The sequence below is a fragment of the Eurosta solidaginis genome, chromosome 2, assembly GCF_040869045.1.
Source record: "Eurosta solidaginis isolate ZX-2024a chromosome 2, ASM4086904v1, whole genome shotgun sequence".
Taxonomy (NCBI): domain Eukaryota; kingdom Metazoa; phylum Arthropoda; class Insecta; order Diptera; family Tephritidae; genus Eurosta; species Eurosta solidaginis.
Window position 1 is genome coordinate 280,787,752 of NC_090320.1, and position 72,089 is coordinate 280,859,840.

General features: G+C 37.9%; 1 protein-coding gene, 1 long non-coding RNA gene and 2 pseudogenes across 2 annotated transcripts; 1 reads left to right on the plus strand and 3 right to left on the minus strand.

The window, feature by feature from the left end:
- Positions 1 to 18,486: 18,486 nt before the first annotated feature.
- Positions 18,487 to 19,136, minus strand: LOC137242824 (uncharacterized). Its single transcript, XR_010950376.1, has 3 exons — positions 18,776 to 19,136; positions 18,665 to 18,724; positions 18,487 to 18,598 (listed from the first exon to the last, which is right to left on the minus strand). It is a non-coding gene; the product is annotated as an uncharacterized lncRNA (long non-coding RNA).
- A 1,561-nt stretch (positions 19,137 to 20,697) lies between these two features.
- LOC137242825 (uncharacterized) lies at positions 20,698 to 24,030 on the minus strand (annotated as a pseudogene).
- Positions 24,031 to 33,745: 9,715 nt separating this feature from the next.
- LOC137241049 (uncharacterized) lies at positions 33,746 to 34,923 on the plus strand. The gene is made up of 2 exons (XM_067768204.1): positions 33,746 to 34,788; positions 34,845 to 34,923. The coding sequence occupies exons 1-2, from the start codon at positions 34,258 to 34,260 to the stop codon at positions 34,887 to 34,889; spliced, it is 576 nt and encodes a 191-aa protein (XP_067624305.1). The 5' UTR covers positions 33,746 to 34,257; the 3' UTR covers positions 34,890 to 34,923.
- A 30,065-nt stretch (positions 34,924 to 64,988) lies between these two features.
- Positions 64,989 to 65,965, minus strand: LOC137241874 (uncharacterized; annotated as a pseudogene).
- Positions 65,966 to 72,089: the final 6,124 nt, after the last annotated feature.

Here is a 72,089-nt window from a genome sequence, read left to right on the forward strand (position 1 = left end):
TGTGAGCTCTGCTCAACTGAGTATAAAAAGAAAGGCTAAAATGTGTGTTAGCTGGTCGCCGGTGTTTGAAAAGATGCGTGGGTCGATTTTGTTCAAACTTTCACATAAGTTGCGTATACCTCCCGCGGTGGTTATTACATAGGTTTGGATGCGATCGACGCACAAATGCTAGGGTCTTCAGATCAAAACATGGACCTGGGTAATCCTGGGATGAGTTTGTACAATATGGGTATCAAATGGAAGCTGTTTTTGAGTACTTTCATACGGTGTATTTTTCGTACACCTTGGTGACTAGGGTCTCGAGATATAGGCCAAAAAAAAGGACCCGGGTGCCCCTAAAATGAGTTTATAGAATATGGATAACAAATGAAAGCTGTTGATGAGTGATTTAGTAGAGGGTAATTTTCATACCCCTGGGTGACTAGGATCTCGAGATATACGCCAAAACGTGAATCAAGGTAACACTAGGATGTGTTCTTACCTTACGGGTATCGAATGGAAGCTGTTGATGTGTGCTTTAGTACAAAGTAAGTTTTATACCGCTGGGTGACTAGGGTCTCGAGATATAGGCCAAAACGTGGACCCGGATACCCATAGAATGCGTGTGTAATATGAATATCAAATTAAAGCTGTTGCTGAGAGCTTCAATGTAATTTTCATTGTGATATTCGATTTAGTCGCATCAACCTGGCAAAACTGATAAATATGCATGCGAAGCCGAAATAAAGACATGAATTAATAATACCAACATACTTATTTACATACTTCCTATTCGATTTGCTTGAAATTTGGTATATAAATTTGCCTATATTAGTATTTACGATCCTTTTTTCTGGGAAGTAGACCAGAGACGGACTGGGATTGGGATTAGGACTAGGATTGGCACTGAGACTCGGAGTGGGAAGGGGACTCAGAATGGGACTGGAACAAAATGCATACCACCCTCTGGGACTGGCAATAAGGAATGAAGAAGAATGAGAAGAAGAGAGAGGAGAAAAGAGAGAAGAAGACTGAGAAAGTGATAAAATGAGACGAAGATAGAGATAGATGAAGCGAAAAGACGGATAAAGGAGTGAATAAAAGGATTAGGAAAAAGTGAAGAGGGGGGAGAGCAGAGTTATTAAAATGTATGCAGGTAGACCAAATTTAGGGCAGAACAACGTCTGCCGGGTCTGCTAGTCAATTATAAGAAGAATAAACAGCGCACTGTATGGAGCAACTTAATGAAGACAACACTCCTGCCCTAATGCTGCCGGTTAATTTAAATATTAGAGTTAGCTGGTCGTAGAATAAGCAACTACTTTGCCGAAATAACTTTCGCTATCTCGGACTTTTAAAAGAGCAGCGAGAGGTCCTTTTCAAGATGACGTATGATTGTAGATGCAGTGGGGGAAGAAGGTTCCACACCGAGGCGCTGACGATGAAAATACCAGTGTGCTCCTATAGTTTGCACATGCGTCTGATGGGAGGTAGGGCTGATAATTTTACCTGAGTAATGAGGTACCCGGGTACTCAGGTGTCGGGATCCAACTGCCCGGGTATTACTCGAATACCAAAAAACTCAGACACCCGAGCATTACGCAAAATCTGTGATCAATGTAGTTTCGACAAATTGTTTGGGCCTTTCTGAATAAAGATAACGGTATTTATTTGTAAATTAGTCCGAGCATGAGTTATTACGGAGTACCAGAAAGTTGGGATAATATCCGGCTATCCAATTACCCGGTAACCAGGGCATTACCAAAATTACTCAGGCAGCCGGCTCCAATACGATCATTGCAGTTTGCCATGTTAGGCGGAGCATGTCTTGCCCATGATGCAATTACAAGATGACTGACGTTGGCAGCTTTTCTTTCTAATCCGCCATCTTGAACTCCCACTCTAAAATTCAATTTGCCTCTTTGCAAAACCACTTTTTCATTCCGAGGAAAAATCGTAGTAAAAATCACACAAATAAATTTTCCTGGAAAAATATGCAACGGCATCACTTTTTTCTCTAATTCTGTTTTGTGTTGACTTTTCTATGATTCGAAGTTGTGACAATTTTCATAAAATAATTTTGTTTATCTAACAAAATTATAGAAATATGAACATTTTTGATAAAAAATGAAGGTATTTTGTTTGAAATAATAATTATAATACACATTAAAATGATTCTCCTAATTTGGGTCATTTGCCTTTTCTTTCCAGGTGTTTTTTCCTGTTTTTGCCGTTCTAAGGCGTCTTCCGAAAGTACTTCTTCTTCAGCCTATTTCAACATGGTCGGAAGACGAAACTATCGCCTTGCCAATATCTCAGAGGTTGCAAAATTTAATTGCCAATTCATTGGGTGGGATATAGTTTTAGAAGCTTTATTGTTATTGGGCCAGGTACACCTTTTTTAACCCTCGCGTTAAAGACGGCAAGTGTGTGGTTTTATATACAAGTAGAAGTGGTTTTATGTACCTAGTGGCAGAGGTAGTGCTTGTATGTGCATTGCAAGCGCTTGTACGATGCAATATTCTTCGTCGGTAGTGCGCAGATTAATTTCATAAAGAACTACCCCCGGACCCCACACCAAATTGAAGCTTATCTATCCCGGTCTGCGAGCGATAGTGTTAGATTACACATTGTAATGCGGTCCATCAGAAAACCTTCAAATAGTTTATGACTGAATGACCTTGCCTGGTTTTAGCCTTAAACACATCTTTATACTAATGGCCAGTTTACCCGTAGGTTATTCGATGGTGAATGACGTTTAGAAAGTTTCATATTTGTGTGCATTTTTTATTAAGGTTCAACATTCTTAAATTTTTGGCCCCGCAGACAAGGGGTTGAATCGAGCTAGATATAGACTTCCATATATCAATATAATCACGATCGAAAAAAAAGTTGATTGAGCCATGTCCATCCGTCCGTTAACACGATAACTTGAGTAAATTTTGAGGTATCTTGATGAAATTTGGTATGTAGGTTCCTGAGCACTCATCTCAGATCGCTGTTTAAAATGAACGATATCGGACTATAACCACGCCCACTTTTTCGATATCGAAAATTTCGAAAAACCGAAAAAGTGCAATAATTCATTACAAAAGACAGATAAAGCGACGAAACTTGGTCGATGAGTTTATCTTATGACGCAGAATAGAAAACTAGTAAAATTTTGGACAATGGGCGTGGCACCGCCCACTTTTAAAAGAAGGTAATTTAAAACTTTTGCAAGCTGTAATTTGGCAGTCGTTGAAGATATCATGATGAAATTTGGCAGGAACGTTACTGCTATTACTACATGTACGCCTAATAAAAATTAGCAAAAAAAAATTTTTTTTTAAAGTAAAATTTTAACAAAAAATTTAATATCTTTACAGTATATAAGTAAATTATGTAAACATTCAACTCCAGTAATAATATGGTGCAACAAAATACAAAAATAAAAGAAAATTTCAAAATGGGCGTGGCTCCGCCCTTTTTCATTTAATTTGTCTAGGATACTTTTAACGTCATAAGTCGAACAAAAATTAACCAATCCTTTTGAAATTTGGTAGGGGCATAGATTTTATGACGTTAACTGTTTTCTGTGAAAATGGGCGAAATCGGTTGATGCCACGCCCAGTTTGTATACACAGTCGTCGGTCTGTCCTTCCGCATGGGCGTTAATTTGATACAAAAGTGCCCACGCCCTTTTAAAATACTCATTAACACCTTTCACTTGATACCCATATCGTACAAACAAATTCTAGAGTCAACCCTGGTCCACCTTTATGGCAATATCTCGAAAAGGCGTTCACCAATAGAACTAAGGCCCACGCCCTTTTAAAATACTCATTAACACCTTTCATTTGATACCCATATCTTACAAACAAATTCTAGAGTCACCCCTGGTCCACCTTTATGGCGATATCTCGAAAAGGCGTCCACCTATAGAACTAAGGCCCACGTCCTTTTAAAATACTCATTAACGCCTTTCATTTGATACCCATATCTTACAAACAAATTCTAGAGTCACGCTGGTCCACCTTTATGGCGTTATCTCGAAAAGGCGTCCACCTATAGAACTAAGGCCCACTCCCTTTTAAAATACTCATTACCACTTTTCATTTGATACCCATATCGTACAAACAAATTCTAGAGTCACCCCTGGTCCACCTTCATGGCAATATCTCGAAAAGGTGTCCACCTGTAGAACTATGGCCTACTCCCTCTTAAAATACTCTTTAATACCTTCCATTTGATACACATGTCATACAAACACATTCCAGGGTTACCCTAGGTTCATTTTCATACACGTTGATTTTCCCTTATTTTGTCTCCATATCTCTCAGCTGAGTATGTAATGTTCGGTTACACCCGAACTTAGCCTTCCTTACTTGTTTTTTTTTTCATATTGAAGAACTTTTCTAAACAAGTAAGGAAGGTTAAGTTCGGGTGTAACCGAACATTACATACTCAGCTGAGAGATATGGAGACAAAATAAGGGAAAATCAACGTGTAGGAAAATGAACCGAGGGAAACCCTGGAATGTGTTTGTATGACATTTGTATCAAATGAAAGGCATTAAAGAGTATTTTATGAGGGAGTGGGCCATAGTTCTATAGGTGGACGCCATTTAGGGATATAGCCATAAAGGTGGACCAGGGGTGACTCTAGAATGTGTTTGTACGATATGGGTATCAAATTAAAAGTATTAATGAGGGTTTTAAAAGGGAGTGGTGGTTGTTGTATAGGTGGTCGCCTTTTCGAGATATCGCCATAAAGGTGGACCAGGGGTGACTCTAGAATGCGTTTGTACGATATGAGTATCAAATGAAAGGTGTTAATGAGTATTTTAAAAGGGAGTAATACTTAGTTCCATAGGTGGACGCCGTTTCGAGATATCGCCATAAAGGTGGAGCAGGGGTGACCCTAGAATTTGTTTGTACAATATGGGTATCAAAAGAAAGGTGTTAATGAGTATTTTAAAAGGGAGTAATACTTAGTTCCATAGGTGGACGCCGTTTCGAGATATCGCCATAAAGGTGGGCCAGGGGTGACTCTAGAATTCGTTTGTGCAATATGGGTATCAAACGAAAGGAGTTAATGAGTATTTTAAAAGGGAGTGGGCCTTAGTTCTATAGGTGGGCGCCTTTTCGAGGTATCGCAATAAAGGTGGACCAGGGGTGACTCTAGTATTTGTTTGTAAGATATGGGTATCAAATGAAAGGTGTTAATGAGTATTTTTAAAAGGGAGTAGGCCCTCGTTCTATAGGTGTTCGCGTTTTCGAGATATTGCCATAAAGGAGGACCAGGGGTGACTTTAGAATATGTTTGTACGATATGGGTATCAAATGAAAGGTGTTAATGAGTATTTTAAAAGGGCGTGGGGCTTAGTTCTATAGGCGGACGCCTTTTCGAGATATCGCCATAAAGGTGGACCAGGGGTGACTCTAGAATGAGTTTGTACGATATGGGTATCAAATTAAAGGTATTAATGAGAGTTTTAAAAGGGAGTGGTGGTAGTTGTATATGTGAAGGCGTTTTCCAGATATCGACCAAAATGTGGACCAGGGTGACCCAGAACATCATCTGTTGGATACCGCTAATTTGTTTATATATGTAATACCTACCAAGATTTTAAGGATTTTTTATTTCGCCCTGCAGAACTTTTTCATTTTCTTCTACTTAATATGGTAGGTGTCACAACCATTTTATAAAGTTTTTTCTAAAGTTATATTTCGCGTCAATAAAACAATCCAATTACTTTACCATGTTTCATCCCTTTTTTCGTATTTGGTATAGAATTATGGCATTTTTTCATTTTTCGTAATTTTCGATATCGAAAAAGTGGGCGTGGTCATAGTCGGATTTCGTTCATTTTTCATACCAAGATAAAGTGAGTTCAAGTAAGCACGTGAACTAAGTTCATTAAAGATATGTCGATTTATGCTCAAGTTATCGTGTTAACGGCCATGCGGAAGGACAGACGGACGACTGTGTATAAAAACTGGGCGTGGCATTAACCGATTTCGCCCATTTTCACAGAAAACAGTTAACGTCATAAAATCTATGCCCCTACCAAATTTCAAAAGTATTGGTTAATTTTTGTTCGACTTATGGCGTTAAAAGTATCCTTGACAAATTGAATGAAAAAGGGCGGAGCCACGCCCATTTTGAAATTTTCTTTTATTTTTGTATTTTGTTGCACCATATCATTACTGGAGTTGAATGTTGACATAATTTACTTATATACTGTAAAGATATTAAATTTTTTGTTAAAATTTTACTTTAAAAAATTTTTTTTTTTTAAAGTGGGCGTGGTCCTTCTCCGATTTTGCTAATTTTTATTAAGCGTACATATAGCAATAGGAGTAACGTTCCTGCCAAATTTCATCATGATATCTTCAACGACTGCCAAATTACAGCTTGCAAAAGTTTTAAATTACCTTCTTTTAAAAGTGGGCGGTGCCACGCCCATTGTCAAAAATTTTACTAATTTTCTATTCTGCGTCACAAGTTCAACTCATCTACCAAGTTTCTTCGCTTTATCTGTCTTTTGTAATGAATTATCGCACTTTTTCGATTTTTCGAAATTTTCGATATCGAAAAAGTGGGCGTGGTTATAGTCCGATATCGTTCATTTTAAATAGCGATCTGAGATGAGTGCTTAGGAACCTACGTACCAAATTTCATCAAGATACCTCAAAATTTACTCAAGTTATCGTGTTAACGGACGGACGGACGGACGGACATGGCTCAATCAAATTTTTTTTCGATCCTGATTATTTTGATATATGGGAGTCTATATCTATCTCGATTCCTTTATATATGTACAACCAACCGTTATCCAATCAAACTTAATATACTCTGTGAGCTCTGCTCAACTGAGTATAAAAATTATATTTATTCTGGTCAAGACATATTGTATGTAGCAAAACAATTTTGCTAATACATAATTTTCGGTAAAACTGTCGTAAAGGAGCAGATATATATAAATTTGGAGAAAGCAATAAGATTGCAATAATGCATATATATCAACAAACAATAGTATTCATTGGGAAATATTAAACCATCAATCAGCTTCAGCAAAGTAAGAAGAGATTTAAAGACAATAACAACAATCAATTTCAAACCATTAAACCTTCATAGATGTCAAATTGTTAAGTATTTAATGAAATGTAATTTAATTTATTATAATTTTATTTGCTATAATTTAATTTTATTTAATATCATCTAGTTTAATTTAAGAATTATATAATACCATATTCGATTTTTCTTTTGCTTTTCTTATTCAAACATGGTTGACCGATGTACTGTCTGAACTTACTAGAAGCTGCAGTAGAAACAGCTAAAGTTGAATAAGAAAATCAGATAAATGATTAGCTTTTCAAAGGATACGTCCTTCGAGAGTGGAAATACATTCTCTAGTATCTATAGTTCCAGGAGTTCAGAATACTCATAGTGATTTAAGTTTAGTTAAATCATTGCCTGAATTTAAGGGAAGTATTGTTGATTACCCTGTATGGAGGGAAGCGGCAAAGTTTGCAATTAATTATTATAATGAAGGTTCAGAAGCTTATTATATTGCAATGGGTATATTTCGCAATAAAATAACGGCTTCTGCAAATGAAAATTTGAGTACTTTTAATACTCCACTTAATTTCAAGGCAATAATATTGAGATAAGATCAGCTTTATGCTGACAAAAGAACATTACATATTTTAGAAAATGAATTAAATACACTGAGACAAGGGAATCAAACTATTACTCAGTATTATGATGCCGTTGATAAACAATTAACGTTAATTATAAATAAAAATATTATGACATATAACAGCAAGGAAATTTGAACAAATGCTTTTAATCAAAGAGCTAGAAAAAAAGCTCTTAGGGTTTTTGTATCGGGTTTAAGGCGTCCACTTTGTGACACATTGTTGATTTACCCACAGAAATTGCTACAGCTCAAGAATTGCAACATAACAGGCAAAGGTATGACTTTGCAAATACGTATGCTGTTGCAAGCTCAATTAAAAGTTATTCGTCTTCTTCTTTTTTGCGTCGTAATACTAACCAACCTCTATATCGAGTAAATAATCAATTTAATCAAGAACAAATTCCAATGGAAATAGATTATCAAAGTGCAAACTTTAGAAGGCAAACTGATTGCAAGGATAATATTATCAGAGCTGGGTAAATTCAATTCCATTACATTACCCATTACATTCCTCAGTTATTGGATAAAGTAATAAATTCCTTTCCTCCACAGCAAAGGAATTGATTACATTTCATTCCTCAAAAAAAATACCAAAAGGAATTTAATTTTTTGAGGCTCAATTACAAAAAATTTTTTGTTTGTAATTAAGAAAAAAATACTTTGTTTAAATGTAATTTCTGCCCCAGTACTTTCGAAAGGAATTGCAAGTGTAATTGAAAACTTTCCAATTACATTACAAGGAATGGAAAAAGTACTTTCGAATTTCCCATTCCATTCCTCAAAGGAATTGCGAAAGTAATTGAAAAACTACAAGTTAGTTTGTGTATAGGAACTTACTCCGGTTGATGTGGGTGAACTTCGGGTCACACTTTTCAATATTTCATCAGATTTTTCTTGTGAGTGGTAACTGAAAGCATATGGAAACACCAATGAATATAAAATCATTATTCTCTTAAAGTTCATAACTAAGTAAGGGCATCTCCTTTCCTTCCTCCGCTATCAATGGGTGGTGGCTATAGGAAAGCAGCATACTTTTTAATTTTCTTTGACACATTCTGCTTGCATAACGTAAACACCATTAATTATTTAAAATGCGTTTTCTTTTGTTGTTACATATTTCACAAATGCAATATAGAAAACAGAATTCCGGCACAGATGTAAAATGTATTCCAATAAAAAACCATTTGTGTTAATGAAATTGAAAATTTTTCGCATGAATTACCTGGCTTTATATGGGAAAAAGGTTTGGAAGTATGCTTCTAATATCCCTCACTAAGGTAGGCACCGAGTCGTTTGTGTGAGGGCTTAGCCGAACACCATAGCGCCCGACTATGAGGCGCAGCGGTTTAGGACTGGCATCTACGCCGTTTCGCCTCATAGGAAGGCGGCGGAATGTCGGTGACCAAGAACTGCCAACCCCCTAATTCACGGCGTTATTCGGACCGTGTCTATTGGACGATTTGCAGCCAGGGGATAAATTCCAACGAAGCCTTCCCGATACCGGACCACTTGGGAAGTATTGATGGTATTACCACAGTAAGGGGCGCTGCTGTGGAGGACGGTTCTTTCCCCGTACATATATAATCTAGAACCGCTGAGCCTGCCCTGTCGGGCAGGTGGTCATATGACGAAGATGAACGACTCATTATCTAATTCTAATAACTCCGTGTTGGAAAAGCATACAACTGAAAACGGAGTAGAAGAGTGGAGAAGGGTACTGGGCAGAGAAAGTAAGAGAGCCCTGTCGCATTACCGATCAGCACTAAGAATTGTCCAATCCCTGGGAGCAGTGGTCGACCCAACAGAAGCAGAGATCTAGCGCTTGGAATGGGCTCGTGAGGTGGTAGAAGTAGATCGAAGGCAGTTCAAAAGGTTTGCTGCAAGAAACTCTTGGCACTGCAACCGGTACGAGTAGGAAGAAGGCCTTGGTGTGAAGATGATAGCGTGCGCGAGCTTGATGTGGCTGGACGAAGTGGTTCCAACCCTCCAAAGCCAAGGCACGAACGCAAAGTTCAAGGTGGTGGATAAAGCGCAAATCCCCACGGTACCAAAAGTTAAAGTGTGGATACCATGCGTGATGAAGAATCTGCAGAATCAGAATCCGAATATACCGATACAAGATTGGACATTGGGATCTATACATTGATTTCCATTGTGCTGCAATATCACCAGGCTCAGCGCTATGATTCGAACTCGCCTGATATATGTTTAAAAATTAATTAGAAGATTCTGATTCTTATCTAACCCAAAAAAATCACAACAATAATGCAGACCGACAGCATCTCAGACCCAGAAACCGGACTATATATTTTCGAAGGATTTTGATGCTATGAACCGAAATCTGGCCTCAACATTTCTCTATCAGCTCTGGTTTTCGAGATATTTTAACCCTACCATACCACAAAATTTCAAAATGGGATATCTCAGCGAAAAAATATTTGAGCAAACTCAACGCCATTTGAAAGAAAAAGACTTGTATTTAAAGATGCCATCCTTTAATTTTGGTGAAAGAAAACATCTCCAAGACTACATAACCTCAAATATGGGCAAAAACGGTGTTTTTCAACCAGAGCGGATAGAGCAATTCTGAGGCTAGGTTTTCATTCAGCGCATCATAAACCTTCGGTCCGGTATCTGGGTCTGAATGTTGGTAAAATTTTGTCGGCCTGTGTAATTTATCCATCGCCTTTAGCGATACAACTCTGATGACTCGAAGACATGCGTGAGCGGTTTTTGCCAGCAAATTTTAATGCCCGGAATTTTTAATTCCCCGGATGAGGGGAACATATACACAAACACGACGTGTTATCCGTTACCATCACCCCACAGAGGTTGAAGAAGCCATGAAAAAAGCCAAACCTTCTAAATCAATAGGTCCAAATGGAGTAGTCATGCCAATGCTAAAACATCTTGGCGCTGAGGGAGAAATCTACCTGACGCACGTTTTCAAGCCTGGGAAACCGGCTAACGAAGGTGAGTTATAACGACCGGGATCACTCCATTCGCGAGAAGCGAAGACATTGGAAACCTTCCTGCTCCGTCAGTTTTGTGCGAATCTTCGCCTAGCCACTTATCAGCATGGCTTCCGCAAAATACATAGCACTGTCAAAAGCTTTTCACACAGTCAACCACGGTACTATAGTCCAAGATATAGAAGATTCACCCTTTCCCCTTTGTATAAAAGGATAAACTGCAAATTATCTTAAACTAGCCGGCCAAATCTACGCTCACTGTTTTGCGACGTGGAATATTGGACGTTCACCTCGATGGTGCTGCGATACCGATTGTCAGCCGTTAAAATATCTTAGCAGTAACATTCGATCACACTCTCACCTTCAAGACGTATGCCATCGAAGTTGTATCTAAAGTACAAATCCGCAACAAGTCACTTGCCAGTAGCACTTTGGGAACAGATGAAGAAACGTTGCTAACCACGTACAAAGCAATTGGCCGGCCACATCTAAACTACGATGATACGAGAAGAAATGAATTGCAAGTCATTGAAGGCAGTGCTGGTGTTTTAAAAAAATTTTCTTATGGTCCAAAAAGTTACTATTGCCTCATAAAATCACCGCTTGAATATTTTTTACACTAAGAATTTTTCCATTACTTTTGCAATTCCTTTGAGGAATGGGAAATTCGAAAATACTTTTTCCATTCCTTGTAATTTAATTGGAAAATTTTCAAATACATTTGCAATTCCTTTCGAAAGAACTTGGGCAGAAATTACATTTGAACAAAGTATTTTTTTCTCAATTACAAACAAAAAATTGTTTGTAATTGAGCCTAAATTAAATTACTTTTGGTATTTTTTTTGAGGAATTGAAATGTAATCAATTCCTTTGCTGTGGAGGAAAGGTATTGATTACTTTCCTCAAGTACATGTAATGGGGAATCGACGGGTATTGATTACCTAAAGTAATCATTACTACCCAGCTCTGAATATTATAAAAAAACCTCATAGTCAACAAAATATGCATTCAAATTTTCAACAGTATTCTAATGTTAGATTTCCTACAAATAATAATCCAAAAAGAACACATGATGTCAATAGTTCTACTCAATCTCCTTTTCACAAAGTTCAAAGGGTTAATGCCATAGAAAATAATTCATATTATTCAGAAAAAGAATATAAAAGTTATGAAGATGAATCTTTTGAAGAGGTAAATTTTTTAAGATAAAATCGAGCTTGCCATTCATTAATAGAACACTTCCGAATGGACAAGTTATAAAAATTCTTATTGATACCGGAATATCAAAAAATTATATAAAACCATTTGACTTTTTAAAAGGCATAAGAAAAGTTGATTCATCTTTCAAAATAAAATCTATAAATGGATTAAATAATATTTCAGAATGTAGGATTAGCTTAATAGCTTCGATGCAATTATTGGCTATGATTTTTTGAGTGAAATTGAAGCTCAAATTAATATCAAAGAAGGGTTTCTCTATCACAAGTCAGGAAAGGAGAAAATTAGTCATTTTGAATGTCAACAAGTAAATATGCTCAACAATCAGGAGTTGTCTATCAAAATTAGTGAATTAATTCAATAAAATTTTGATGCATTTGCTTAACCTAATAGAGCCTTACCTTATAATACTCGTGTTGAGGCTACAATAGATACAACCATATATAAGCCAATTTTTTCTAGAAGCTATCCTTATCCCATATCTGCAGCAAGGTTCATAAATGGGGAAATATTATCTTTGCTTATTGATGGTATAATTCGAAAATCATATTCTGCGTATAACTCACCGGTACATGTGGTTACTAAAAAGGATTAGACGATGAAGGCAATCAAAAACTAAGAATGCTAATTGATTTTCGAAAGCTTAATGAACATACTGCTTTAGATAGGTATCCTATTCCAGATATTTCGGTAATTTTAGCAAATTTAGGATAGTCAAACTTATTCACTACTTTGGATCTTAAATCTGGGTTTCATCAAATTTCTCTTGCGGAAAAAGACAGACATAAAACTGCATTCAGTATTAACAATGACAAATATGAATTCTGTCGATTGCCTTTCGGACTAAAAAATGCTCCAAGCATACTTCAGAGAGCCATTGATGATATTTTCCGTGATAGCATTGGTAAAACCTGCCATGTCTATGTTATAATATCAATATTTTCATCTGATGAACTCCCGCATTTTCAGCATGTTGATTTTATTCTTAAAAAAAATCAAAATTCTTTAAGTCTGAGGTAGAGTTTTTAGGATTTATTATTTCAGGAAAAGGCATACGTACATGTAGTGATAAAATTGATGCGATTGTGAAATATGAAGAACCTAAGTCACTTAGACCTTTACGGTCATTTTTAGGTCTTTCGGGTTATTATCGACGATTCATAAAAGATTATGCTCATATATCTAAACCCCTAACTAAATATTTGAGAGGTGATAATTGTCATATAAAACTATCTAAATATGTAAAAATCCCTTTGGATGATGAAGCAAGAAAATCTTTTGAAAAATTAAAATCAATTTTGAATTCTGAAGATGTACTACTCCAGCATCCCGATTATTCAAAGCTATTTGAAATTACAACAGATGCTTCTTCAGTTGCCTTAGGAGCCGTATTATCCCAATATGGTAGACCTATTACAATGATATCTACTCTCTCAAGAGCTGAAGAAAATTATGCCACAAATGAACGTGAGCTCCTTGCAATTGTTTGGGCAATTCAAAAGCTGCGCCATTATTTGTACGGTATAAAAAATATTCATATTTATACTGACCATCAACCACTTACATTTGCAATTTCTGACAAAAATCCGAATTCAAAAATTAAAAGATGGATGGCTTTTATAAATTCGTATGCTCCCAAATTCTTTTATAAACCTGGAAGAGAAAATAAGGTTGCTGATGCTCTTTCTCGAAAGTATATTTGTAGTTTTGAAAATTCTATAAGTAATCAAACAGTTCATAGTGAAATTTCCTATTCAGATGCAATAAAATCAATAAAAAATTCAGTTAATCAATTTAAAAATGAACTTATTCTTTTCACCTCTAATCCTAACAGCAAATCTTCGAAAACTATTTTGAAAAGTTTTACAAGACATACCATTAATTTCAAAACAGCTGAATATCTCCTGCAAGCACTTCGGCATTGTGTTAATACAGATGTTGTTAATGGAGTTTGTTGCAATTTAGAAACTTTAGCAAAGATTCAGTCAATTCTTTTATCGAATTTCCCAGGCAAAAAATTTATTCATTCTGAGAAATAAGTAATAGATTTAACAAATAAAGCTGATCAAATAGAAACTGCAGCGATAGAACATAATAGGGCACATTCTTTACAGGAAAATTATTAGCAGTTGATAGAAGAATATTACTTCCCGGATATAAAAAACACACTTAAAACAATAACAAAAAATTGTAGAATATGTTTAGAAAATAAATATAATAGGCATCCTGCAAAACCTGAAATAGGAGAAACTCCGATTCCCGAATATCCTGGTGAAATTTTACACATTGATATATTTTCAATTGATAAACAACATTTTTTAACTTGTATTGATAAATTTTCGAAATTCGTTCAAGTAGTACCTATCTCATCTAGATCGATAATAGATATAAAACCTGCATTATTTGTATTATTAAATCATTTTAAGAAAACTAAACTTATTGTTTCTGATAATGAAAAGTCGTTTCAATCAAATACAATAAGTAACATGTTGAAAAATCACTTTGATATAGATCAATTTTTCATACCACCTCTTCATAGTAAGAGTAATGGACAAATAGAACGGCTATATTCTACAATAATCGAAATAGCTAGGTGTTTAAAAATAGAAAAAAATATTGCTGATATAACTGATTTAGTTCTCTTAGCAACATACCATTATAATAACACAATTTATTCTGTAATACAATTGAAACCTATTGATGTAATTAATTCATTTTCAAAAGAGTTTTTAAGTTCTATAAAGTCTTTACTAAGTTCAGCACAGAGTATTGCTTTAAAAAGGCAAGAAAAATCAGAAGTAGTTTTAAAGAAGGAGAAGTGGTTCTTGTACGCAGAAATAAACGTTTGGGTAATAAATTGAATAAGGTATATGAACAAAATGTTGTACAAAAAGATCTTGGAACAACAGTAATTAATGGGAAAGAAATCATAAAGATAATATTCGTTGATAGTATTTTACTTGAAATTTGAATATTTATAAATAAATTACATACACAATATTGAATATACGCATGTTTAGTGTTTAATTTTAAAAATTATTTGAGTATTTGTCGAAGCGAGAACGTAACGATTTTAAGAGGGGGAGAAGTTAAGCAATGTTTAGTTTAAATATAAATTAATTATTTTAAATAAATACTTTGTAATATATTCTAAAAAAAATACTTAAATAATTTTTGGAGTAACCAAAGATAGCATTTGTTGAAAAATTGTAATATCAAAATGTATAAAAAGATATTTTGAGTTTCAGGTCTCAGTTTTTCAGTTTTCAGTATGTGAAATCATTGTTAAATAAATAATATTTAAATCGAAAAATTTTAATATTTGTCATTTACACATATCAATTTGATAACACAATTCAGCTGTGCAAACACATATATAAACAAAGAAGGACATGGAAATTTCCTAAAGATTTTTAAGAATTAATGAGCTTAATACAGGTAAATATTATTGTTATTCAATTATTATTTGGGTTTTATTGGGAAAAACTAATGCGATGGTACTATTTCGAAAACCGCCACGTAATCATCGTCAGGCAATTTCGTAATGTTATCAAAGATTTCACCGCGATTCGAACCGCGAATAACACGGTGAAACTGCAGTTGCCTTAACCACTAGGCTATCCTGCTTGATTACGTGGCGGTTTTCGAAATAGTACCACCGCAATATGCCAGTAAATGTTTCTTTCTTTCTTTTCAGTTTCTCTTAGAAAAACATAATAATTGAATATTCAATTATTATAAGCCGGTGTTCATAACGCGTCTACATGAAAAACTGTTTATGTGACAAGGCTTTAAGAGAATAATAATAGGGATTAAAGCGCTTCCCAAGGCAGCCGGATCTATGTACAGGAACGACTCGGGATTTTTCCCGACCAAAGGCTGTCATTTCAGTGTAACCCCATTTAATTTGTTGCGTCCCTCCCTCAAATTGTCATCCTCCCAGCAGATCCTTGCAGCGGGACTGCGCCATACTCTCCTGCTCCGGGAAGGTATCGAACCCAATCCAGGTCCTTCACCTGACCGGTCCTTGAAAATGTTTCTGCTGCGTTTGTCGGAAAATAATCTTTTTAGGACGATCACACTCTTCTCAGTGTGTCACGTGAAAGGAATGGTTGTATCGGACAGGTTGTTCTGGGATGGACCCCAAACCCCGACGTGCCCGTAACTTTTATAAATCTTTTGTGGCTCCTTGCTGTTCACGGCCAAGGGCGTCCCGTAGTCTGCACCTTAGCGTATGGTATCAAAAAGTTTCATAAATTTTGTTTAATTTTTATAAGAGCTGTATTCATGTATAAATAAATTGCCATGCATAGTGAAATGCCAACATTTTTCTTGAATGTGTGCTTTTGATCTGCGTACAGCACTTAATAATACCAAAATGTAAGCTTTCGATTTCAAAGTATTTTCGAAAGTATGTATGTATTCTGTTTTTAAATACTTTCCCAGTTAGAACGCTACTTGTTATATTATGCATTAAACTATCCGTAGTGCTACAAAAACTATGCGTGAGAAATTCAGAAATTTACATCAGTTTCTTAAGATAGAGTGACAAATCCTCACGTATATTTTTCTATACATGTGAGCAGCCTGGAAGGAATGCCTCAAAAAATGGTCGTTGGACACACCGATGTATCCCAGATATTAATATATGGATATCTAGAAAGCACGGCGAGGTGGATTTCTACCTCACACAGTTTCTGAGTGGTCACGGATGCTTTAAGGAATATTTGCACCGATTCAATCACGAGCCTAACAACATATGCGATCACTGCGGCGGCGATACAGTAGAAGATGTTTACCATGTATTTTTCGAGTGTCCTAGGTTCTATAGCTCGAGATGCAAACTGTGCAGAATATTTGGAGAGGATTACACTCCTGAAACAATTGTTGGATGCATGGTACAAAGCAAGGTAAAATGGTCAGCGGCGTGCGATGTAATAGCGGAAATAATGAAGTGTCTACGAAGTCTTGAAAGGCTACGGCGCAGCAGCGAACATTGAACAGTCGAGTTGTGTGGGTGGATAACAAATTGCTAAGGTGGAGGGGATCGAGCTGAGCACGTATTGAATGCAAGGCCACCGTACAATTAGCGGCGTGAGAATGATAACATAAGAAAATACCGTAATATATGTAGGTAAATGTAATAGCAAACCAGGCGACGGATTGGAGACAAGGCCTCTTCAACCGTTCGAATACTACCCCAGGTGAAGGAATAAAGCACGGATTGGAGACACGGCCTCTTCAACCGTGCGACCAAAAGCAGTCAACATACACGCAACAACAAACCTACGGATTGGAGACAAGGCCTCTCCAACCGTAGAAACAAAGAGTATGAGGGTAAACGTCACACATGCAATCAGAGTTTATACTCGGATTGGAGAGAAGACCTCTCCAGCCGGTGGAAGTACGAGGAAAGCCCCGTTACGTATTGTGGAAAAAAAAACAAAAAAAAAAAAAAATTCAAAAAAAAAAAAAAAATTTCTATTTATACATATATAATTTATTTACACATATATACATATGTAAAAAACAAAACCCTACAATACAAGTAGTCGAACGCACAAGCATGCCACAAGCACTATATGCACAGTGGTTAAGGTAGGCTTGCAAATATTCGTAGAAGTGGTATGCGTCAAGCACATTCAGGTAGTAAGCAGGGCGTGTCAGTCCCAGCGTTAACCATACCGCGGCACTATCTAAGTACAGCAACGTGACCCCGACAGACGTAGAGCTTAGTGCTCAACCTACCTCCCGACGGAATACTTGACGGTAGTACCGGGGGGTAAATGGTACTCAGACGGTAGGAGGTTTAGTGCGGTTAAAGTCCCACACTGACTATGAGGCTTTCGATGCTTCCTCGTAAAAAAAAAAAAAAAAAAAAACATGTGAGCAGCCTTCTCTTTTATGTTCACTAGATTCTGCTATTAAGCTTTCATATATTTTTCTCTTTTCAATATGCATTCATATGCCATATATAACATGATTTATACAGCAGCGAATGTCATAAAGCTATGCGCAAGCGTTATGGCATAAATAACATATTAGCCGTGTTTTTTAACACGCGCGTATACGTTTCGTTTGCGCGTGTAAAAAAACGCCTATCTTCGCTTACACAATGCTTAGGAGACCCATCTAGCGGCTGTGGTTAAACAACTAGCTACAGCAACAGGGTGTACCGAAAAGCGGAGACGCAACGCTCTGATGGCCATAGGGTATAACATATAGCTGAATCAGTTGCGATGAATTGTGGACACACAAAGAATACATAGAATTAGTGTAGAGGGTGAAACAAAGACACATATTTCAGTTACATATGAGTATAATGCGTATTGAAATTTAGTAGGACAAAATTTATGCGCAGCAATTTCAGAGGTGTATTTATAGTTTGTCTCTTAGCAGTCAATATAAAGTTTAAGCGTAAACGGATATACGCGTGTTAAAAAACACGGCTATTTTCTAGCTGTTGTACTTATCTGATATTCCTAACGCATTTATAACGAAACAAATAACACTTACATTTTTTTTTATAAAAATTTTATTAAAATGAATTAATTCATTCAATAAACAAATGTAATACTAATAATAAAACAAACAACAAAGTTAAACAAGTAATTAATTAATAATAAATTAGTTGAAGGTAAAGGCTTGAACAAACGTTCTCACTCGTTGGCAGCAGCTCGCCGAAAAAAGAATTGCTTTTGTCGCCCCCTGTACGCAGGGCGTCCTTTTAATTTAAATACGTCTACAAAAATATATAAAGAAAGTTTTTGAACTAGAATTAAATGGTTTTCATAAACAAACTACTTACATTCTCATTAACCCCTTTCTCCAGTACATAAAGCCTCTTTTTGGAGGATGTCCCGATTTTCTGTAAATTGGCAGTGTTATTAACAAAATATTAAGGAATACATAAGTTTACTTGACTGATTTCTCCACTTCTGTAGTAATTGTATTAAATTTATTGTTGCTCCGCACAAATTTTTGCAAATAAATTTCACTAATTGTCACAATATATTTTAGTGATGTCAATTCTTATTTAGATACGTGTAATACAAGAGTCTTTAAAAGTAACCGGGTTTGTCATGGAGGTCGACTATATCCGTGATTGCAACAGAATAAACGGCTACCTCCCTGATCTCTCCTCCTCCGCGACCTTATTTACAACATGGACGTCCCAAATGTCGACCATTTTGAACATCCACGTCGATGGCACTACGATACCGACTGTCCTACACCCCAAAATCTTGGGTGTGACGTTTGATCAGGATCTACATTTTGGTGAGCACGAAGCCGCAATTGTTCCGAAAATCGAGAGCCGTAATAAAATCCTCAAATCTCTTGCTGGAAGTACTTGGGGAAAAGACAAAGAAACGCTCATTACCACATACAAAGAAATTGGCCAGCCGATTGCGTGCTACGCGTCCCCTATATGATCGCCAAGCCTAAAAATTACCCACTGGAAGAAGCTACAGGTCTGCCAAAATACTGCTCTCAGAATCGCAACGGGTTGCCTTCTTATGTCCCCAGAACACCATCTACATAATGAGGCGAGAATACTCCCCATCAGGGAGAGAAACGAGATTCTAACCAAACAGTTCCTGTTGAATATCCAGAAAGCTAGGCATCCCAACAGACATCTGATTCATGAACCAACACCGCCTAGGGGCTTAATGAGTCATCTCCGTAAGCATTTTGATGAAATACGACACCTGAGAACTCAGCTGTATGAAGCAAAAAAACACAGACAGGTCCTTGGTGAACTCCACAAACAGGCGTCGGACCTTTATGCCAGGAATTACCCGGTGAATCCAGTACTCAAAGAACAGTACCCAAAACTTGCGTAAGAGGAACGCATACTCCCCAGGGAAACGCGAGTCACTCTAGCTTAACTTCGTTCCGGATACTGTAACAGGTTAAACTCTTACCTATCCAGAATCAACCCCGATATACAAAATGTATGCCCCGCTTGCAATGTGTCCCCACATGACACAAACCATCTCTTTAATTGTAATGTGGAACCAACGCCTCTAATACCCCTTTCATTATGGTCCACCCCTGTTGAAAGAGCAAGTTTCTTTGGACTTCCGTTAGAAGATATTGATGACAATTTGTGATAGGTCAGCTGTTAGGTGGGGCGAAGCTTTGCTACAACAGCAACTACATGGAGGTAATGGCCATTTTACCCGAATAAAGTGTTTGGTAACTTTTTTCCGTTTTACGTTCCTCTTTGATTCTTACTTACTTACTTCATTGGCGCTTAACCGTTTAAACGATTATGGCGCGCCAGTCGCTTCTTTTCTCTACGAACCGGCGCCAATTGGGCAGTTTAAATCGTTTTCCACCAGGTTCTTCTAACGGAGTTGGGGCCGCCCTCTACCTCTGCTTCCATAAGCGGGTTCCGATAGACACACTTTCTTAGCCGGAACTTCATCTTTCATTCCCATAACATGGCCTATCCAGCGCAGCCGCTGCAGTTTAATTCGCTGGACTATGTTGATGTCTGCCTAAAGCTCGTACAGCGCATAGTTAAATCTTCTTCGGTACTCGCCAACGCGTAGAGGTCCATAAGAACTTTTCTCTCGAACACTTCCACAGCCACTTCATCTGGTGTTGTCTTCGATTCAATCAAAGTAAGAAAGCAGTTGAACGTCATTAAATCGACCAAAAAATTGGCTTGGGTAAAAAAGGCCCTTCAAAAATAATTCAAGTGAAGTACCAAACCACAATAAATTCTACAAAGCACATGTGCCAATCGATATAAATGTATCGTGGAATGAAAATTTTTGAAAAATATGAGGTGAGTCTAAGTTCACGTACTTGCAGATTGCCAATGGGGAAAACTTTTAACATAGTACAATGATTCTCAATATAGTAAACTAGCGGACCCCGTTGAACTTCGTAGCAACCAACCAAAAAAAGAAATTAAGGATTATAAATTTTTTTTATGAAATGAATGCATTGTATTTCAAAATTATTAATGTCAATCCAAAACAGTTGGATATACAATATTTTTAGTTTGCCCATTGGAAGCGAGCACAAACAAACAATTTGGAGTTCCAACTCTTGAGCAGGCCACGTATAGCTGTCCATGTGAAAAGCACGGTTCCTCCAAATTTAATCCGCATATTTGAAGAGTTTGTCCTTGTGCCTTATTGATGGACATGACAAATGATAGACGCACTGGGAATTGCAAAAGCTTAAATTCAAATGGCATGTCTGTTGGAATCAGTGGAATACGTGGTATGAGTACAATTTCATTTTTCGCTGTTCCGGTCAATATTTTCGCTTCAATTAAATTCGGCATCATTTTTTTACTACTAATCTTGTGCCATTGCACAGTTTTGGTGCATTTATATTCCGCAGTAAAATAATTGATGAGCCAACCTTTAAATTCAAATGCGGTGGCATACCAGGTGGATCCAATGAATTCAAAAATTCAATTGGATAATTCACTGCATCATCTGCATTCATTGTGCTATCAACAGATTTATATGATGTCACTGCACCTGGCAATTTTTCTTGAATCTGATAATTGATTGCATTGACGTGTAAATTTTTTGGTGCCAGTATTGCGCGTTCTCTCAACCAATTGTGATTTCTGTAATTTTGAACAATATTTGGAAACACACTTTCAATCAACTCTTCTGTTGATTGGAGAATGGTACAGAAATTGTTCGGCAATGTAATCAATCCATTTGTATTATCTACTCGAACTTTTCCATTGCCAATTGGTCGTTGTGGAATTGAACGCGCATATTTATGTTCAATGTCAATTTTTGCACATGTCGCCACAGAAGAGAAGACTTTAAACATGCATTGATCTCATCCGCCGGTGTTGATCGTGGAACCATAGGTAATATTTGTCGAAAATCCCCTGACAATAATATTAATGCTCCACCAAAAATTTCTTGATTCTGACGTAGATCTTGCATTGTACGGTGTAATGCTTCCAGCGATTTTTTATGCATCATTGTACATTCATCCAATAGAATAATTGCTGCTTGTTGCAAAACTTTTGCCATTGCTGAATTTCTTGAAGTATTGCACGTGGGATGTTCAATCACCTGTTAATTTGAAAATAATTACATTTTAATTAATATCGATTAAATTTTAAAGTGATCAATCAATAAATATAAACATACCTGCACATTCAACGGCAATTTTAATGCAGAGTACACTGTTCGTCCACCATCCAATAGAGTAGCAGCGATTCCCGACGAAGCAAGTGCCAATGCAATTTTTCGTTGCGATCGAATGGCTGCCAAAATGAGTGATATCACAAATGTTCTTCCCGTACCACCAGGCGCATACAAAAAATATAATCCACCGACTTCATTTTGTACCGCTTGGATGATGGTATCATAGACATGTTTTTGATGGTCATTTAATTTAGGAACATTCAAATTCACAAATGTTTGCAATTCATTGGGATCATACTGTTGTTCACGTTGCAATTCTCGATCAAATAAATTATGCATTGGACGATTGGGTGGTGACAAACCTAATTGCCCTAATCCTTTATTTGCAATCGTAAGGCACATATCTTCAATCGCTATCAATACCTCATTATACATTTCCAATGAAATTAGCAAATCAGTGTTTCTTGTGTGATGACGCATTCGAATCAAATAGTCTTCTGTCATAAAATCTTTGTATTTATTCCACAATTCAAGAGGATTTGATGGAAACCATGTTGACACGATTATGGCATATAAGATGCGTTTTTGATGTGTAGAAGAAGCAATCGATGCATCGTGAAGCGTTAAATCCCAATGCGCATCATTTTCAAGCAAACCTAATTGCTCGCATGCTTCACGATACGTCATACATAAATGACCATTCACTCTTCGCAAATGTTGAAATGAAGGTGGCCCAACAACATTTACTAACAACAATCGCAAATAATAACATTCTGCATTGTTTGGATGAACTGTGTACAATATTCCCATGGTATCTGCAAAAAACACCCGGATGGCCATCAAGTGGTGTTCCTTGTTTACGTCGTTGCCATTTCTTTGCAGTCCAAGTGAAATAATGCGTTACGTCTGAATACAGGAACTTTCTGGCAAAGTTATCGCTTTCGCACAATTGAAAGAATGCAGTTACTGTTGTTGCTGGTGGTTGTGCTGCTCTCTGCTGTACATTTGCATCGGTAAAAGACACACGCTGGCCATTTTCAATATGAACAGCCAAATGAACCACAGCGGGATATCGCTCATGAATTGGAAATGAATAAGTTCTCCAAAGAGCTTCATTAGTGCTAATGTAGCGCCCCATTTGATATTGTGCGATTTCATCAATGCTGTTGTCACCAGCTACTCCAAAAACAGCCATATCACTGCCTTTATTCACATATTTGCAAATGTATTTAATCGATTTCACAGAATTACAGTACTCAACATTTATGTGAGCCTGAAATACTTTTGACAATAGTGGAGAATAAGGCACAATCCAACGATTATCAACTTCAACGTCTTGATTGCGTATTTTAATTGTTGTTGTATGGCCATTATCCTCCAGTGACCGACGTAGGTACAACGGGCATCCGTCGGCACCTGTAATAGTATCCGAAGTTAATGCTCTTGAATACCGTTTTGAACATTTTCCATCGATCATGCATGGCGAATTCATATTTATCTGACCGCAAGGGCCATGGATCATATTTTTCGTGACAACTTCAAATAATTCTGGATCACTGATTTCATCTAGAATTTCAGCTGATATAATGATATCAATTTGATCGGGTGTTATTTCACGAACCAGCCATATCAGGATATGCGCGTGCGGCAGCCCTCTCTTTTGCCATTCAATCCAATACATCCAGCAACGCACCTCCCCAAAAGTTCGCAATTTGATAATCAAATCCATCAGTGCTCTTACTTTTTGTCGAAATACACGTGCTGTTATATCGTGTCGATCTGTTGGATTCTGACCATCAAATAAATTGTTTTTTATATTAGACCACTGTAGATTGCATGTGAATGTTATGAATAGGTCGGGACGACCATATTTGCAAAGAGAGTAGATAATTATAATAATTATCTATCCTCTTTGGTGCCGTTATGTACAGGCCCGTTGGTTTACCAAAGTTAACAGTTTGTAGAATTTGTTAAATTTTGAGTTAAATTTTGATTATTAAATTGTTTTGTTTTTTTGTTGAATTTTGCTTTAGAAGAATATATCGTAGTTTTGTTAAAGTTTAATTTAGGGGAAGTTGTATTGTAAGTTGGTTAAATGTTGATTAATAAAATTGTTTTGGTGATCTATTAAATTCAATGTAGAAAATTGTATTGTAGTTTTTAAATTTAATTTATAAAATTGAGTTGTAGATTTGTTTGTAATGCAAAATTATATTGTAGGTTTGTTAAATTTTAATTTAGGAAATTATATCGTAGTTTAGTAGAATTTTATTTAAAAAAATTATGTATTGAACTTTTATTGAATTTTGTTTAGAAAATTTCATTGTAGATTAGTATCATTTTATTTAGAAAATGATATATTGAAGATTTATTGAATTTATTTAGAAATTTATATCGTGGATTAGTAAAATTTTATTTAGAAAATTATGTATTGAAGGTTTATTGAATTTATTTAGAAATTTATATCGTTAAATTTTCCGCACCACACACACTTTTCCTTTTTCACCGCTATTGTCAAGAACTGTGCTCTTCCAAAAAAAAACTGTTCTCACTCACCACTGCTGCCGAGAAAAAAGACGTTCGGTTCGTCACACTGCCAAAATTGAAATGAACGAGGCTCCAGCCTCACGGTCGCCATACTGCAATACATCTTCCTGAATGCTATGTACGCCCCCTTGGTACACTATGTTGAATTTTAATTTACCTTGTACCACATGTGTTGCTGTCTACGATACCTCCTTACGATCTTGGAGGGCGCCGCATCCAGATGCTCGCCATATTTATATTTCCCAGTGAGTGATCAGCGCGGAGGTCATTTGCTCCACATTTACCTTTTGTTACCAATTAAATCACTAACAAAATTGATTTATTTAAAGTACACTTTATTTTTACTTCTTACGTCCTTTCACGTGTATTGTGCGAAAGATTGAAGCCCACCGTGAACCGGCTGATTGGACCTTGTCAGTGCGACTTCAGACTTGGTAAATCTACCATCGACCATATTTTCACAATGCGCCAAATCTTGGAAAAAACCCGTGAAAAAGAATCGACACACATCACCTCTTCGTCGACTTTAAAGCCGCCTTCGACAGCACGAAAAGGAGCTGCCTATATGCCGCTATGTTTGAATTTGGTTTCCCCGAAAAACTTATACGGCTGTGCAAAATGACGTTGAGCAACACCATCAGCTCAGTCAGAATTGGGAAGGACCTCTCCGAGCCGTTCGAAACTAAACGAGGTTGCAGACAGGGTGACCCCTATCTTGCGATTTTTTTTAATTTGATACTGGAGAAAATTATACTAGCTGCAGAACTTAACCGCACTGGAACAATATACTATAAAAGCGTGCAATTACTGGCATATGCTGATGACATTGATATCATCGGCCTAAACACCCGCGCTGTTAGCTCTGCTTACTCCAAACTGGAAAAAGAAGCGGTAAAGAAGGGTTTGATGGTGAATGAGGACAAAACGAAGTACGTGCTGTCATCGAGCAAAGACTCAGCGCATATGCGCCTTGGCAACCACGCTACTGTTGGCAGCCATAATTTCGAAATAGTAAAAGACTTCGTTTATTTGGGAACCAGCATCAACACTAGCAACAACATCAGCACTGAAACCCAGCGAAGAATCAATCTTGCCAATAAATGCTACTTTGGACTAGGTAGGCAATTGAAAAGTAGAGTCCTCTCTCGGCGAACGAAAATCATACTCTACAAGTCACTTATCGTACCCGTCCTGCTATATGGGGCAGAAGCATGGACCATGACAACAGCAGATGAAGCAGCTTTGGGAGTGTTCGAGAGAAAAGTTCTTCGAAAGATTTATGGACCACTACGCGTTGGCGATGGCGAGTACCGAAGAAGATTTAATGATGAGCTGTACGAGCTATACGCAGACATAAACATAGTCCAGCGAATTAAAACGCAGCGGCTGCGATGGCTAGGCCATGTTATGCGAATGAAAGATAATGCTCCGGCCAAGAAAGTGTTTCTGTCGGAACCCGCCTATGGAAGCAGAGGTAGAGGGCGGCCCCCACTCCGTTGGAAGGACCAGGTGGAAAACGATTTAAACTCCCTTGGTGTGACCAATTGGCGCCGGTTGGCGGAGCGAAGGAGCGACTGGCGCTCCTTGTTGGACGGCCATAACCGTTTAGACGGTTAAGCGCCAATTAAGTAAGTTATTTTTACTTATTAAAAGGTACACCGAAGTCTAAGCTGCGCAAATGTCGAATATATAATGATGGCGGTGAAACATGAAAATGCCGATGTCCCTCTTGCCAATCGTCATTTTCATGTTTCACCCCACATATATCTTATTCTTTCTTACATGCTACCTTATAATAGCTTATAACATATTATGGTGTCTTTAATTCTTTCTGTTTATGGTATTCACAATGACATCTTAGCATTGAGAGCAACGGTGTTGCCAGATGTTACGGTGGCAAGGTGATATGGGGAATTTTACCCTTACACTATCATTTTTGCCACTTTTTTACGGCTAGAAGCTTCAAATTTCATCAAATACTTACGTTTACGTCATATATTGCTGAAATACGTGATTTGTAGACATAGTTTTTACATGCAGACCACAAAAAACGTGAAACTTTGCATCCTCGCACAAAGTACCTACCTATTTTTTATTTTATGCTGTGACGAATATTAGCAACACTAAGGGATACTACCATCTCTAAGCCGATACTAAGCAGTCACTCGTATCTATATAAACAAATCAATCATTATGTCTACACATATGTACATAGGTACGCGCAGCGGAGAAAAACGCACAAACACATGCATATATCTTATCTGAGATGCTCTAAATAGGCAATTATTTATGCAAGTATCACACGCATACACACGCGCATATGAGAAGCTATAAACGTGCATCTGTAGCTGGTAATTTTATAGCTGGTAACTAAGTAGTAAATTCTAGAAACGCCTAGAAGTTTGCGAACGAGGAAATCGAAGAGTATAAAAGAGCGCAAGCTGAGCAATCATGGAATCAGTTTGATTTAAGCAAGCTATTGGTTGTGAAGTATCAGTGTTATTGTGAAGTACTTTAATAAAGGCCATTTTGCATTATTGAATATTGGAGTTATTTATTCAAGAGTTCAGCGATACGAACGTTAGAAGAAGGTGTGAAATAAGCGGAATTTCAGTAAAATCGTTACAATATTTATCTTAAAAACCGTTTAGGTATGTACACCTGTTAACTGTATATTTCTTACCTTATACAGCCGATTATTTGGAGATTACGAATGGGATAAGATTATTGTTCAGCCCCATTCATGAAGGGTATGAAATCTTCGGCACAGCCGTACACAGTCTCATCCTTACTTGTTTTAAATTAGCTAAACTATGGCGGAACCATTCAAGGTGGCAGCACCTACAAACATAAATAAAAGTGCCATGTACTTTGTTTTTGTAAATCGATGGACTAATATCAAAATCCTACTGCCCCGGAAGTTGAATCATATTAAAAAAGTATAAATCAGCTGTCACCGTGCTGGCACCTCGCATAGTTTCGCCATGAGTAAAAAAAACACATGTGATCCAGCCAAATGAAATGAACACGTAATTGTTTGTTTATATATATGTATATTTACATAGTTGAATTTTGTTATCAAATTGATACAAATTTTGAGCAACAACACTGCTCGAACTTACGTGGCCCAACAAATCGCAAAAACTCGCTGTCGGGGAGATAAGCACACAGTGATAAACAGATGGAAAGATTTACTGGATTTCTTAAAAAGGTAGGGTCCAATACTCGTTGAATACCCAGAAACTTGGGCGTCCCAACAGACATCTGATTGATGAGGTTACACCGCCCAATTGCTTAAGGGGCCTTCTCCATATGCATTATGAGGAAATACGGCACCTGAGAACACAGCCGTATGCATCCAAAAATACAAGCAGTGAACTCCACAAACAGGCGTCGGACCTCTATGCCAGGAATTCCCTGACGAATGCTGTACTCAAAGAACAATAGCCAAAACTTGCAGAAGAGGAACGCACACTCCCTAGGGAAACGCGAGTCACTCTAGCTCAACTTCGATCTGGATACTGTAACAGGTTAAACTCTTACCTATCCAGAATCAACCCCGACTTACAAAACATATGTCCTGCTTGTAACGTGTCCCAACATGACACCAACCATCTCCTTAACTGTATTGTGGAACCAACGCCTCTAACACCCCTCTTATTATGGTCCACCCCTGTTGAAACAGCAAATTTTCTTGGACAATATGGTCGATATTTGGCGCGTCCATGTTGTAAATAAGTTCGCCGTTGATTTAGTCGGTGATAACGTCAGGTTTCGCGAGGCGAAGAAACCGGTGAAATCAGTGAGATAGCTGTTTATTTTGTTACAAAGCTCATCGATCTCTGGGTTTCAACGACGCAGGAAACGATACTGACTCCTTCTGGTGGCGAAGGTAACTTTGATATATATAAGTTAAACGAAAGTAGGGATAGGACACCCTGTGGCACCCCTTCTTTAGTTCTTCTTGGTTTGGATGTTACATTCCTGAGTTGCACCGATGCTTGCCGACCAGACAGATAATTTGCGGTCCACCTTTTAAGACTTGGGGGAAGGGGAGACCCTTCCAGGTCTTGCAGTAACATGCCATGGTTGACCGTATCAAAAGCTTTTGACAGGCCTAACGTAACGAATACTGTCCTACGGTGGGGTTTTGATTTAATCCGCAATTTATCTGAGTACTAATGGCATTTAGCGGGGTGGTTCCGCTAAGTAATTTTCGGAAGCCATGCTGATGATTGGCTAGTTGCAAATTTGCATTAAAGTGAGGAAGCAGAATGGCTTCAAGTGTCTTGGCTACTGGCGATAGGAGTGATATCGGACGATAAGAATCTCCTATGTTAGCTGGTTTCCCAGGCTTTAGTACGGGCCACCTTGGCCATTTTCCATTTTTCGGGGATAACAAAGGCGGAAAGGGACAAGTTAAAGACATGTGCTAGATAACTAAATCCCTCTTTGCTTAGGTTTTTAACCATCTACATGGCTATGCCGTCTGGTCCCACTGCTTTAGATGCTTTAGCATGAACGATGGCATCCTCAACCTCTTTGACGGTTATGGTAATTGGAGACGCGCTGAATTTATGTTTATGTGCGCGTCTGTTGGCCCGCCGTCTAACTTTGTCAACAGTAGAATGCATATTGTCGGCAAAAAATGCTCGCGCATTTTTTTTCATCCAACAGCAACGGATGTTATGCCGCAGCAATACGGATGTTATGCCGCTTCATGAAATCGACTATATCCGTGGTTTTCCCAGTTAATCTATTACAGTTTAACTGCAGAATTCTGAAGTGCAACGCAGCAGACGTCATCACTGTAGGGGTAAGTGACGGGCGACTACGCCTGCGTTGAGGCAGGCCAGGACACAATTGCTGTTGTGGCCCTGGGACTGGACATACCTGGGTAAGCATTGGGGTACCCGGTGTAGTTGGGTTTGCGGCCTGGTAGCATGGCGCAATGAAACCCGTCGAGCTGCATTGAGCTGGCGCTAAGGTGCCGACTACGGGGCGCCCTTGGGCGTGAATAGCAAGAAGCCACAAAAGATTTATAAAAGTTACGAGGACGTCGGGGTTTGGGGTCTATCCCAGAACACCCTGTCCGATACAACCATCCCTTGCACGTGACACAATTAGAAGAGTGTGATCGTCCTAAAAAGATTATTTTCCGACAAACGCAGCAGAACCATTTTTCAGGACCGGGGTCAGGTGAAGGACCCGGATTGGGTTCGATACCTTCCTGGAGCAGGAGAGTATGGCGCAGTCCTGCTGCAAGGATCTGCTGGGAGGATGACAATTTGAGGGAGGGACGCAACAAATTAAATGGGGTTACACTGAAATGAAAGCCCTTGGTCAGGAAAAATCCCGAGTCGCTCCGGTACATAGATCCGGATGCCTTGAGAAGCGCTTTAATCCCTATTATTATTCTCTTGAAGCCCTGTCAGATAAACAGTTTTTCATGTAGACGCGTTATGAACACCGGCTTGTAATAATTGAATATTCAATTCTTATGTTTTTCTAAGAGAAACTGAAAAGAAAGAAAGAAACATTTACTGTCATATTGCGGTTGTACTATTTCAAAAACCGCCACGTAATCATCATCAGAAATAAGATAAACTGAATTAATCCAGGAAACAAATATCAGCAGGATAGCCTAGTGGTTAAGGCAACTGCAGTTTCACCGCGTGATTCGCGGTTCGAATCACGGTGAAATCTTTGATAACATTACGAAATTGCCTGACGATGATTACGTGGCGGTTTTCGAAATGGTACCATAGCATTATGCCAGTAAATGTTTCCTTCTTTTTAGTTTTTCTCAATAAAACCCAAATAATAATTGAATAACAATAATATTTACCGGTGTTAAGCTCATTAATTCTTAAAAATCCTTGGGAATTTCCATGTACTTGTTTGTTTATATATGTATGTGTTTGCACAACTGAATTGTGTTATCAAATTGATATGTGTAGAATTACCGTATTTTTAAACGGTTTTATTTTAGGTTGACTTTATTTAGCTGGTTGGCTGGTTGGCACGAATTTTGTAATTGAAATTTAAGTAACTTCCCGATAAGCTATAAGCTTGAAACTTGGAATATAGTTCAGAACCCGATGACAATACAATAATAAGAAAAAATCCGATAGCTGGCGCATGGGTCGAAATATTTTGGAGTTGGAGGAGGGACAAGCATACGGGGCGCCGAGCTGAGTAAAGTCTTTGGAAGGATTATATATTGAGGACTTAAATTGTAACAAATTGTCAAGAAGGATTCCTTGTAATAATGAGTCACTAAATCTACTAAATAGAATGAGAAATAATAAGCTATTAAATAGAGACTAAATACTTGAAAATAAAATAATTAAAAAACAAGTTTTAAGTTAAACGGTTTTATTGAAAACAATACTTACATGAAGTAATAATAATATTAAAAGCTAGCAAATAATTAGGTAGGTCCTAGGTACTAGTCATCACACTCCTCATCAATCTAGGGCGTTGATCAGAGAATTAAATAAAAGCTTTAGGCGCGTGAAATTTCTAAAAATGTGAGGCGTAGCATAATCCGATTAAGGTTCAGTTGGTCTTACTTATGACTATCAATAACAAGTAAGGAAGGTTAAGTTCGGGTGTAACCGAACATTACATACTCAGTTGAGAGCTATGGTGAGAACATAAGGGAAAATAACAATGTAGGAAAACGAACCGAGGGAAACCCTGGAATGTGTTTGTATGACATGTGTATCAAATGAAAGGCATTGAAGAGTATTTTATGAGGGAGTGGGCCATAGTTCTATAGGTGGACGCCATTTAGGGATATCGCCATAAAGGTGGATCAGGGTTGACTCTAGAATTTGTTTGTACGATATGGGTATCAAATGAAAGGTGTTAAAGAGTATTTTAAAAGGGCGTGCGGCTTAGTTCTATAGGTGGACGCCTTTTCGAGATATCGCCATAAAGGTGGACCAGGGGTGACTCTAGAATTTGTTTGTACGATATTGGTATCAAATTAAAGGTATTAATGAGAGTTTTAAAAAGGAGTGGTGGTAGTTGTATATGTGAAGGCGTTTTCCAGATATCGACCAAAATGTGGACCAGGGTGACCCAGAACATCATCTGTTGGGTACCGCTAATTTATTTATATATGTAATACCTGCAAAGATTTCAAGGGTTTTTTATTTCGCCCTGCAGAACTTTTTCATTTTCTTCTATTTAATATGGTAAGTTTCACAACCATTTTACAAAGTTTTTTCCAAAGTTATATTTCGCGTCCATAAACCAATCCAATTACCATGTTTCATCCCTTTTTTCGTATTTGGTATAGAATTATGGCATTTTTTTCATTTTTCGTAATTTTCGATATCGAAAAAGTGGGCGTGGTCATAGTCGGATTTCCTTAATTTTTTATACCAAGATAAAGTAAGTTCAGATAAGTACGTGAACTAAGTTCAGTAAAGATATGTCGATTTTTGCTCTAGTTATCGTGTTAACGGCCATGCGGAAGGACAGACAAACGACTGTGTATAAAAACTGGGCGTGGCTTCAACCGATTTCGCCCATTTTCACAGAAAACAGTTAACGTCATAAAATCTATGCCCCTACTAAATTTCAAAAGGATTGGTAAATTTTTGTTCGACTTATGGCATTAAAAGTATCCTAGACAAATTAAATGAAAAATGGCGGAGCCACGCCGATTTGGAAATTTTCTTTAATTTTTGTACTTTGTTGCACCATATCATTACTGGAGTTGAATGTTAACATTATTTACTTATATACTGTAAAGATATTAAATTTTTTGTTAAAATTTTACTTTAAAAAAATTTTTTTTTAAAGTGGGCGTGGTCCTTCTCCGATTTTGCTAATTTTTTTTACGCGTACATATAGTAATAGGAGTAACGTTCCTGTCAATTTTCATCATGATATCTTCAACGACTGCCAAATTACAGCTTACAAAATTTTAAATTACCTTCTTTTAAAAGTGGGCGGTGCCACGCCCATTGTCCAAAATTTTACTAAGTTTCTATTCTGCGTCATAAGTTCAACTCACGTACCAAATTTCATCGCTTTATCTGTCTTTGGTAATGAATTATTGCACTTTTTCGGTTTTTCGAAATTTTCGATATCGAAAAAGTGGGCGTGGTTATAGTCCGATATCGTTCATTTTAAATAGAGATCTGAGATGAGGGCTCAGGAACCTACATACCAAATTTCATCAAGATACCTCAAAATTTACTCAAGTTATCGTGTTAACGGACGGACGGACGGACATGGCTCAATCAAATTTTTTTTCGATCCTGATGATTTTGATAAATGGAAGTCTATATCTATCTCGATTCCTTTATACCTGTACAACCAACCGTTATGCAATCAAACTTAATATACTCTGTGAGCTCTGCTCAACTGAGTATAAAACTTGAGGCGTCCAACGATTTTATTTAATTGTCTGATCAACGCCCTAGATTGATGAGGAGTGTGATGACTAGTACCTAGGACCTAACTAATTATTTTCTAGCTTTTAATATTATTATTATTTCATGTATGTATTGTTTTCAATAAAACCGTTTAACTTAAAAGTTGTTTTTTAATTATTTTATTTTCAAGTATTTAGTCTCTACTTAATAGCTTATTATTTCTCATTCTATTTAGTAAATTTAGTGACTCCTTATTACAAGGAATCCTTCTTGACAATTTGTTACAATCTAAGTCCTCAATATATAATACTTCTAAAGACTTTACTCTACTCTGCGCCACGTATGCTTGTCCCTCCTCCAACTCCAAAATATTTTGATGCAACATCTACCGGACTGTATGTAATATTTGTTCCAAATGTCAAAGACAGTTAGTTACGGGTGAACATTCGAAGAGTGCAGACGTGCGAGCGTGCATAAGCTCACGACAATCGGCATATGAATTTCTATTTTCTATTCTTTCTTTAAACATAAATGTCAAATTCAATTACTTTCATTAAATTACATAAACATAACTCGGAACGTTTTATTATTTAATCGGGTTTTAATAGTTCAGAAGTAGGATTCGCGCGGGCCTACAAAATATTTTAGACATACGTACATACATATATGTCTACCTATCGAATGTACAAAAACGAAATTTCTCCTCAACGCGTACAGATGTATGTACCAAAATAGAGCAACGTTCTCTGCTCAAACGAAATACTTAAAACGAAAAGCTTAACAAAAGGAGCAACGCACTTGGCTCAACGGAAAATATTTCAAACGGCACTGGCAACGGCTAGTCTTTCACAGCAAACAGCAACGTTATTGTTGTAGCGAAAGACAGTGCAAAATTCAGCGAATTAAGTCCTCTAAAGGCAAGGCAGCAACGTCACATGTGTATATGTGTGTACAGGCCAACGACAATCAACGTTACGGGTGCAAACGAAGCAGTAAAGCGAACATACACATAAACACTACTCAACGTTTTAAACGGCGCAAATCAACGCTAACGCAGAGACGGCGCAGCGATCTAGCTTTACAGGAATTGGACAACGGCAGCAGACGCTACGCAGAATTGTTCTGCCTAACGGGAAAACAAACGAAAGTTGTTGTTGGCATGCTTGCTTGGGGTTGAAGTGGAAAAATACTGGAGTGGCAAGCAGACAGCGACAAGAACGGACAGTTTTTGGCAAGCAACGGCGACGAAAGGAAGCAAAATTTAATTGCTTAAGCAACGGCTTGTCAAATAAAGGGAAAAAACTGAAGCAAAAGTCACCATGCAAATAAAAATAGAATCTTTAACCGTGGCACAAATAAATAAACTATTGCGAAACGCAAATATTTCAGCGACAGGCAATAAAGCACACAAAGTTGCGGCATTAATTCAACATTTTGAGTCTGATGAAATTGATGCCAATGAGATCGATCAGGAAGAACCTTGGGAAAGACCAATCAGTGAGTTGAGGGATATGATCACGGAATTAACAAGGTCATTGCAAACGCAAAATGCATCACGACCATCCGTTGAACCTGTTACATCCCAAGAAACAGTACGAGAATCCAATGTACAATCGACCACACAGCAGGCATCCACGTACAAAATACAAGACATTGTTGGAATCTTACCAGAGTTTAACCCGTTGAAGAAATTAATCACTGCACAACAATTTGTAACGAAGGCTGAGCAGCTGCAACGAACATACTTATGGAGTGACAATTTGCTACTTTTTGCGGCACAACAAAAGCTCGTAGGCGTAGCAAAAAGCTGGCTGGATGCTCAACCGGTGTTCCAGTCTTGGACTGATTTGGTGAGTATGCTATTGAAAGATTTTCCGTGTGTAGTAAATTTTGCGGAAATTCATAGGGAACTTGGCCGACGCAAGCGAAAATCTGGCGAGACATTGATTGAATATTACTACGAGATGTTAACGCTCGGAAGACGGGGTAATTTAGATGACGCATCTATAAACTTTTGTACGATCAATGGTATAAGCGATCCACAAACAACACGTACGCTATTAGCAATGAATCTAAATACCAGCAATGAGCTGCTACAGTCACTAGAAAACTTACAAACGGTACAGTCAACAAATTCGATACAGCCAAACCCAACGTCAACGTTTAGCACTAACATGCGCAGTGGATGCTCTGAACAATCGCAAAGATCAGTGAAGTGCTTCAACTGCAATGAACATGGACATATCGCTGTCAAATGTCCGCAACCACAAAAGAAACAACGCTGTTCTAAGTGCTCGAAAGTGGGCCATGACAGCAAGGAATGTCGAGTAAACACCAAGCCAAACGTAGCAGAAATTGTGGAGTCGAAAAAACCTTCGCAAGTGCCACCTATAATTCAACACGTCACAATTGATGGTAAATCTTACGACGCATTGGTCGATACAGGCAGCGACCACTCACTAATAAGCGAACAAGTAATACCAACGATGCAATGCATCCCTGCATATAAGCGCTTTAAAGGTTTCGGAGGTTCAACTGTGGAATCTACACGAAAGGCCGACGTAAAGTTAATGATCAATAACGAAAATGTCCACGCAAACTTATACGTAGTACCGGGCAATACACTTGGGTATGACCTACTACTTGGACGAGATATTTTGTGCGGAGCCAACAAACGGCTGGTCATCGACAATGGGTCTTTACAGTTACAAGTCAAATCGAACATGTTTAAAATCAACGATCAGCTGAATGATACACAACGTAACGATATAAAGTCCATGTTACATGAGTATGAAGATTGCTTCGCGGAAGATGTGTCAACGTTGGGAAGATGTAACACTACCACTATGGAAATTAAAGTGACACAGTCGGGACCAATAGTCGGAAAACGATATCAGGTTCCACTATCGCAACAACGAGAATTAACGTCAATTTTAAACAACTTATTGGTCAACGATATAATCCGTCCAAGTACATCACCACACGCTGCATCGGCACTTTTAGTACGCAAAGCCAGCGGAGAGAGCCGAATGTGCATCGATTACAGGGCACTGAACGCCGTCACTGAACGTAAGAACTTCCCAATGCCTGTGGTCGAAGAGCAACTCTTTAAGTTAGCTGGAGGGAAATTCTTCACTACATTGGACATGACCTCTGGCTATTACCAGATTCCGATGGATGAAAGCAGCAAGAAATATACTGCCTTCCTTACTCATGATGGATTATTCGAATATAATGTCATGCCATTCGGATTAGTCAATGCCCCAATGTACTTCCAGGAAATGATCACCAAAGTAACGTCAAAATTATGTAATCGAGACCGAGTCATCAGCTACGTCGATGAGATGATAATAGCAACACCAACAGTGGACGAAGGTAAGATCGTGCTAAAAGAAGTCTTGGAGGCGATACGTCAATGTGGTCTCACACTCAGACCTTCCAAATGTAACTTCCTTTGCGAGACCGTCAAATTTCTAGGTCACAATGTAGGTGACACCGGCATAAGTCCAGGTGATGGCAAGACGAAATGCATCAGCGATTTTCCCAAACCATCGAATGTCGTAGAAGTACGTCAGTTTCTGGGACTGACCGGATTCTTCAGAAAGTTTGTAGAGAAGCATAGCCACATCGCAGCACCACTAACAAAGCTGTTAAAGAAAGACGCAGTCTTCATTTGGTCAGAAGAACAAGACAGAGCGTTTGACCAGCTAAAGCAAGCAATCACGTCTAAGCCAGTACTAGTCTTGTACGATCCAAGTAAATCACATGAGGTGCATACGGACGCCAGCCACCTTGGTTTGTCAGGCATATTGCTGCAGGAGGAAGCTGATGGTCTTAAACCAGTGTCGTTTTATAGCCGTCAGTGCAATGATGCAGAGTCACGCTATGCAAGCCATGAATTAGAAGTCCTAGCCATAGTGGAAACACTAGACAGATTCCGAATGTATCTATTAGGCACGAAGTTCACCGTAGTTACGGACTGCAATGCGATCGTGACAACAAAAGCAACGTCGAAATTACCACCACGTATAGCCAGATGGTGGCTACGCCTACAAGAATATGAATTTGAGTGTAGGCATCGTCAAGGCTCGAGGATGCAGCACGTCGACTGCTTAAGCCGTTCGCCTACCCTATCTCCATCTGAGCCGGAGACTGTAGCTGAAAGAGTTCTAGCTATAACCAGTGAAAACAGCGACGACTGGATTTATACAATGCAGATGCAGGATGAACATGTGAAAACAATTGTTACAGCTTTGAAAACAAACGGCGATGGAGCATCTCAGTTCCGGGATGACTTCATCATTCACAACGGTCGATTATATCGAATTGTCCAAGATGAGCGACGACTAGTTATTCCTCAGGCTATCAGGTGGCGTGTCACCAAATCTTGTCATGACGACGCTGGCCACTTTGGAGTCGAGAAAACATTACAACGTCTGCAGAAGTATTTTTGGTTTAGGCAAATGAGGCGATACGTAAAGTCTTATATCGCAGCTTGTCCCGAATGCTGTTTAAATAAGATTAAAGGAGGCAAACTGGAAAGTCAAATGCATCTCACCGAAGTTCTACCAATTCCATTTCGAGCAATGTACATGGATCATCTCGGACCGTTCACCAAAAGCAAACGAGGAAACCAATACGTCATTGTTTTAATTTGTGGTTTCACCAAATACACGATATTGAAAGCGGTACGTAACACAAAGACGACACCAGTCCTATCAATGCTGCAAGAAGTTATGGCAATTTTCGGGCAGCCTTTACGGATTACCACTGACCGAGGAACTGCCTTTACATCAAAGGAATTCGAATCCTTTATGACACGCTTTGGGATTCAGCACGTCAAAACAGCTGTACGAACGCCCCGAGCAAACGGCCAGGCAGAGCGCGTCAACCGCACCGTATTATCAGCAATTCGATGCTCAACAAAGACCACCCTTTGGGACAGCACCCTTTCCAACATCCAGTGGTGCATTAACTCGCAAAACAATAGCACAACAAAGATAAGTCCCAACGAACTTGTATTCAATTTCGATTTACGATGCGTCAGCGATAATCGACTAATACAAGCACTAAGCGACGAAATATCCATGTCAGATGACGACGACAAACAGGAGAAGCTACAGAACGCCATACAGAATATCAGCAACGAGAGGCAAAAATGGAAGCAAAGATACGACCAAAAGCATCAGAGTCCACCAGTATACAACGAAGGACAATTGGTCGTTATTGACCATGTACCAACCGCAACAGGTGACACACACAAACTCGATCCGAAATTCAAGGGGCCTTATATTGTCACAAAACAGCTGGTTCATGATCGATACGTTGTGGAAGATCTACCCGACGCACCACGTACACAACGAAGATACTGTAAGGTAGTCTCCAGCGACCATATGAAACCATGGTGCCGTTTAAGTCCAGATCTCGAAGGCGACTATAATGAAGCAAACGAAAGTACCGAGGATGAGACGTCCTAGGAGGACGAATGTCAGGAAAGGCCGAGCTGTCAAAGACAGTTAGTTACGGGTGAACATTCGAAGAGTGCAGACGTGCGAGCGTGCATAAGCTCACGACAATCGGCATATGAATTTCTATTTTCTATTCTTTCTTTAAACATAAATGTCAAATTCAATTACTTTTATTAAATTACATAAACATAACTCGGAACGTTTTATTATTTAATCGGGTTTTAATAGTTCAGAAGTAGGATTCGCGCGGGCCTACAAAATATTTTAGACATACGTACATACATATATGTCTACCTATCGAATGTACAAAAACGAAGTTTCTCCTCAACGCGTACAGATGTATGTACCAAAATAGAGCAACGTTCTCTGCTCAAACGAAATACTTAAAACGAAAAGCTTAACAAAAGGAGCAACGTACTTGGCTCAACGGAAAATATTTCAAACGGCACTGGCAACGGCTAGTCTTTCACAGCAAACAGCAACGTTATTGTTGTAGCGAAAGACAGTGCAAAATTCAGCGAATTAAGTCCTCTAAAGGCAAGGCAGCAACGTCACATGTGTATATGTGTGTACAGGCCAACGACAATCAACGTTACGGGTGCAAACGAAGCAGTAAAGCGAACATACACATAAACACTACTCAACGTTTTAAACGGCGCAAATCAACGCTAACGCAGAGACGGCGCAGCGATCTAGCTTTACAGGAATTGGACAACGGCAGCAGACGCTACGCAGAATTGTTCTGCCTAACGGGAAAACAAACGAAAGTTGTTGTTGGCATGCTTGCTTGGGGTCGAAGTGGAAAAATACTGGAGTGGCAAGCAGACAGCGACAAGAACGGACAGTTTTGGCAAGCAACGGCGACGAAAGGAAGCAAAAGTTAATTGCTTAAGCAACGGCTTGTCAAATAAAGGGAAAAAACTGAAGCAAAAGTCACCATGCAAATAAAAATAGAATCTTTAACCGTGGCACAAATAAATAAACTATTGCGAAACGCAAATATTTCAGCGACAGGCAATAAAGCACACAAAGTTGCGGCATTAATTCAACATTTTGAGTCTGATGAAATTGATGCCAATGAGATCGATCAGGAAGAACCTTGGGAAAGACCAATCAGTGAGTTGAGGGATATGATCACGGAATTAACAAGGTCATTGCAAACGCAAAATGCATCACGACCATCCGTTGAACCTGTTACATCCCAAGAAACAGTACGAGAATCCAATGTACAATCGACCACACAGCAGGCATCCACGTACAAAATACAAGACATTGTTGGAATCTTACCAGAGTTTAACCCGTTGAAGAAATTAATCACTGCACAACAATTTGTAACGAAGGCTGAGCAGCTGCAACGAACATACTTATGGAGTGACAATTTGCTACTTTTTGCGGCACAACAAAAGCTCGTAGGCGTAGCAAAAAGCTGGCTGGATGCTCAACCGGTGTTCCAGTCTTGGACTGATTTGGTGAGTATGCTATTGAAAGATTTTCCGTGTGTAGTAAATTTTGCGGAAATTCATAGGGAACTTGGCCGACGCAAGCGAAAATCTGGCGAGACATTGATTGAATATTACTACGAGATGTTAACGCTCGGAAGACGGGGTAATTTAGATGACGCATCTATAAACTTTTGTACGATCAATGGTATAAGCGATCCACAAACAACACGTACGCTATTAGCAATGAATCTAAATACCAGCAATGAGCTGCTACAGTCACTAGAAAACTTACAAACGGTACAGTCAACAAATTCGATACAGCCAAACCCAACGTCAACGTTTAGCACTAACATGCGCAGTGGATGCTCTGAACAATCGCAAAGATCAGTGAAGTGCTTCAACTGCAATGAACATGGACATATCGCTGTCAAATGTCCGCAACCACAAAAGAAACAACGCTGTTCTAAGTGCTCGAAAGTGGGCCATGACAGCAAGGAATGTCGAGTAAACACCAAGCCAAACGTAGCAGAAATTGTGGAGTCGAAAAAACCTTCGCAAGTGCCACCTATAATTCAACACGTCACAATTGATGGTAAATCTTACGACGCATTGGTCGATACAGGCAGCGACCACTCACTAATAAGCGAACAAGTAATACCAACGATGCAATGCATCCCTGCATATAAGCGCTTTAAAGGTTTCGGAGGTTCAACTGTGGAATCTACACGAAAGGCCGACGTAAAGTTAATGATCAATAACGAAAATGTCCACGCAAACTTATACGTAGTACCGGGCAATACACTTGGGTATGACCTACTACTTGGACGAGATATTTTGTGCGGAGCCAACAAACGGCTGGTCATCGACAATGGGTCTTTACAGTTACAAGTCAAATCGAACATGTTTAAAATCAACGATCAGCTGAATGATACACAACGTAACGATATAAAGTCCATGTTACATGAGTATGAAGATTGCTTCGCGGAAGATGTGTCAACGTTGGGAAGATGTAACACTACCACTATGGAAATTAAAGTGACACAGTCGGGACCAATAGTCGGAAAACGATATCAGGTTCCACTATCGCAACAACGAGAATTAACGTCAATTTTAAACAACTTATTGGTCAACGATATAATCCGTCCAAGTACATCACCACACGCTGCATCGGCACTTTTAGTACGCAAAGCCAGCGGAGAGAGCCGAATGTGCATCGATTACAGGGCACTGAACGCCGTCACTGAACGTAAGAACTTCCCAATGCCTGTGGTCGAAGAGCAACTCTTTAAGTTAGCTGGAGGGAAATTCTTCACTACATTGGACATGACCTCTGGCTATTACCAGATTCCGATGGATGAAAGCAGCAAGAAATATACTGCCTTCCTTACTCATGATGGATTATTCGAATATAATGTCATGCCATTCGGATTAGTCAATGCCCCAATGTACTTCCAGGAAATGATCACCAAAGTAACGTCAAAATTATGTAATCGAGACCGAGTCATCAGCTACGTCGATGAGATGATAATAGCAACACCAACAGTGGACGAAGGTAAGATCGTGCTAAAAGAAGTCTTGGAGGCGATACGTCAATGTGGTCTCACACTCAGACCTTCCAAATGTAACTTCCTTTGCGAGACCGTCAAATTTCTAGGTCACAATGTAGGTGACACCGGCATAAGTCCAGGTGATGGCAAGACGAAATGCATCAGCGATTTTCCCAAACCATCGAATGTCGTAGAAGTACGTCAGTTTCTGGGACTGACCGGATTCTTCAGAAAGTTTGTAGAGAAGCATAGCCACATCGCAGCACCACTAACAAAGCTGTTAAAGAAAGACGCAGTCTTCATTTGGTCAGAAGAACAAGACAGAGCGTTTGACCAGCTAAAGCAAGCAATCACGTCTAAGCCAGTACTAGTCTTGTACGATCCAAGTAAATCACATGAGGTGCATACGGACGCCAGCCACCTTGGTTTGTCAGGCATATTGCTGCAGGAGGAAGCTGATGGTCTTAAACCAGTGTCGTTTTATAGCCGTCAGTGCAATGATGCAGAGTCACGCTATGCAAGCCATGAATTAGAAGTCCTAGCCATAGTGGAAACACTAGACAGATTCCGAATGTATCTATTAGGCACGAAGTTCACCGTAGTTACGGACTGCAATGCGATCGTGACAACAAAAGCAACGTCGAAATTACCACCACGTATAGCCAGATGGTGGCTACGCCTACAAGAATATGAATTTGAGTGTAGGCATCGTCAAGGCTCGAGGATGCAGCACGTCGACTGCTTAAGCCGTTCGCCTACCCTACCTCCATCTGAGCCGGAGACTGTAGCTGAAAGAGTTCTAGCTATAACCAGTGAAAACAGCGACGACTGGATTTATACAATGCAGATGCAGGATGAACATGTGAAAACAATTGTTACAGCTTTGAAAACAAACGGCGATGGAGCATCTCAGTTCCGGGATGACTTCATCATTCACAACGGTCGATTATATCGAATTGTCCAAGATGAGCGACGACTAGTTATTCCTCAGGCTATCAGGTGGCGTGTCACCAAATCTTGTCATGACGACGCTGGCCACTTTGGAGTCGAGAAAACATTACAACGTCTGCAGAAGTATTTTTGGTTTAGGCAAATGAGGCGATACGTAAAGTCTTATATCGCAGCTTGTCCCGAATGCTGTTTAAATAAGATTAAAGGAGGCAAACTGGAAAGTCAAATGCATCTCACCGAAGTTCTACCAATTCCATTTCGAGCAATGTACATGGATCATCTCGGACCGTTCACCAAAAGCAAACGAGGAAACCAATACGTCATTGTTTTAATTTGTGGTTTCACCAAATACACGATATTGAAAGCGGTACGTAACACAAAGACGACACCAGTCCTATCAATGCTGCAAGAAGTTATGGCAATTTTCGGGCAGCCTTTACGGATTACCACTGACCGAGGAACTGCCTTTACATCAAAGGAATTCGAATCCTTTATGACACGCTTTGGGATTCAGCACGTCAAAACAGCTGTACGAACGCCCCGAGCAAACGGCCAGGCAGAGCGCGTCAACCGCACCGTATTATCAGCAATTCGATGCTCAACAAAGACCACCAAAGATTGGGACAGCACCCTTTCCAACATCCAGTGGTGCATTAACTCGCAAAACAATAGCACAACAAAGATAAGTCCCAACGAACTTGTATTCAATTTCGATTTACGATGCGTCAGCGATAATCGACTAATACAAGCACTAAGCGACGAAATATCCATGTCAGATGACGACGACAAACAGGAGAAGCTACAGAACGCCATACAGAATATCAGCAACGAGAGGCAAAAATGGAAGCAAAGATACGACCAAAAGCATCAGAGTCCACCAGTATACAACGAAGGACAATTGGTCGTTATTGACCATGTACCAACCGCAACAGGTGACACACACAAACTCGATCCGAAATTCAAGGGGCCTTATATTGTCACAAAACAGCTGGTTCATGATCGATACGTTGTGGAAGATCTACCCGACGCACCACGTACACAACGAAGATACTGTAAGGTAGTCTCCAGCGACCATATGAAACCATGGTGCCGTTTAAGTCCAGATCTCGAAGGCGACTATAATGAAGCAAACGAAAGTACCGAGGATGAGACGTCCTAGGAGGACGAATGTCAGGAAAGGCCGAGCTGTCAAAGACAGTTAGTTACGGGTGAACATTCGAAGAGTGCAGACGTGCGAGCGTGCATAAGCTCACGACAATCGGCATATGAATTTCTATTTTCTATTCTTTCTTTAAACATAAATGTCAAATTCAATTACTTTTATTAAATTACATAAACATAACTCGGAACGTTTTATTATTTAATCGGGTTTTAATACAAATATGAGCTAAATCGGACCACAAATATGATTTTTTTAAATATTTCGAACCATGCTCCACCTATCGCATTGTCGTCGAGTTCTGAACTATATTCCAAGTTTCAAGCTTATCGGGAAGTTACTTAAATTTCAATTACAAAATTCGTGCCGGCCAGCCTGTCAAGTCAAGCTAAATAAAACCGTTCAGAAATAGGTAGGTACTTTGTGTGAGGATGCGAAGTTTCACCTTTTTTGTGGTCTGCATGTAAAAATCAGGGCCGAAAAACTGCTTCGAAAATCGAAGCGATTCGGTTCAGTGGTTCGAACCACTCAGGCAAAACTTGAGCCGGTTCGTGAACGGGTTCGCATCTACCTCTGAACCGCTGAACCGGTTCGGTTCAAGTGGTTCAAACGTTTAATACTAAGTTTTGATAGTATACAAAATTTGAAATTCGTCACTTGGGATCTGTGTGCAACCAACCATCGATATGTACCTACTAAGCACACAAATAAAATACAGTTATTGAGGTCAAATCCATGTACATATATATTTATTTATAAAACTTATCAAAACGGTTTGTTGATTATGTATTATAAAATTTAAGGAACGAAAATGGTAGAATGCATGACTGTGCCTATAGGGTGTATTTACAACGCATATATTCTGCACATAAGAAAGTAGTCGTATTTTTAAGAGACGAAAAAGTATTCAATTAGATGCTTTCAATATATGTACATATAAAACATACCTACTAAATTTTAGATGCGAGACTACTACACAAACTAAAAGATATATGCATTAAAATGTAAATGTCTTATTCGCTTTTCTTAGGCATTAAGCTTATAAATGCTGATATACGGTTATGTGAAAAATAATATGGTCTCCGTTGTTCCCAAATTATATTTATTTATTAGTTTTTAATAATTCCAATTTAAGATATCATTCTAACTATAACACAAACTATATATATATATATTTCAAAGCTTACACAACGCTCCCAACAATTAATCAAATTTTCATCAGTTTTCCACACTTATTAAAAACTTTCAAAAAATGTCTGAGTGTGCATTTTTGTAGCTCATCTAACTGTAGTGTAATAATGTGCAAATTTCAAGAGGGTGTTCGCATTTTTTTCCATACACCGCAATGAACAAAATTTGTTTTTATATGGAAGATATGGGCAACACCCTCGGGGAACATTTTTTTTTTTAAATTAACAGTTATTCTCATCTACTTGACACTTGCACACTATTACACTACAATTGGGTGAGCTTCAAAACTGCACATTCAGAAATTTTCTAAAAACTGTTAACAAAAAGTTTCGAAAATTGATGAAAATTTGATTAATTTAACTTCAAAATTTTTATAAGTATAAAATAAAAAAATAAATGTAAGGCGCGATAACCTCCGAAGAGATCTTAGGCCGAGCTTCTCTTCCAATTTGCGTCGTGCTCCTCTTGATTTTCCCTACAAATTGGCCGGACGGGACCTATATGTTTTATGCCGACTCCGAACGGCATCTGCAAGGCAGATGAGTTTTCACTGAGAGCTTTTCATGGCAGAAATACACCCGGAGCGCTTGCCAAACACTGTCGAGGGGCGACCCCGCTTAGAAAAATTGTCTTCTAATTGAAAAACCTTATTTCTAAAATTTTGATGTTGCTTTGCCCGGGGTGCGAACCCAGGGCATACGGTATGATAGGCGGAGCACGCTACCATCACTCCACGGTGGCCGCCGGACTTTTATAAGTATACATACCTACATATGTATGTGGTTTGTGTAATAGTTCGGACTATGTTATAAATAAAAAAAAACGTTATAAATGAAAAATGAAAAAGCTCTTTCATATACAAAGTTGTTATGCACGGGGTTCGAACTCATTTTGTAAATTTGTTTATTTTTTCACAAGCTTTTGACCACAGGCGCAAACAGTACACGCTATTACTATCTAAAGTGACAACTCACAGCGTTGCCATCGAGAAAAAATGTACGCAATTTTATCTTAGGCCCGGTTTTTCAGTACAAGTACAACTCAGTTTTTCAGTTACACTACGCTTAAACTTATTCTGAAGTTTTTCAGTCTACTTTAACTGAAGTTTAAGCTGAGCTTAAGCGGCCGATGTGGCTGGGTTAAACTCTACTTAACCTATCGGTGATTTACGTTCGTTCCAAATGGCGTCGAATATACCCAATAAGCATTTGGGCTTGAGTACCATTAAAGCTCATGTTGATAACTAGGTATACTTCTAAAATCTCAAGAGTTGTTTCGAAACAGTGGCTCAACTCGAGGATCATAGCGTACTCAGCAAAAGAGGGATTTTTTTGTAAAGCAAAAAATGCTATTACGTAATTTGAACAAATTTAATTAACAACTGGTGGTTCTTTAACTGGTCTCAAATGTAAGATTCCATACTACAGTATTTTCACAAAAATAAAATGAAATATATGTATATATTTGAAAAAATAAATAAATGTGACACGCTAACCTCCGAAGAGATTTTAGGCAGGGCTTCTCTTCCAAATTGCGTCGTGCTCCTTTTAATTTTTCCTATAAATTGACCGAACGGGATCTACTTGTTTTATGGCGACTCCGAACGGCATCTGCAAGGCAGATAAGTTTTCACTGATAGGTTTTCATGGCAGAAATACAAACGGAGTGCTTGCGAAACACTGCCGAGGGGCAATTCCGCTTAGAAAAAGTGGGTTCTAATTGAAACACCTTGTATCTAAAATTTTGATGTTGCTTTTCCCGGGGCATGAACCCAGGACCTTCGGTGTGGTAGGCGGAGCACGCTACCATCACACCACGGCGGCCGCCTATATAATTTATTTTTGATTACTTACGCCTCATTACTGCTATCAATTAGGTGTTTATGTCTCACAATCAGTGCACGGACCTTTAAAAAGAGAATGTTGGTAGACGAAATAGTGGTAGAAGTTGGTAGATTTTTTTTCTACACTATATTTGTACAAGACAATTCATAATTTATTGTAAAACAAATAAAGCCCATTTAATGGAAAGAACACTAAAAAACATGCAAACAAAACAAAATCAAACAATCATGTAAATTTGTATATACATACATAGCTTATGCCTATATGACACTTGCTCTTTTCCTGTATTTTGAGCTTGAAATACTGACGAAACTTTACCGATACGTCTAATTACAACAACAATTTTCCAATTTACCAGTATTTTTCTGTCACACTGGCATGTTATCGTTTACTTAAAACTTTTTTATTTTCACTCAAAATTATTCATAAAAATATGATGAAAATAGCGCAGGAAAAAATTTGCGAGTAGATGACATTTCTTTCATAAACAAATTTATTTCTTGTATTGAATCTGTGCACAAATTCAAAATAAAAACCAAATTTTCAACAAACAAACATTGTCAGAAAAAAAAAAAATCTTGTGCCATATGTTATTAAATACAAGGAACAAAATCACCTTCTACAAATTAAAATTTTTGATGAAATCTTATTAATTCAATTGGAGGCTGTAATAAAGTCCGTCCGATACAATACTCTTTTATTAATATTTGATTGGAAATGCTTGGTATATTTAATACATTACGCTTGACGGTTTTTATGTCGTTCATTATAGAGAACCACCCTTCTGCGATTGCACTACTGTGAGGTAATATTGCTAAGGAGCACATTTATTCACTCAAATTTTCAAACAAATTTTCTTCTAGAAGACTCTCTTCAGTTTCCAATTTTTTCCATCCTTTAAGAATATCGTAGGAAAATAGAAAAGATATGTCTTTTCTATTTTTTCCTTATAATTTAACATTAATGATCGCCATTTGTTGTTAGGAATTTCCATGGAAGTCTTGTGAAATGGAAAAGCTTTAAGTAAGGGAACAATCATTGTCATTTGACTAGATTGAATATGTGTTGCATCAAAATATTCCAAAAGGTGTAATTTTTCGTCTTCGAAATTGAATCGTATCTTAATTTCCTTACAAAGGCTAATGTTGGTGGATTTTTGGGCTTTGGTGGTAGAACATGAAAATGGGCTAAAAAGTTGGTAGATCTACAATAAAGTGGTAAAGTCCGTGCACTGCTCACAATACATAGCTATTTTATTTGGAGATTTTTTTACAACTTCACCTTAACTCGATATCCAATGGGATATCAACTGGAGAAACTTGTTGAATATTAATTTGAGAACTGTACATTTCGCAAGACCTTTCGAAATTAGGATATTAATTGGAAAATATTAATGACTTTGGAGATCAACTCGAAAACTTTTAATTTTACAAAATTTCTCAAAAGTTGGATAGTGATTGGAGAATGAAGTTGGATATAAACACAAGAACTATATGGTTTAAGAATAATTAAATAATGATGTTGGATACCGGAACTGTATATATAAATTTCGCTGGAAAACTTTTATCCATGTTTGCTGGGTAAACAAAATCCAGCTGTTGCCGTATCTACAAATTATCTAGATAATAAAAAAGCAATGTTGCCGCACAAACAACCATACCCCAAAGGCGGCCTTAAACTGTTACTGAAAAACTGCTCAGTAGTTTAACTGGAGTTTAAATTTGACTAGAGTTTAAGCAAACTTACTTTAAGCTTAGATTAACCAACTACTGAAACACCGGGCCTTAGAGTTGTATTTTCGAGCACAGTGGGGAACTAAAAAGTTAAGTTATTTTTGTTGAAACTTTATTTTGAACCGAACCGAACCATTTTTTGGGTGTTTTCGGTTCGGTTTTTGGAGTGAAGAAAAAAAACGGTTCGGTTCGTGGTTCGGTTCAAAGCCCAAAAATAGCGGGTGGTTCGGTTCATGAATCGGTTCGGTTGGAACCAGTTTGCAGCCCTGGTAAAAACTATGACTACGAATCACGTATTTCAGCAATATATGACGTAAACGTAAGTATTTGATGAAATTTTAAGCTTCTAGCTATTAAAATGAGGCTGAAATTGCGAGTATATATATATATATATACCACCATACATATGTATACTATGTATACCACCGATCTCTATGATTTTTTCAGACAACAATATATGCTATATACGTAAACATTCGTTGAAACTTGAAGCCTCTAGCTCTGAAAATGGGGCGATAATTACGAAAAGTCTCTTATCTGAACAATCGTGGGGGATATATGATATGTATACGACCAATCTCATTCATTTTTAAGACAACAATATGCGCAATATACGAAAGCATATGGCGAAGTTTGAAGCTTTAGTCTGATAAATTGCGGATGATATGACGAAAATCCTCTTTTTTGTGAAAAATCGGTTTTATGGAGGATATATGTATATGCTATAGTGGTCCGATTCGGCCGGTTCCGGCAAATGTGTAAATAGACACCTAAATACACCCGCTCACCAAATTATATCAAGATATCTCAAAATATATGCAGACTATCAATGCTTAGCATCAAAGGAGCACTGAAAACAACCCCGACGGCGGCACTGTATGCCATTCTGCACATTCTACCTGTAGTCCTGGTAGCAAACAACATAGCGGTAACAGCTGCAACCTGTCTCAGTGCCTAGGGGCAGCTTGAGCGCCGACCATACGGCCATAGTAGTATAGTGTCATCAATCACAGGACGAACAGGCTACCTGATTCCCTATCTGCGCTTCGAGGGCAATCTTAAAGCCACAATAGAGGTGGATGGTTGACGCAGGGGTGCTCAAATGGTGGACGAGGCGATATATGTGTACACAGATGGTTCCAGAGTAGTGGAAAAAGTAGGATCTGCGGTATACTGTGCTGATCTGGAAATAAGCAGATCCTACAGGCTGCCGGATTACTGTAGTGTTTTCCAAGCGGAAATATTAGCCGTAACCAAAGCAGTAGAAACCCTGGAACACAATAGCTTAAGCTGCAACCGTGTTAACTTTTAAATTGACAGTCAAGCAGCAATTAAGATAATAATCCTACAATATTAGACTAACAAAGTTTGTTCTATCATTAAAAACAGAGGACTGCAGGCTCATGACGGGTATTCTGACTAGACACTGCCCTCTCGCGTTGCATGCCTTTAAATTAGACTTGATCAGTGATAGCAGATGTACGGTTTAGAGGGGGAAACGATCGAACAGGTTTTGTGCGCATGCCCTGCGCTTGTCAGGCTAAGATCTAGAAGCAGCAAGTGGCGTAAGTCCTAGAAAGCATCTAGTTTTTGCCAAGAGGACGGAGTTATTTTATAACAAATGTCCTGGTTTTTAAGTTTGATCGTTAAAACAAACTTCTACGGACTCATTCAGTCTATGTGAGGTCCTCATGGACCGGCCAATTCAACCTAGCCTAACCTGCTATGATATCAATAACAAATACATTGATTTCCATAAGTTTGGTTTGATCAGCTGTTGTATACCGATAGATCGGTCAAGTTTGCCTCACTTATTTCGTTATTTAAGCTATGTTTTAAGTTAGATCTCACAACCTAAGGCATTTACATGCGGCACACTTTAATTGCCTACAACCAAAAACATTTTTTTTAAATCACATTTAATATTCTATTATTTATTTGTAAATAACAAAAAGAAATATTGCCATTTGGACTGCTTATTGAACTTTACCACATCTCGGCTGCTTTTTCAAAAACACATATCGCATAAATACTTTAACATCATCATTATTCATATTTGTGTATAATGTCGGATAATCGCGGTTCAAAGGTTCCATCGTTCCTGATAGCACCGCATAAAGTTTTTCTTCCGCAACGGCCGGTGCACCAGCATCTCCCCAACACGTATCACTTGTGAGATGCGTTAAACAAATTGCTGTTGTTGGCAAATTTTTCTCTAACGCCTCATAATAACTCGCACAAATGTCCCTTGGGAATACTTGAAATTCAGCAGATTGGAGTATATGCCACATTCCCTTAATGTCTGCAGTTTTCGAACCCCATCCACTAACTCGCAATTTTACGTCCGGGTTTAATTCAGTTTCGCAAATATGTATTGGTTCTATTCTTTCAGTCTTGGTGTAGGGTTTATTCAATACAATCACAGCTAAATCCATTTCTACCATTCTCGCATCGCAATCACTTGGCCTCATTATACGCTTCCCATAGCGAAATAAACTTGCTCGCTCTAAATTGGTTATACCAGCTGCTACAATTATGTCAGTCGTATCTAAATTTGCCAAGCAAACTGCAGATGTAAGCACCTTCTGCAAAGTTATTAAAGTTCCAACGCAATGATACATTTTTTCATAAAATATTGCCACCAAATATTTGCTGTCTTTTATATCCCAAGTAATGCCACCTTGAACGCGATATTGCGTATTAGTATTAATAAAATGGCAGTTAAGGAAGACAAAAAGAATCGCGAGAGAATTGCGTAAATACATTTTTGTTTTAGATTTTCCGTTGTTTTTTTAAGTTTAAAGTTTAGGAAGTTGAAATTTGTGGGTGCTATTTATACAAAACTTTGTTGTGAAAATAAAATGAGTTTTGAATTGGAAAAAAGACAGCCTACTAAATTTTTGTGATTGTAGCAGCATAAGTGTGACAAGAAAACAAAGTCGTTTGTCTAGACATTTTTTTATTTTTCATTTTTATACTCAGCGTGGTTTGCACACAACTTTGATTGGATAACGGTTGGTTCTACAGGTATAAAGGAATCGAGATAGATATAGACTTCCATATATCAAAATCATCAGTAAGGTTAAGGACCACGCCCACTTTTAAACAAAAGATTTTTAATAATGTCGTGAACGAATAAAATAAGATATATCTTTGCAAAAAAGAGCTTTATATCAGCGGTATTTCATTTCCCAAGCGGATTTATAACAATAAATAGGAAAAACTTCAAATTTAAAAAAATGGGCGTGATACCTCCCCTTTTATGACTAAGCAATTTTAACATATCTTAATGAAATTGTGTGCACAGATTTTCCTTATAGCAGAATATATGTCTAGTAAAAATGGACGGGATCGGTTAAAAACCAAGGCAACTTAGATATAAAACAAGTTTAAAAGGGTCGTGGACTAGAATAATAAGCTATAACTTAGCAAAAAATAGTTTTGAATCAATGATATTTCACTTATCAAGTTTTATTGTAAGAGGAAATGGGTAGACATTTTTTTTAACGGACGGTGCCACGTGTCATGTAGAAAAGTAATTTATCTGGAATGAAATCTACAATTAAAGTTCACGCTGAGTATATAATGTTCGGTTACACCCGAACTTACACACCTTTACTTGTTTGTATTCGTATGCATATTGCTTGTTTGCTTGTTATCGTTTTTTGTGTTGATTGTTATGTTCTTCTTTAATACCGCTCATAGTGTACCACGTATCCGCAATGATACAGTTTGCTTACTATATCAAATATTTTTTGGTATTTAAAATTGTACGTGCCTAGTATAGATTGGTGGGCCGGTCCAGCAAAATCAAGAAAATTACGCTTACATGAACCAATGAATAGATACCACATTAAACAAGTAAGGAAGGCTAAGTTCGGGTGTATCCGAACATTACATACTCAGCTGAGACCTTTGGACACAAAATAAGGGAAAATCACCATGTGGGAAAATGAACCTAAGATAACCCTGGAATGTGTTTGTATGATACCTAAATTAAAGGTATTAAAGAGGGCTTTAAAAGGGCGTGGCCCTTAGTTGTATTTTTTTTTTTTTCAATTTTCGATTCAGTGAAGTTGCATTTATATAATAATAAACTAATTTTAAATAAAAGAATATATAATAAACTAAAATAAGAAATAAAATAAATTAGCATAAAAGACAATATAAAAAATTTAATGTTATAGGTATTTTTGTAGCAAATTTATTTTTTTTTTGTTCAGTATAAGACGCACTTTATCTAAAATGAGGATTAAATCTGCAAATGCAAAAACATTTTCGGGCAAATTTGCCATTAATTGTTATAAATAAATTTAGTTAGTTTTTAGTTGGGCCAAACTCTTTTTAAAATGATTGCTGGGTAGGAGCTGCTTCGCCCGATAGATTAATAAAGAAAAAACAAAAAGTTTTTACTTTTTCCCTCTATGCATTTAGGCGCTTTCGCGTCATCATCAGGTAGGTCTACATTTATACTGTTTGGTTAACTCGTTGACATTTCTAGGTGGTTCTGTTCTAGAATCTAATAGTTGGTTATCTGCTATAAGTTTCTCAGCTATAACTACAGATGCACAATTTTTATAGCTTCTCTCACAGCTCATGCGCGAGTGTTTGTGAGCAACACTTCCACAATTATATTGCATATCTCAGATAAGATATCTGCATCTGTGCGTTGCTTCTCCGCTGCGTGTACGTACATAATGATTGAATTATTTATGTGCGTCAAGTCACTGCTTAGCATCGGCTTAGAGATGGCAGTACCCCTTAGTCTTGCTAATATTCGTAACAATATTATAAATGGAATGTGTTTGTATGACATGAGTATCAAATTAAAGGTATTAAAGAGGGTTTCAAAAGGGCGTGTCCCTTAGTTGTATATGTGAAGTCGTTTTCGATATATCGACCAAAATGTGGACCAGAGTGACCCAGATCATCATCTGTCAGGTACCGCTAATCTAATATCTATTTTATAATATAAATGGTTAAGTTTGGATATTTGGATGTTTGTCCAGACGTTTGTCTTTGTGACTCAATCACGCAAGAACGGCTGGACGGATTTGGATGAAATTTAGCACATATAGCCAATAGTCTAGAAGGATCTACTAGCTATATATTTTTCAAAAGGGGTGGGGTCCCCGCCCCCTAGTAACAGTTATAATTTAATTATTGTAATTTTTCCTCTTTGTGACTGAATCACACCAGAACGGCTACACGGATTCATAAAATTTGGGACACAGACAATAGTCTACTAGCGAAATTTTTTTCGAACATGGAAAGGTGGTGGGGGTCCCACGACTCCTTCGAACAATTACTTTTTAATCATTTTCACACATTATAACTTTACGTATACTCGCCTTAACCAATATTACAAACTCAATGGGTCAAATAAGTCGAGGGCTTACAAAGTGAGCAGGGACCCCCCGCCCTCCCCTCTCCCCCTCTCGTGTACAATATATAAATTGTTATAACTGCATTTACATTTTCTCCTAAATCAATCACCCTTATCGCGAGTTTTATTTTCACCCGAAAATATTCACAGTTTTTGTTCACCCTATCGCAGAGGGTGGCGAAACAATTTTTCGTATTTGAAAAAGATATCACCTTATCGGCAACTCTTTGTTCGGGCGAAATGAATAGCGGGGAAACCCAAATTTATTAGTTTATATTTTACAGGCGAACGCGAGAAAAACAAAATGTAAGCAATTTTTTGTTTTGAAATTTGATATTCTTATAGTTATATGTACTTTTATTAGTAGGAGTAAATCAATAAATACTGCTTGACAAGATGATAGGGAAAAAGTGCCGGACTTCTGGAGCAGCTTACTTTATGTTTAAATAGCCTTGGTCCACCTGTTAAAAGTGAAGCTGAGTGGAAAAAAGTAAAATTCTTTTATTGCTAAGTATTTAAATTCTATTTTTTATGACAACGTATCTTTTCCTTGGTATGGAATGACCAAAAAAGATATGTCCGAAAGGCGTTTAAAAATGCAATTTATGCGAAGGGAACAGGAGGTGGGCCTAACATCCTACAACTCCTAGTATTCCGAACTTTGTATAAAAATCGTGTGCAGTTTGACGTTGCTCTTTTAAAGACGACCAAGTTATCCATTGTGGACAACGAAACGGTTCCAAAATGTTCAGCACATCTAAAAGTACCTCACTAAATCAAGATTGGCTAAGACCCACCTCATGGTCCTTTCCAACGCCTTTTTGATGTCCTCCCTCTGCGAAAAAACGAAGACATGCGTTCAGCTTTACAATTGGTGGAACTCCAAATTTTTGCTACAATGGTGGTAAGGACTTATTAAGAATATCTAGCAAGTATTTGAATGCCGACTTGTTTAGCTTATATTATTGCCGAAAACTAATTGAACAAAAGTTAACTTTTTATTCAAAAGTGCTGAAAATAACTTACAGTAGAACGGTCCCTTAATTGCTTCTGAATCGCTTTCACATTTATGTATATTTTCGTCGCGATCAATCAATAACAACCTAAGTGTAATACTAAACATTCTTTTATACATTTTATATCTCTATTTTTGCTGTCTTTTAAGAAAATATGTGCTTGTTTACAAAATTTAAAAAATTACGAGTAAATTATTTGTTCACTGCTAATTCACAATAGAGCATCAGCTGTTTCGAAGTGAACCTTTGTTCGCCCGAAATTGCCGATAGGCGGAAAAAGTTCATCCGAACAAAAAAATTGAAGGCGGACACTTTTCCGTGTGAACTTCGCGATAAGGGAGAATAATTTTTGGTATCTGGATGATACAGATCGAGATCTAAACAATTTTGGAAAAACTATCAGTGGCCCTCTCCTTCTACTTTTCCTCCCGCCATCCCCCCTCCTTCAATTGTTTTCATTAGCTTTACCTGTATGTTTGTTTGTAACTCTTCATTCGCTTCAACGCGCTTGCTGCTTTATTAACATGCTTTTATAATTAGCTTCACCTTATTTGTAATCCCGTCAGGGTAATATCGAGACCCTTCCGGGGTCATTTCTGGATGATTTTCGGTATCCGTCCGGGTACCCGTCAGGGTAATTGCGGGACCTTTTCGGCATCATTTTGGAACCCTTCCGGCATCATTTCTGGATGATTTTCGCGATCCGTCCGGAATCCCGTCAGCGTCATTAGGGTTTTTTCGCGTTCATTTGGGGATCCTCATATTTCTGGACTATTTCGGGACTCTTCCGGTATAATTTCTGGACGATTTTCGGGATCCGTCCAGGTACCCGTCAGGGTCATTTCGGGTTCATTTTGGGACCTTTACGGAATCATTTCTGTATAGTTTTCGGGATCCGTCCGGGTCATTTCGAGACTTCTTCGGGACTGTTTCGGGATCATTTTGGGGCCCTTCAGGGATACTTTCTTGAAGGTTTACTGAATCCCGTCGGGGTCATTATTACAAAAATAAAATACATTGACAAAAATGATTTTTAATCAGATATCTTGATAAGCAGGCTGACGTGAATAGCCCATATATTTTATTTTATCTGTTCTCGAGATTTGCTGCTAGTCAACACTTCCACTCAATACCGTCAGTAACACCAATAACACTTGTGTTACAGTGCGCGGGGTGATACCCTGCTAACACACTACTGAGCAGCGCCAAAAATTCTCTTGGCCTTATTGCGCTAGCAGATGGAGTAGTTGCTCTAAGTAGGGCATGGTATCGTGGCGTAGCGTCAAAACACAGTGGCGTCAGATGGCGCAATGATGTTAACTCATTGAGTTGATATCGGTCTCGGTGTTGACTTCATGGTATCGAAGCCAAAAACTAAATCGCTAATATCCACCCTTAGCCTGGCAAGACGACAACGTTAAAATGTGTAGAATTTAATCACCGCTAATCGGAGATTTAAGAAACTAACTAACTATAAACAACATGGGCATTCCCAGAGTCTCGTTCGCGAAATGAAACGAAATAAATTTTCTTCCATACGGCGACTTGCACAAACTCCTTTGTCACAAACTGTACCATCTACTTCGTATAATTTATTGTTTCAAATACGTATTTTACGATAAATTAGCAACAATTTAGACAAGCTTTTATCCGTAGGCAGTGTAGATACGTTACAACGTCAATAATTGGCGCTTTCATCAAATTCTCGTCCTCTTCACCTTCTTTAATCGTAGATATATCGCCAGGTCCATCATCAGGTCAGGTAATCTTCATCTAAACACTCAACTTGATCATTCTTCAAAACAGCCATCATTTCTATTTATTGTTTTGATACAATACGAACTGGTCGAGTTTTTTTATACCCAGCTGTACTTGAATTTCTGGCAAAACAACTAAAGACACGTTTTGCAAGTTTAAATTCTTAGAAAAAAAAGTGATGCAAATTTAGCATTAGAAGAGTTGTTGTTGTTATAACAATGTTTCGCCCGCTCAAGAGGCATGATCGCTCAAGGAATTGTCATCAAAGTCCTCTAACGGAAGTCCAAGGAAACGCGCAGTTTTAAAAGGGTTGGACCATAGAGAATTTGGTGTTAGAGGTGTAGGTTCCACATTACAATGGAATAGATGGTTGTGTCATGTGGAGACACGCCGCATGCTGGGCATACGTTTGGTATGTTGGGGTTAAGTCTGGACAGGTAAAAGTTTAACCTATTACAGTGTCCAGGCCGAAGTTGTGCCAGAGTGACGCGTCTCCCTCGGAAGCTTGCGTTCTTCTGCTTCTGCAACTACTGGAAATTTATCTCCGATGACGCGGTTTGCCGGGCGCGACCTTTTAGAGGTAGCCACTGTATTTGTGTGGATAAGTTTGCGGGACCCCTCGTATTCCCCTTTTAAATACGGCCTTGGAGCTAATGGTTCGACTTCGCTGTAATGCTTACGGAAGTGTTCCCTTATGCGTGTTGGGGGCGGTGCCGCCTCGAGCACATCCCGGTGGAAAACTGCTTGTTCAGCATTTCATTTCGCTCTTTAATTCCGAGCACTTTCGGCTCACTATGTAAATGATGTTCTGACGTCATAAGGAGACATCCCGTGGTAGTTCTCAGCGCTACATTTTAACAGGCTTCCAGTTTTCTCTAGTTGGTATCTTGGAGAACTGGGGTCCAGATTGGCGATGCGTAACACAATATCGACCGGCCTATTGCTTTGAAGGTCGTCATCATGGTTTATTTATCTTTACACCAAGTGCTGCCGGCAAGCGACTTGAGAATTTTGTTGCGACCCTGTACTTTAGAAGCAATTTCGTCTGTGTGAGTCCGAAAATGTGGACGCTGGTCGAAAGTCACCCCTAAGAGTTTAGGGTGCTTGACTGGGGGGAGCGTGACGCCGTCGACGTGGATGTCCAATTGTTCACTTTGTTGCTCCATCCACGTCGTAAAAAATGTGGCCGAGAATTTTGTAGGTGATAGTTTCAATTTGCGCGAGGCAAAGAAACTGGAAAGACATAGGAGGTAACCAGTAGAGTCTCTGGTCAGTACGTTCGATGAAAGTAACAGTCAGTGCTAAAAAATTCGTAACGTCACATGCTTTTTGATACCAGAGTTACGTGATAAAACTTTACTTTCTGAAACAGAACCAGCTTCACAGTTGAATGAAACTTTTAGTCAAATTTCTGATACAGCTTTACCTTCAACATCGAGTGAATCTGCTGTGACCCAAAATATCTGAATCCAATAAAGAGTTGGGAAGTGAGTTTATGAGTGACTCAGAAAATCAAGAGCAGGAAGTTCATTTAAGCGAGCCATTAATAGCCTTAGATCCGGGGAAGTGGTAATTTCCACTAAGCGATGCGCAGCGCCATGACTTAATTCAAAACTGTCCCGCTCAAGACCTAGAGAAATCTGATGAAAATTACCCAAAAAAAAACGCAAGTAAAAGACATTTTTTCTAAATTTCATTTTATTAGAAAATTGAGTAACGGCGAAACGCAACATCGCAGATGGTTAACTTACTCAGATAAAATTTACTGCTTTCCATGTAGACTTTTTTCACATTTGCAGACACAGATGGTAAAAGAAGCATGTTGTGACTGGAAGGATCTGAGTTGGATATTGCAAAGACATGAAAAAAGTCAAGGCCACATGGATTATGGATGGAACTCTTTAAAGGAATCAAACACAGTAAAACAATAGATAAGGATAACGAGAGAGTATTGGTATAATTTACTACTTGGCCTCACACAATTTGGTATTTAGAGCTCATCGAGAATCCCTGAAATTGAACGATAGCGAAAGCTCTGGCAATTTCCTAGACTTATTTGAGTTGTTATCCAAATATGATCTGACACTACGGGAGCACATGCAACGTATTAATGAAAATCAACTTACTCAACATTATCTTAATCAACATTATCTTTATCTTAATGTCTAAATCAGTTATTAACGAAATTATACACAGAGTTAAACAAGCAATATACTACGCCATCTTGCTCGATTGTACCAGGGACGTAAGCCGTGTTGAAGAAATGTCAACAATATAAAGATTTTGCAATTTATCAACTGGAGCGATAGAGGAACATTTTATTGGGTTTTTTGCCTTCGTAGAAACAACAGGAGAATATTTAACAAAATCAATATTACAAGAACTGGAAAGAAATGATCTAGATATCCAAAACAGTCGAGGACAGGGATATGATAACGGAGTCAATATGGTAGGCATTAACAAAGGTGTCAGAACAAGAATCTATATATATAAAAATGAATGCCATTTTTCGTTGTGTTTTTATAACTCAAGAACGGGCTCACCAATTCAAACCAAATTTTTAGACTTTGTTCTGACTACACAGTAGATGGTTTGTATTTTGAAATTTTAAGAATCGGATACCAGGGTCTCGAGGTATAAGCCAAAACGTGGACCCGGGTATCCCTAGGATGTGTTTGTACAATATGGGTATCAAATGGAAGTTGTTGATGAATGCTATAGTATGGAGTATTTTTCATGCCGCTCCGTGACTATGGTCTCGAGATATAGACCAAAACGTGGACCCTGATAACTTTAAGATGTGTTTGTACAATATGGGTAGCAAATGGGAGCTGTTGATGATTGCTATAGTATAGATTATTTTTCATGCCCCTCCGTGACTAGAGTCTCGAGATATAGACCAAAACGTGGACCCGGATAACCCTAGGATGTGTTTGAACTACATGACTATCCATTTGTTGTTGATAAATGCTAACGAAAAGATGGCTTTTCTTTTCGCTGGGTAACTAAGGACTCGAGATATAGACCAATTGGGAATTCGCCTTCAGGTTAAGATATTGCATTCTTATGTACGACAACCAGTTAAAATGGTATATTCAATCACATAACAATATAATCTTTTTAATTGAAGGCGCTGAAAAGCGCTCAATGTATGGTGAAATTATTTTGAAAAACACACCAAAAACCCATTTGTTTGGTCCGATTAATCCCACTTAGCCAGCGGATTATACGTTTTCATATTAACATACATACATCAATAATAGTTTAATCATTTACTAAACGATTTGCTACCTACTTAGCTACGCTCTTTCGCTCTCAAAATTTATGTACTTTCGTCTTAACTTACTTACTTACTTAATTGGCGCTTAACCGTCTAAACGGTTATGGCCGTCCAACAAGGCGCGCCAGTCGCTCCTTCGCTTCGCCAACCGGCGCCAATTGACCACACCAAGGGAGTTTAAATCATTTTCCACCTGGTCCTGCCAACGGAGTGGGGGCCGCCCTCTACCTCTGCTTCTATAGGCGGGTTCCGATAAAAACACTTTCGTGGCCGGAGCATCATCTTTCATTCGCATAACATGGCCTAGCCAGCGCAGCCGCTGCGTTTTAATTCGCTGGACTATGTTGATGTCTGCGTATAGCTCGTACAGCTCATCGTTAAATCGTCTTCGGTACTCGCCATCGCCAAAGCGTAGAGGTCCATAAATCTTTCGAAGAACTTTTCTCTCGAACACTCTCAAAACCGCTTCATCTGCTGATGTCATGGTCCATGCTTCTGCCCCATATAGCAGGACGGGTACGATAAGTGACTTGTAGAGTATGATTTTCTTTCGCCGAGAGAGGACTTTACTTTTCAATTGCCTACCTAGTCCAAAGTAGCATTTATTGGCAAGATTGATTCTTCGCTGTATTTCAGTGTTGATGTTGTTGCTAGTGTTGATGTGGGTTCCCAAATAAACGAAGTCTTTTACTATTTTGAAATTATGGCTGCCAACAATAGCGTGGTTGCCAAGGCGCGTATGATCTGACTCTTTGCTGGATGACAGCAGGTACTTCGTTTTGTCCTCATTCACCATCAAACCCATCTTTACCGCTTCTTTTTCCAGTTTGGAGTAAGCAGAACTAACAGCGCGGGTGTTTAGGCCGATGATATCGATGCCATCAGCATATGCCAGTAATTGCACGGTTTTATAGTATATTTTTCCAGTGCGGTTAAGTTCTGCAGCTAGTATAATTTTCTCCAGCATCAAATTAAAGAAATCGCAAGATAGGGAGTCACCCTGTCTGAAACCTCGTTTAGTTTCTAACGGCTCGGAGAGGTCCTTCCCAATTCTGATTGAGCTTATGGTGTTGCTCAACGTCATTTTGCACAGCCGTATAAGTTTTTCGGGGAAATCAAATTCAGACATAGCGGCATATAGGCAGCTCCTTTTCGTGCTGTCGAAGGCGGCTTTAAAGTCGACGAAGAGGTGATGTGTGTCGATTCTCTTTTCACGGGTTTTTTCCAATATTTGGCGCATTGTGAAAATCTGGTCGATGGTAGATTTACCAGGTCTGAAGCCGCACTGATAAGATCCAATTAGCCGGTTTACGGTGAGCTTCAATCTTTCGCACAATACACTTGAAAGGACCTTATATGCGATATTGAGAAGGCTGATTCCAAGATAGTTGGTGCATTTTGCAGTATCCCCCTTCTTGTGGACTGGGCAAAGAACACTTAGATTTCAACCGTCGGGCATGCACTCGACCGCCCATATTTTGCTAAGAAGCTGCTGCATGCGCCTTACCAACTCCTCGCCGCCGTACTTGAATAGCTCCGCAGGCAATCCATCAGCGCCCACGCCCTTGTTGTTTTTCAATCTGGTTATTGCTATTCTAACTTCGTCATAATCGGGCGGGGGGACATATATTCCATCATCATCGATTGCGGCATCGGGTTCTTCATCTCTGCGCGGTGAATTGCTGCCTCCATTTAGGAGAGCAGAGAAGTTTTCCCTCCATAATCTAAGCACTCTCTGGACATCAGTTACAAGGTCTCCGTTTTCGTTCCTACAGGAGTTTGCCCGGTCTTAAAACCTTCCGTCTGTCGCCGTATTTTTTGGTAAAATTTTCGGGCGTTATTCCTAGTGGCTAGCAGCTCAAGCTCCTCGCCCTCACGCCTTTCTGCTTCTGCTTTTTTCTTCCTGAAAAGGCGTCTCGCTTCCCTTTTCAACTCACGATGGCGTTCACACACTCCTCTTGTCGAGCTCGCTTTTAACGTAGCCCTATATGCAGCGTCTTTTCTTTCGGTTGCAACGCGGCATTCTTCATCGTACCAGTTGTTTTTTCGTGGCCGCCGGTAACCAATTTTTTCCTCGGCGGCAGTACGAAGTGCTTTGGAGATATGCTCCCACTGCTCCTGTATTCCTTCAGGATAAGTTGTGCTCTCAGAGAGCAGGTGTGAGAGTCGAGTTGCGAAATCATTGGCAGTCTGTTGCGATTGCAGCCTTTCGACGTCTAGCTTTCCTTGTGTTTTTTGTTCCTTGGTTTTAGCCGCGCTGAGGCGGGTGCTTATTTTGCCTACAACGAGATAATGGTCCGAGTCGATGTTAGGTCCTCGGATCGTGCGCATGTCTAAAACACTGGAGGCATGCCGTCCGTCTTTCACAACGTGATCGATCTGATTGCGAGTATTTCGATCAGGAGACAGCCATGTAGCTTGATGTATCTTTTTATGCATGAACCTCGTGCTGGATATGGTCATGTTTCGAGCACCGGCAAAATCAACCAGCCTCAGTCCGTTAGGAGAAGTTTCATTGTGTAGGCTGAACTTTCCGACTACAGGGCCAAAAACACCTTCTTTGCCCACCCTGGCGTTAAAGTCGCCAAGTACGGCTTTTATATCATGACGGGGGCAGCGCTCGTATGTGCGTTCTAATTGTTCATAAAAAGTGTCTTTCACCTCATCTTCTTTCTCCTCTGTCGGCGCATGGGCGCAGATGAATAATATATTAAAAAATTTTGCTTTTATTCGGATAGCGGCGAGACGCTCGTCCACAGGCGTTAACGCCAGAACTTGGCGACAAAGTCTCTCTCCCACCACGAATCCGACGCCGAAACTGCGCTTATTCGTATGGCCACTCCAATAGAGGTCACAATTTTTGATGTTCTTTCTTCCTTGCTTCGTCCAACGCATTTCTTGGATGGCGGTGATGTCAGATTTTGCTTTGACGAGGACATCAACCAGCCGGGCATCTGCACCAATCACATTCAGGGAGCGGACGTTCCAGGTGCATGCCCTCAATTCATTGTCCTTCAAACTTTTGCCATGGTCATCATCAATAGATAGTGTATTTCTCCGAGGATTGTTGTTATGTTTCATTGGAGTATGGTTTTACATGGCGGGTCCCAAGCCCACAGCGCACAACCCGCTAAGCGGCTAACTAGCTTAGTTATTATTCGAACCTACAAACTTACTTGCATTGTATTTATATCTACATGTATGTATGTAGCAGGCAGATCGACAAACAAAGTAGGCTTTGACAAGACATCGAACAATATACGGTGCATTTTTTTTTTTTTTGCATAGAGAAATACATGAATATTTTGTATAAATAGGTATATATAGATTTGGCTCTTAGCGTTAAGAAAATTCAAATTAGGAGAGTAAATGAGATTGGAGTGTAAACATCGCTGGAGCGTTTTATTTGGCCTCAACACCATTCGTTAGCAGAATAAACGAAGCAGCCTAATACGTTCAGTAGTGTCCGAAATTACCGCGGTGCAAATTATTACATAAAAATACAAATAGTTTTTTTGTTTAATAATTATTGAAGTTTGTGTGAATTTGTGAAAAGAACAAATATAGCGCAAAGCGAATTTCCGAGCAAAAAACGGTAAGTTTTGAACTGTTGAAGTGAATTACACGAATGCATGTGTGTTTCATTATTTGAAAAAACATATTGTGTGCCACTATTAATGTAGACATTTTTTTAAATTTAATTTATTCTTTTTTAATTGAAAGAAAAATGCCACGACCCTCACAAGGAAATATAGGTCGCCGAATGCGTCATGCAAATGCTGCGGCATTACAAAGGCGATCACAGACTCCAGATGAACGAGCTAAAGCTAATGCATCGCAGCGTGAACGTAATGCACGAAATAGATCTGTCAAAGAGGATAGATAATAAGACGTCATATCACCATTTCAGAAAACCGACTGCGTTTTGAATGAAATTTGCCAATGTACCAATTCATGGGCTCGGCCATTCCTCTTTGTGTCTGTCCGCGAAGATTTGGTAAAATGCAGTGAAGATTAAACTCAGTGAGTGAAAAGTAAATATTGTGTTTTTGTGTTAAAATAGTGCAAAAAGTGAATAAAAAAAAGTAAATAAATAGTGTAAAAAGTTAATGTAATTGTTTAAAAACATATCAAAAAAGTGAATTCAAGTGAAATATTGGCATACAATTAAGAAATCGTGCAAAAAGTATTGTGTTTGAGCTTAAAGCATAAATTGAGTGAGAATGTGAAATGTCAGTGTAAATGAAAATGTAAAAAAAACAAAGAGGATAGAAGCAAAGTGAATAAATAAGAAGACGTAATATTGTGTGTAAAATGTTAAAAAAGTCATAAAAATTATGTAAAAAGTTAATTAAATTGTGCAAGAATTAATAAAATGAGTCAAGTGAAGTGAAATTGTACAAAATAATGCCATAAATGTGAGAAATGGTCAAAAAATAAGTTGTGTGTTTGAGCTCAAATCGTAAATAAGTGCAAATGTGAAACGTCAGTGAAAACGACATTGTAAAAAGTGTGTGTTGTGTTTGTACTCAAAAGGAAAATAGGTGGAAATGTAAACAAATAAATTATAATAATATGTGTAAAAAAGTTGTGGAAAGTGTGAAGAAAATTGTGAAAAATTATTAAAAGTGTTAAGTGAAGTTTAAAATCCTAGCATATAAGTTCAATAAAAATGGTAAAAAGAGTTGTGTGTGTCGTGTTTTGTGTGTGATTAATGAAACCAAAAGGAATCGGCATATGTGCGTGCGAACCTATCCAAATATGTATACAGGTGTTTAAAGTGATTTGTGATTGTGGATAAGAAATTTTGGGAAAATTTTAGAATAGCACCCCCCGAGTTCGGGGTTAAACTTGGTATCAAATGAAAGAGGGAGTTCTCCCGATCACAAATATATATGACTTAAAGTGCGCAGACTTATAGTTTACGAGTTATTTGATGTTAAAGTTTGCACATTTAGCAAATTTCTATAGCACTTTCACTTACAATTTACACATCTTTCGAAACCTTTACGCACATAAATATCTATATAAATTGGCAACGATACACTTAAATTTCATTTTAGTATATTTCACATATAATTCTTGCATTGTTTGTACTTAATATAAAAGTTTTTATTAAATCAATCGCGCTTTTGTAGCAACATTCACATTTATGTATATATATATTTTATTGATGACATTACAAAGCTGTGCTGCCACATGAACAAAGAAAAAACAAATATAAATATTACCTTGCCACCTTTCAGTTAATAAAGAAAAAGGAAAATATATATTTTTACGGACTGTACGTATATTTAATTGCCTCAATTAATTTCACGAATGAATCTTCGTGATTATTGCTAATTTTTTTTCTCCACAAATACTCACAAATTATATCTGAAAAATTATAACAGTTATTCGTGTTATCCTTCACCAAAAAGTGTTTAAACGCATGCCACTCCGGCTCAATCCGCTGAGTATGCGTGCCATCTTCCGCCACAAAGGGGTGGTCCGGATCGCTGTGCTTCACTTTCCGATGCTCATACATATTCAGCCAAACAGTCGTACGCTTTCCAAAAATCGGTGTGTATCGTACTTCCTTCGACAACGTGCTTCTTAATGAGTGGTATGAGAACCTCCGCGGACCGAATATTTCCTGGACACACCTCCATCCGTATATGGTTGGTACCGTCTTGCACCATCCCCAACACCCAATGTCCTTCGACCCTTCGACCTGAAAAAAAAATGTTTAACTATTTACGTGTAATATATATACTTTTATTACCTTTGCTATATTTCCGTTTTCCGAATTTGCTCTCGTCGATCTGGACAACTGTTCCGGGACCACCAATCCTTCCTTGAGCTTCCCGATGCGATATTTGATATAATACAACTACTTCACGACAGTAGTTGTACCAATCGCATATAGTTGCACTAGACAGGACTGTGCCCTTGAAAAAATATTCCTTCCGGACTTGCGACTGCTGCCAAAGACACGCGTACGCGTACATTAAATAAAAAATTTGTGCGAGATCAATTTTCGCGTTTTCAAAAAAAAGTGCCCGTTGCCCTCGAAATATCAGCCTTTGAGCGGCATACCCCTTTCCGACATCGGAAACTTCCAACCGTGTTGTTTCCTTTGCATGATACCTGCATTTGAGTTTTATGCAGTCTACACTTTTTCGATGTCAAAACTAAACCGAGCTTTTCTGCGAAAAGAATGCACGACTCGCGTGTTTTACATTCTTCGTAAATTGCGATTAAATTCCACATCTCATTTACTTCTGATACCTTCAGAATATTTGATTTTCTTCCACTACTGAAATCGTCGTGTGTCACACCACTGCTGGTGGAAGGGACATCATCACAATCTAATAAGAAATCATACTTAACACACTGGCACAAAAAAATAATACAAAAACCTACCAACTGAAACAGTACTCATTTTGAAAAGTTGAAAAGAACTTTATAATTTAAAAGTTGTTTGTCGTTAAAGTTTGCAAATTTCTATACAACAGTTATATGTGTATACGTATATATATTTTATGACATTACAAATCTGTGCTGCCACATCTAAAAAACGGAACCAGTGCAGAATCGAAAAATAACTTATAAAAATATCTTTCATCTGATGTATATATATCTTTAACTTTTCTAGTCTTTATTTACCAAAAATTTGAAAAAGCTCTTTTTTGCATTCGTGAACGAGCTGATATTACCTTATAACTCTTATGTTTATTGTTATGTTAGCCGATCCAACACCGGCTGCGCCATGCACAGTAATTCTGCGTAGAACACCTTTCCGCGTAGGCGGCCTTCGGCCGCGCTTATTTAAAATAACCCTGGGCTACGCCATGCCAAGTCCGGGTGTGTGGTATAACCGTGGCTACCGCCACGGTGATGTCCTTCCGCATAGTAGTAAAAATATATATTTTCCTTTTTCTTTATTAACTGAAAGGTGGCACGTTAATATTTATATTTGTTTTTTCTTTGTTCATGTGGCAGCACAGCTTTGTAATGTCATCAATAAAATATATATATACATAAATGTGAATGTTGCTACAAAAGCGCGATTGATTTAATAAAAACTTTTATATTAAGTAAAAACAATGCAAGAATTATATGTGAAATATACTAAAATGAAATTTAAGTGTATCGTTGCCAATTTATATAGATATTTATGTGCATAAAGGTTTCGAAAGATGTGTAAATTGTAAGTGAGAGTGCTATAGAAATTTGCTAAATTTGCAAATTTTAACATCAAATAACTCGTAAACTATAAGTCTGCGCACTTTAAGTTATATATATTTGTGATCGGGAGAACTCCCTCTTTCATTTGATACCAAGTTTAACACCGAACTCGGGGGGTGCTAAACTAAATCGCTGCCGAAATTTTTACAAAATTAATATATGTATTATATATATATATTGTATACGTGTTTTTTAAATCTATACAATATTATATAAATGTATATGTATTTTGTTTCCAACAAAAAAGATAATATGGTGTCATTTAATGAAAAGGTGTAACTGTTCTCTCACAAAATCTTCTAAGGAAATTGCGCAAAAAAAGGGTCGTAGGCAAAAATAATAAGTTAAATCTTAGCGAAAAGTAGTATTTTGTGCCATTATAACAAGAAACGGGAAAAAATTCAAATCTTTAAAAATGGGCGTGGCACTTGTAGATGTCCAGTTAGAGAAGATAGGTATTGGTTTTATTTAATATATTTTATTACAAAAGCTAGAACGTATGATTTCCAACATGAAACATTTTATAATTCTCAAACCAGAAAATTTTTGAAAAACAGAAAAATCAAAAATGAAAATTAAATAATTTTTTTACATTTAAAATAACAAAATTTTAAAGTAATAAATATTAAAGTAGAAGAAATATAACTTAGTATAAAGTATAAACGAATTGAATATAAGAACCCTACAGCACTGCCCCTTTCTTACAATGCATTTCCCAACGTTTGTGGAGTCATAACTCGACGAAAAATTTGGTTTTCAACAGGAAATATTTTCAGTAGAAATGGGCTAAATCGGTTAAATCGCCTTCTTTTACTATATAAAAGATTTTGCAAAAGTGCGTAGGTGCAGGTAATAAGCTATTTCTTGTAAAAGTTAGAAAATTTCGTTAATAACCCTGCCCTTTTTGAAGTGCACAATGACACTTGTGTGTTTATGTTTATTGTTCTGTTATATATTTATTTTAAAATAAACAGTAGGGAAACCCCAATATCTGAGGGAAAACTGCATTATTACCCGCTCAATGTCATTGATGTTAGTCTCTGTATCCTTTTTGCTTCTTTTAAACGAAAATTAGTTCAGAATAGAACCATATGTATATGGCTTATTGCGCAGCCTTGTAACACTATTAAGCACACAAAACAAACAAGAACAGCATTTCAAGTGTACATCTGGGTATGTAATGTTCGGTTTCACCCGAACTTAGACTTCCTTACTTGTTTTTTTTTTAAACAGATTTTGGCATGATAAAAGCACGTACGAGATAGGTATAACGCCTCTTTGCGCATATAAAATAAAATACCCAGACAGCATTTTTGTTTTAATATTGAAATATCATACCCCCCGATATGTTATTTAGTCAACAAAAATAATCTGAAAAGTTTAAAAAAGTAGATGGAAAAATGATTATGAATTTTTCATCTCCTTCGATTCAACTGAAAAATTGTTTTCAGTTTTTGACCATCAAAGTAAACAAGTTTTGTTATTCCCTTTGTTATTTATACTCAGAGTGCACACAGAGTATATTAACTATGATTGGGTAACGGTTGGTTGTACAGGTATAAAGGAATTGAGATAAATATAGACTTCCATATACATATCAAAATCATCAGTGTCGAAAAAAAAATTTGATTGAGCCATGTCCGTCCGTTTGTCCGTTAACACGATAACTTGAGTAAATATTGAGGTATCTTCACCAAATTTGGTACACGAACTTATCTGCACCCAGAATAGATTGGTATTGAAAATGAGCGAAATCGAATGATAACCACGCCCACTTTTTATATATATAAAATTTTGGAAAACACAAAAAACCTGATTATTTAGTAAATAATACACCTAGAATGTTGAAATTTGACACGTGGACTGATATTGAGACTCTTGATAAAAATTAAATGGGCGTGGCACCGCCCACTTGTGATAACATCAATTTTACAAATATTATTAATCATAAATCAAAAATCGTTAAACTTATCGTAACAAAATTCGGCAGAGAGGTTGCCTTTACTGTAAGGAATGCTTTGAAGAAAAATTAACGAAATCGGTTAAGTACCACGCCCACTTTTATATAAAAGATTTTTAAAAGGGTCGTGGACGAATCTTTTGCAAAAAAGAGCTATATATCAATGGTATTTCATTTCCCAAGTGTATTTATAACAATAAATAGGAAAAACTTCAAATTTAAAAAAATGGGCGTGGCACCGCCCCTTTTATGACTAAGCAATTTTCTATGTTCCGGGAGCCATAACTCGAAGAAAAATTAACGGATCGTAATAAAATTGGGTACACAAATTTTCCCTATAGCTATATAAAAGATTTTTTAAAAGGGGACTAGTATAATAAGCTATAACTTAGTTTTGAGTCAATGATATTTCACTTATCAAGTTTTATTGTAAGAGGAAATGGGGAGACATTTTTTTTTAAAAGGGCGGTGCGACGTGTTATGTAGAACAATGTCTACATATGCACATAGTATGTAAGTATGTACATATGAATATGCAAACGTACATTCAACATTATCAAATATATGTATGTAGATATCATGATAACGAGATTGATAAAAACATCTGCAAATTCTTATATGTAATTCTCTGATATGTATGTACAAATGCGTGTTTGCTAAAATCAAAACAAACGCATGCCCTACATATCTACATAATGAATGTATGTATGCTCAAATGTTCTAACCATCTGATCTTCTATACAAATATATGTACCTACGTACGTTTGTAATTCCACACAAAACTTCATCCTCGACGCTATGGCTAAAAAATAACAAACACACATTAAACACATGTGTCTTGACATAAATAATAAAATATATAAATTATTATTTTATTTATGGTCAAACATGTATGTAGATATATGTGAATGTATGCTCTCGATATTTGCGAGACAATACAAAAATCAAAATTCAATTTGCCGCGACGATGGTCAATAGATTAATATGCAGACAGTTGAAGGCCAAGATTTTAAAGAGCCCGTCATGGCTGCGTAGTACATGCACTGCAAATATGTAAATCTTAAACCAGGCAAATGAAAGTGCAAATCATACATAAAGAGGGATAAATGCGATGGATGGTGGGATGCAAAAGGATAGTGGTTTTTAATATTCTTAAAACAGGTGAAGTGGTGAATTACCATTCAACAATTTCACACCTTCCACCCAAATTAAACCTACCTTCCCACACTCCTACTTTTCAATTTAGTACTCATTACTTTAATAGCAAAGTATCAATACAAGCATAATATGCATTAATAAAGGGGCCCATTAAGCGCCTTACAAAAACACTGCCAAATTCCATCTAAAAATGGCAAGTTCTAGAAGCTCATAAGGGTGTTCATGAATAAGCGCCAACTTAAAATTTTGCATATTGATGAATGTAGTGTAAAACTGTTAATGGAAAATGTCAAAACATATTATGCTATATTGCACAATGATTTTGGGGTTTCCGTTCTTGACGTTGCTATCATATAAATATGTAGAGTTACTGAGCATTAAACAAATTTTGGTTTTTGAATTTTCTCTCAAAAGTATGATAAAAAAAATGTATTTACCTATAACATACCTTAGGGCGAGACCACTAGTCTTAATGTCTGATAAATTCAACCATATATACGGTAAGAAAAAATCCTGATTGTTCTTTAGATACAAAAACGGTCATTGTATTTGTGAAATTCACCTAGAGGAGAAGGATTCATACACAATTTTTCACATTTAGACGATACATTTTTGACCGCTGTATAAAATGAGCATATTTGTAGATGTCTTTATAAGGCAAAATCAATTAATTGCAGAAAAATTAAGAAAACAAAAAAATTTGGTTTCACAAAGCCAAGTGTGCAAGTTACACTTGCGCATAGAGTGAATACCCCTAACTTTGTTCGAGACAAAAAATTAAAAAAATTTAAAATTTGATTCCTTCAAAGAGCTGTGTTGTCACATTTCAGCTCGGTGTCTCAGAAAAGGAGTTATGTTGCCACTTTTCACTTCAACAACTTCAACAAATTTGCTTGATTTTTCGCATTTTTTTGAAAGTTGAGAAGAAAACTTTTCTGAGGGCATTTGCAAAGGCAAAGAGGATAGATTATCTACTCTCTTTGGCAAAGGGAATTATAAATGGAAGACTGGCTGGCGCCAATGAATATACATATGTCCATTTGTATGTTATTGTTTTGTATTTTCAGATTATTCCTTTGGATTAGCGATTAGCTTCTTCGGCAGCGCAGATAATGGTTTGTTTTTGCATAAGTTAGCACCAACTAAGTCAACATTCGAGCTGACGCTAATGTAAAGAGCTTAGTCAGCAATACGCAAGTTGATGGCTCAAAATACTTAATAATAATTTTGAAGCAAACAGGAAAAGGCCCAGACGCCTGATCAGCAAAAACACAAATATTGTGAACGCCATCCGGAATTGAATTGGGAACAACATCCGCCACGTGCCGAACGAAATAATGCTGGCAGGTAGAATTAAGTTATATTTAGAACTAATTTACCATTTTTAAGTCGGTCAGTTGTAAGCAGTTATTTGTAAACGTTTAGTTTTAATTAGTGAATAAATAATAATAAAGGTCGTGAGACCTAAAAAAATTATTTTTTTAGTAACCTTAACAAAGGATACAATAATTGGCGCCCGAGCTAAAAAGCTTGGCTTGGTAAACTTATAGTGTTGGAAAATCGGTATTAAGCTTAATAAAGTGCCGCGAAGGAAACTGTTATCAAAAAATTCCAAAAGTGCCACCAATATATCATTAACTTTCAAAAGATAGATATTTCGGCATTTTGAATGTTATTAGGAATAAGATAATTGGAAAGGCAGACATAGCCTTAGAATCGTACAACACTCCTTTAGATTGGACCGCAATTTCCCGCTGTCTAACTACCCACTACGCCGACAAACGAGACATAGGCACTTTAGAGTACCAAATGACATGTCTCATACAAGGACGAATGTCCATTAATGAGTTCTACCAGAAGATATACAGACACCTATCACTACTTTTAAATAAAATAGGCTGTATGGAGATAGGTGAAGAAGCAGTTCACTTGTTAACTGAGAATTACCGAGCTAAGGCCCTCGACACCTTCGTCAGAGGACTTTCGGGTGATCTCCCCAGGTTACTTGACATAAAGGAACCAAAGAGT

What these genes read in the sequence shown, in the direction of transcription:
- LOC137241049 (XM_067768204.1), top strand. Translation starts at nt 34,258, where the DNA reads ATGCAAATAAAAATAGAATCTTTAACCGTGGCACAAATAAATAAACTA. An exon ending in TCCAGTCTTGGACTGATTTG is followed by an intron (nt 34,789 to 34,844) that starts GTGAGTATGCTA and finishes GGAAATTCATAG; the next exon opens with GGAACTTGGCCGACGCAAGC.